General features: G+C 38.1%; 1 protein-coding gene across 3 annotated transcripts; it reads left to right on the plus strand.

Annotated features, from left to right (window-relative positions):
• The first annotated feature begins 11,323 nt into the window (after positions 1-11,323).
• SFXN1 (sideroflexin 1) lies at positions 11,324-49,778 on the plus strand. Of its 3 annotated transcripts, none has more exons than XM_007433476.4 (11): positions 11,324-11,483; positions 19,298-19,474; positions 19,962-20,132; positions 21,013-21,111; positions 23,716-23,791; positions 24,794-24,879; positions 26,394-26,521; positions 29,827-29,876; positions 39,437-39,486; positions 42,681-42,728; positions 45,745-49,778. In XM_007433476.4, the coding sequence occupies exons 2-11, from the start codon at positions 19,311-19,313 to the stop codon at positions 45,839-45,841; spliced, it is 969 nt and encodes a 322-aa protein (XP_007433538.1). In that variant the 5' UTR covers positions 11,324-11,483; positions 19,298-19,310; the 3' UTR covers positions 45,842-49,778. The 3 variants fall into 3 exon arrangements, with proteins under 3 accessions (XP_007433538.1, XP_087989812.1, XP_087989810.1); XM_088133686.1 differs by lacking the exon at positions 11,324-11,483 and adding an exon at positions 11,536-11,922; XM_088133684.1 differs by lacking the exon at positions 11,324-11,483 and having other exon boundaries at positions 19,269-19,474.
• The last annotated feature ends 22,311 nt before the right edge of the window (positions 49,779-72,089 follow it).

A 72,089-nucleotide genomic window follows, 5' to 3' on the forward strand; every position in this document is an offset into this window, starting at 1 on the left:
CCATACTCAAATTTATAAAAACCCCATTTACATAAAACTTGGCTCTGCCTGAAATCAGTCTTTGAGAGTAATTTTGAATGGCTAGAAATGTTCTGTGGATTTATTTCATCGCAGAGATTTTAACATCTGATTCATAAATGACATAGGATGAATCCATAAGTACTCATATATAGAGCAGAATCATTGAAATAAATTAAACTTATTTTAATCATGCTTTCAAAAGATCTTCTCAAAATATAAATAAGTCTATACCTAATCTCACCTCCTGATATCATAGGATTGTCCTGCATTGCTTCTAAGAATAGAATCTCAGAATGATCCATTTATACTAATTCTTATGCACAGAACTTGTCTTTTCTGTCACATTCATAGGGTAGCTTTATAGAACTATCATGTCAAATTGGCTGGGAGATATTCACTGCTTTATGGCAGCAAGGAAATTCCAGTTCTAAATAATTGGGAAACACCAAATTATTACCGGTGAACAATTGATCTGGAACATGCATTTTTGCATGGTGGAGGAAATCTTAAGAAAAATAAGGGCTATAGATAAGTGGCCCAAACAGAAAAAGAACTGGTGCTAGTGGTACCAAAAAGATAACTTTATATGCAATATAATAGAAGCCCAATTATGTAAAGAGCCAGGAATGAAAATAAAATTACAGATTTCCTAGTATATACAAAGATCAGGAACAGTAGAACAAGACAATGGCCCCTCAAAAGGAACATTCACAAGAAAATATGTGGACAATACCCAAGATAATGGGTTGTGCATCTATCTCCATTCTTTGCTGTCTTAAGGAACAGCAATAGATTCCATGCTGCCTTAATGCACAATCCAAATGAATTTGGTGTTTCTATATTGGGGAGTATTACATTTATGGGTGGAGGAATATCAGAGCTATATCTAGACAAAGGTAATATAATAAAAGAGATAAATTAATAGAAGAACTAGTTTAAACAAATTACAGGAGGCAAAATTAGGGAGAAATGCAGTTAAAATTATTCAGTGACAGAAGAAGTAACATGTTTACAACTGGGCCTCTCCCAATATGGATTAAATTCCAGACGGAAAGGACCTTATATTGTAATGGATTGTTTATTTTCTGAAAAGGGAGGGAGAACAACATTGGGTGCATATAATTCAGATTAAACTGCAAATAAGAATGGAAGACCAACTAGATTTGAATCTTCAAAACTTTTCTGTTTGGAAATATTTTTGAGAAAAAGATTTGGAAAAGAATTGGCACTGTAGAGTATTTGCAGGACCTTCATTCAGCATCACGTTTACTTATCATTATTATAAATGTCATTGGAAACATAAGATGTCAGGACAAAGCTACCTAGCAGCAGCATTTGCATAATGATATCACTGTGGACAGGTTGTCATTCTGGCATCTTTGTGGTTTGCTGCCATTCTAGATGAGGTCATCGTTTTGTTTATTGCAGTAACACGCATGTATGCTGAGGTAAAGTGTCTACATTCCAGAATATCAGCTTCATAGAATGGCTTCTAATGAATACATCATTTTAATTAATTTATATCTATATATAAAGGTATCAAGAGGGGAAATACGTTAGAATATACTAAATATGTCTCCTGTATTGTCAAATGTCATATGTTCTGGACTATTTATCTTCTGTTTCATGCTAGATATCTTGACTGTCATAAACTTACTGTTATTATTACTACTATATTAACTGGCCAAGCATTGAATAATTGGTCAAGCCTTATCTGAAGTAATAAAATTATATGGGAACTGTAGTCCTTTGGAGCCATCTTACAACAAAGCCATGGAGCTTATTAAGCAAAGAAAGAAGATGCCGAACTTCAGTGTAATTTAGTAGCAGCCCCCAGGTTATATTGTCTTTTCAATGATTCAGAGGAACCACAAGCTGCTAATTTTTTATTTAAATTATCCTCTACCTATTACGGATGAGCTTTTTCCAGAGCATGATTAATCCCCTCCCTCCTGCAATTATGGATGGCAGATATAAAGGAAACCTGTAGCGCTTAGCCAATGCCCTTGTGCACCTGAAATCTAGAACATGTTTTTCTAAGGTGTAAATTCCATGCAGAACCGTTCTCTCAATTAATTCAGCCTCTAATGGAAAGACTGCTTGATTACCCCAATCAGTGTGATCTAGAAGTTGAAATCACCTTAGCCACAAGACTACATCATACCCAGATTTATTAACAGATGTACACCATGCATTAAATTGTTATAATGTTATTATATTTTTGGATTGTACTCAGGTTGTTTTAACTCTTGTTGTAGTGGTCTTGGTCTATAATAAAGAAATTATGATTATTACTACTTTGGAGCCATCAGATGCAACAAGGCACTATACACAGCCAGCATCCTGTCTCAACACTTCTGGAACTCAAACCTACCTTGGTCATCTAGACTTTGAGTTGGGTAGGTGTGCATAATATCTGAATATATGAGTGAGAGGAGCTTTTATTTTAGGAAGTAAGCAATGCAAGTTGCAACCTGTATTTGTTCCTATGTATCTGAATTTCTAGGTAAAAAGCACAACTAGTAGTACTAGAGGTGTTTTACTGCCCCCAGAGCAACAGGGTAAATAGCAGCTTCTGAGTTAGAATGCAAGCACAGGCAAGAAAGTATTAAGTCCCACTTCCCCATTATTGCAATATTGTAAATGATTAATGCTTCTGTTTTAAAGCCTACTGAGGCCCTACAGAAGTGAAAAGTAATTACAGGTAGGCCTCGTTTAGTGACTGCCTTGTTTATTGACTGTTCACAGTTACAATGGTGAAGAAGAAGTAACTTTATGACCAATCCATGCATTTATGACTTTTGCAGGTCCGTAAAGCAAAGGAAAGCTGAAGTAAGATCATAAGCACAGTTGTGGTTTCACTTAGTGACCACTTCACTTGACAACCAGGTTGCTAGTCCTAATTATGGTCACTAAACAAGGATTACCTGTATTGTATTACAAGTCTAACCCATCTTCAGCAGTCATGTGAATATATCCCTCCAACTGAGGCGAACATGTCATGCATATGATGAAATAGACTATAGTTCACAAAGCCAAAGTGTTGTATGGAATCTTGTTGTAGTCTTCTGAGGATAGCTCCAGCCTCTCCTTCTTGTTTTTGCTATGACGAGGAATATGAATACGAAAATAGTTGCCATTCAGAGTTTTCCAAAAGCTTTCTTTAAAAATGCAGTTATTCCGTAGAGAATTCAAGTTTTATCTCAATTCCCAGCTCCTTGTAGCAATTTTGTAATACGTCTTAAGCTGGTGAACTAACTCCATAATAATTTCCATGTATATTTTGGTATTTTGAAATCCCCTCCTAGAGTGATAATGAACAAACAGCCATGGGGCTATATCACCATATGTGTAACATTAACATGAACGATGCTCAGTCAGGAAGAAAGAAATCAAGATTGCTCAATTCTGAGTAGTGTAAATAATATGAATTTATTCTGGCTGAAATTTATTATTTCTAACATTTTTTTCCAGGCTCAAAATGTTTACAAGCAATCTGTGAAGTGAAGAGAATCATCTGACCTTAAAATACTAAAGGGCTTTGTGGATCAGAGAATTGGAAAGGATTGTGGTATATTTAGTCTGATCACTTGCTCCCAATCAGTACAGCCAATATCCAGTTGCTTGGGCCAAAGATAGTTTGATTTGGAGAAAGCAGCTTCCTGTGTTTTAATTAGAATCTGTTGGAGTTATAAACAATAATTAAACATCTTCATATATGAGATCTTTCTTCTTTCCATCTTTCTTCTGACTCTATATATGTAATTTACAATATATATAAACTGTAATTAGTTTAAATATATAACAATCTATTTAAATTATCTAATAAAAATAAAAACACATAAATAGAAATGTACAAACTAATTTGTGTGTGTGTTTTTATAGGCACACAAATCAAAACTGAATCAGTTCTGGTATTAAATGGTAAACTGAACCTCTATTACCCTGAAGGACTCTAATGGAAGAATTTTAATCAAACAGAAACTAAATCAAAATTGAGCTACAGTGATTATCAATGTTATTTCTGGATGGGACGAATACTTTGATGCACCATCATTGTTCACATTTGCAATGACTCTAAAACAGACAGCAAAGCACTTTTAAAGGATGCAGCTGAAAAATCACAAATGATTATCCCAACTATACAAGCTTCTGAATAAAAGCAAAGCACTATTTAGTATTTATCCTGTAAAATTGTTGCAGCTGCTATAAAAAGTCAGTCTTACAGTGCCACTTACAGGATAGCTATATTAACTGCAAGCAAACCACAATTTTAGAAGGCAGCCTAATATAAAGGCCAGGGCAGGAGTCAAGATGACATGTAACCAAAACATGAATGACTAAGTCTGGGTGGCTCAATGTTACAGTTGGTGTATTAGTTTAGATGAGGAAACACACTCCTCACCACAGTTGTCACCTGCAAATCCAGTGATAGCTGCTGGACAGTCCCACACTATGAACCTGCTGTTTCTCAGGGAGTGTGCAAATCCATCCAATATAGGCTTTAGCTCAGTCTCTGAGTCCAGCTTTCTGTTTACAAAAGTACCTCTGTCTCACACAAACTGATTTCAGTTTATTCCCTATTGTCCAACCAATCCCTGAGTTTAAGCAAAATTTAAAGATGCTGTTTGCTTCCTTGGAATTAGATGTAAAGAGTAATAAAGCTAAGTGCCATCAACGTATCGACAGCACCCCATTCCACAGCTCCAAATGACTGTACCAGCAGTTTCATGTAGACGTTAAATAGCATTGGGGACACCACAGATCAATGACCTAGGTGCTGCACGTTCCTTAGCACCACCTTCTGAGTACATCCCAATAGGAAGGACTGGAACCACTGCAAAACAGTCCCCTAAATTTTCAACCTTCCCAGACAGCTTAGAAGTATACCATGGCTGATGAAGAATTAAAGCCATCAAGAGATCCAGGAGAAGAAGGAAGGTTACATTTCCCCTTATCTAGTTACTAGCATAAGAAACCACCAGAGAGGGGTTTTTCAGTAAAGGCTGCATAACTTATTCCTTTAAGCAAATAGGAATTTGCGCTACCCTCATCAAATATTGATCGTCTCCTGTAACCATGGGGCCAGTCCTGATTCTGACTGATTTTAATCAGGAGGAACAAGGATCAAGCAAAAAGATGGTAGCCCTCATCTCTCCATATACTTGATATACAAGCTGAAAATAATCCATATGAACGGAACAAGCTGTTTCCTGCCCCAAGTCAAGGCGAATCCTTGACAATCAACCTTGTCTGCAATAAATGATGAAAATTGCTCACAGAGAACTTTCAGTTGTTCCATCTTGCCTCCCCCAACATCATGATAAGGAGTTGCTGCACAGAACAGAAAAGTGTCAATGGTCTCTTCTGTGCAGATGCACTGGGGGCAGAGAAGGAAGCCCCCTTTGCTACATCTACCGCCACAATGTAAGATTGCAAAGGAGCCTGATAAAGTGTTGCATACCATAACAAACCAATTCATCCTAACAGTTCGTCCACTTGTATTCTACCTCTCCACTAATTAACGATACTACTACTAATAGATAAATAGGACATTTAAAAAAAAAAAATGCATTCCGGTGCCAGATCAGACCCTTTTAACTGGCTTTCCGCTCCTATAGAATTTTATAATAACCACCAGTCTAAAAGTGATCATGACAATGGTGTTACAACCAGACCTCCATTTCAGATCACTATTCCAGGCAAACATAGTATTAAATGGAGTGCTGCATATGTGGGGCCAGATACCAGTTAAGACAAAGCCATGGTTATCATTGCAGAGGTGAAATACTGAGCCACACCTATCCAGGTAACGGCTACATGGAGGATGTTGAAGTCCTCCAGAACAAATAATCTAGAGTAGTCTAGTTCCACATGAAAGATCACTTTGAGGAACAGGCACTGTTGTACAGGACCCCTACACAGTCCTAGCTACTAAGATGCAGCAGCAAACACTCAAAATTGGCAGACCATCAGATGCAGCTTCTGGTCAATGAGAAGGAATTCCTCGACTATACCTACTCCCCCTCCCTGCCCTTGAGCCCTAGCATGACAGAGTAAAGTGGTAGACAGGGCTGGAAATACTAATTCCCCCCTCCTCTCTCAACCAGGTCTCTTTGATATATTCCTTTGATAGTAATCCCCCCCCCCAGAAAAAAATCTTTACTCCCAGGGAGTAACATTTCTATACAGAGAGGCTCCACTAGACACATTTTCGACAGTCCTGATCCTAGAAAGAGAGCTAGCAAAGATAGTTGATAGCTTTACAGCTTTTTTTCCCAACTGGTGCTGGAGTCAGGAGGCCTCTAAGTCTAGATGATGATGATGATGCCCAACACAATAATTGCACAATGCAATATGTGACAAGGTATGCTAGTTTATTCAGCTAGAGTTTAACATAAATTAAACATAAGAATAGGTCCTCAGACTTGGAAAATGTTTGGTTTTCCAAGGATAAAGAGGAATTTGAAACTGGTAGACATTTCTTGACCAAGGCAAGGAAGAGGGAAGCTGGTTGTCCCATGGCAAACGACTGTTTATTCCTTTGCTGCTTCTTTCCAAACTTACTGTATATAAAAAGTTCAGAGCGAGCTTTTTACTTGTTCTAAGGGCCACTTCCTAGAATGAGGCACAAGGGAAAATGCATTTCCCTATGTACTTTTCATTATAACATATGGATCATGAGAATGTTAGATCAGGCCCAACCTCTATCAAGTCCACCATTCTGTGTTACACAGTAGTTGACCAGATTCATATAGGGAACTCACCAGCAGGATATAACAATAGCCCACTTCTACTGCTGTTCCTGAGCAACTGGCATTAATTTATAGTTCTTTCAATGTAATATCAAACTATCAAGTCAGTAATCAATTATAGTGTCACCCTCTATACAGCTAGGTAGCATCCTTTTGGAATTTTTTTAAATTGGTGGCCATTACTACATCTGATGTCACTGAATTCTTTAGTTCATTTAATTCCTGCTCAGGGCTGGGGGCTGGACTAGATGTTCTCCAAGACCCTTTCCAATCCTTACATTCTATGATCCACTGATTATGATTGTATCAATAGGATTGTACAATGCTCTAAAGTTTAGAGTGAATCACCCTATCAAAGTAGATTCATATAAAGAAGTCAGTGACTGGTTTTGAAGCATTGCATTGAATAAGGAGTCTGTAAAGCTCTATAATTGTATTTTCACTTCCATATAGAAAACATTGTTAGAACCTAAGTACAGTAGTATTACAGGCTCTCTGATCTTGAAAGCTGACAGTTTTGATGCCATTTGATTTCTCATTTTCCCAGCTTTAAATAACCATATTCTGTTTCCACACCAGTTTGACTTTTTAAAAAGTTTGCATGAGAAAAGTTTATATGTGATTTTTTTAGGATATACTATCCCAAGTTGCATAAACCTTCATTTTGCATATACACAGTCACAATGTTTTGTTATGGCTGTTCAATATAGAATTCTACTATATTAGGTCTAAGTAAATATACTATTATTATTATCATAGTACTTTATTGAACAAATGAGTATATGGAACATTTCCAAATAAACAATAAATAATACAATAATCTTCCTAAATGAAAAGATATTATTTATATGCCCAGATCCTTTTGATTCTGAAAAATTAATTATTTTATCACTGTAAGCATTTTACTGAAATATTAAAGAAATAAAAAAAATCTTCTTCAGGATTTTAAAGAAAGAGTTTATGTAGGATGTGCTTATAACTAAGTGCAGCACAAAGCTTATGCAGGGACTTTTGTCCTACACAGATAACACAAGGTTTATTAAGGGGACATACATACTCCTCAGTGTTTATAAGTAGATGGCAGTTGTAATCAAGTGTAATTAAGGCAGCAGTAATTATTCTTCTGACTTCTGCCAGTTGCTTCAAGATGATTTTACATTTCTGGTCTTTCCACCCCAGTTCCTCCTAAAGCAACATTGACTTCTGCTGATCATGAAATGCAAAGAATACTATGAGCCAGGTACTGCTGTCTTTCCTTTTCCAGCTGACCAACTAGGAAGTGCAAAAACTGTTAGCTGTACTGCATTTAAAAGCCCCTATTCTTTGTGATACTGAGATGATAGCATTATCAATCATTTTGAAACTGCTGTGACCATGCTTACTTGTTGCTTAACTTAGATGTTGGAGGTGGGGGGCTGAATTCTAATCAGTGCACACAGAAAGAGATAAATTTCAGGAACAGGACACTGAACTACTACGTGAGAGAGAAAGTCCAGTAGATGGAGTGAGGCAAGGGCTTCTTCCAGTAGAAAAATGGAACACCCCCCCCCCAAGATCTGTAGAGCCACAGCAATTAGAAGAAAATACCAATTTTGCTATGATTTCCAATAAACCAAAGCAGAATCAGAAATACATCTATTCAGCTCATAAAAATAACACTAATGAGAGAGTTTTGTGAGATCAATCAGCTCATCAGCCAATCACAAAGTGGTGCAAACCATGAATATGTAAGTATCTTCTAGTAGCATTCAAATGAATTCTGCTAGCAGAGGACACACTCGTGCAGTTTAACAGGGGCATTGCCTGATCAGCTAGTTACAAACTGAAATGGAGCTTATGCAAGAGTGTGTCACACTCGTTTTATCCTGATTTTACCTTTGCCCTTTTCATGCAGCTGCTCCAGGCTACTTAAAAGTATCAGAAAGAAAATGTTAATCAATCACACTTTGCTTTTAAATTCCCCTGGCCTCTACTGAGATTGTAATAAATTTCACACTTCTGCTTTTCTCTGCAATCAATTGAAGGAAAAATCTGAAATGTTACAAAGTGACATTTGACATATAGATGAAAAAAAATGTCTAGGTTTCATCAGTCCTTTCAAAAAGCATTCAGTTCTAGGGAAGGACTCTTAGAATTGGATGATATTCATATGAAGATAATTGTAGGCAGTGGATTAGATCCAAGTAGCTCTTCCATGAACAGCTCAACAGCAACCAAACAAACAAAAAAAACCCAGGTTTTCAAATATTCTATGAGAAAAGTTTTACAGGTTTGTTTCTAGTGACATACAGAAGAAGCCATTCCAAGCATTACAGCAGAAGTTCATGGAGATGCCAAGTAGAAAGCATAATCACAGGGCACAATTTAAGGTGCTGGTGTTTGAAGTTTAATAGGTTCTGAACCACTTAAGGCCTGATTATCTAAGGGGCCACCCCTCCCCTATTATGAACCTGTCCAGCCATCAAGAACTACAGGGAGGCCTTTCTGAAAATGCCACTGCTTGCAGAGGCCCATCTTTCCTAATGCACAAAAGGGCTATTTCATGCCTTCCTCCCATGCTATGAAGTAGTGTTATAATTTATCCAATAGTAGCAATAGCAGTTTTGTTGCAGTCATAGTTCAGTTATTATGAAAACCAATACAAATATCCAGAAGAAAGTATATACATTTATGTACAAAAGATAAAAACGATAAGAGAGTAAAATTCACCAGGAATTTATTTATTTATTTAGTTAGTTAGTTAGTTAGTTAGTTAGTTATTCAATTTATATAGCCACCCATCTCAGACCAGTGACTCTGGGCAGCTAACAATAATAGAAACAAACACTTAAAACAACACAGAAAATTAAATAAAAATATAAATATAGCCAAGAGATCTTTAAAAACCGTCGGTATCAGCACAACCATGAAATGGGGCCCTTCGCGCACTTGGGGCCCCAGGCCCGGGCATAAAGCCAAGTCTTCAAGGCCTTCCAAAAAGCCCAAAGGGTCGGGGCCATCCTAATCTCAGGAGGGAGGATGTTCCAGAGGGCAGGCATCACAGCAGAAAAGGCACATCTACTGGTCCCTGCCAGCCAACAAGTTAAACTAAATGGTTTTTTTCTGTGATATAGGTACATGTGTAATGGTGGCAGTTAAAAGGCCAAGGCCATAAGTCTCCAGACAGCTCTGCAGCAATAGCACAGGAACTAGCTACTTTTCTAGATGGGGGGAGGTGATCCCAAGTCTTTTCACTCCCATGGCCCAAACAGCAGTTTATGGAGGGTGACTCTGAACAGGAAAATGAGACAGGCATACTTTGGAATGTCCTTTTTTTAACTAAATCCCACTGCTTCTGTAAAAGGGAGAGACCAAGAAATTCCTCCTTTGGATATATTATTAAAATTACTTTGTTATTACTGCATGATTTTCAGTGCATACTTTAACATATTTTTACTTTTAGAACTGTTCTTTTGATCTTTATTTTGCAACCAGAAATGACAGATTTCATCTCTTAACAGATGACAGGTCTGCAATAATATAAAATGTTCTCCTTGGCTGAAAGTATATTACCAGAGATCTTTTTAAAGATCTCTTGGCTGTATTTATATTTTTATTTAATTTTCTGTGTTGTTTTAAATGTTTGTCCAGAGATTCTGGTCAACTAGAATATTTGTGGATGAAACTTTTTGAGTCAGTGAATTTTTTTAGGTTTTGTACAATGATTTCTTCCATTTCTAACCCTCTGATTTTTCTGACACAACCATCCATTAAGGTGGGAAAGACGGGTTGCTACACAGAGGATTTTGATCAGCAGGACAAAGACCTCTCTGCTTGGCAGCACCCCAAATTCCTAAAGTTCTTCGCAAACTAGACAGGAAAGATAGTCAGTCTTCAGTACTAGTCTGCTGGGTATTAGGGGAAGCTCTTGAAACAGTGTTTCAAAAGTGGATCCACAAAGGCTTAAAAGAAAAGATTCAGGCCTTATCTGTTTTAGGATACAGAGTCTTGAAAGGGTGAAAGAGAGTGCTGCTAAGCATATGCAGAATGTCCCGCATGTCCCTTCAGTTCCACACATACACAGCCGATCGCGGAAAAAAATATTTCCAGGGCAGGTTCAGGTGAAATGATGTTTATTTTCCAAGGGTGACGCTCCCACACAACCAGCTTGTACCAGTCCGGTGACACCTTCATGCCGCGCTAAAGCACCTCGGCTGAAACCGCTGGCAATATACCGAGGCTTCCTTCACGCGGCTTTTGCTGTAGCCCCTGACCTTCGTTCTACCCTCCTCTGCCTGCAGCGGGGAGGCTTTCGCGATTTAGGTAAAATTAGGGAGAGGGGACGAGGCTTAGGACTTCACTAGCCCCCCTCCAAATTAAAACCTTCCCTCCCCAGTCATTCTAATGGAGGAAATCTTCACCTGTTGAATGCCATCCGCGTCACTGTTCGAGGCGCCGAAAATGAGCTCCAATCAACCTGTCACTTCGTTCCCTTCCCTGCTTCCGCGCCCTCCCCTTCCTTTCCTTCCCCGTGGGGGCGGTTCACTCGCCTCTACCCCGCCCTCCCTCGCCTCCTTTGCCTTGCCCGCGTTGCCATTTGCTCGCAAGCCGCTGAATTTCTTCCGGCGGGCTTCGGCGGGGGTTCGTGTGATTTGACGGGAGGGCTCGGCGAGGAATCGACGCTGACGCGCGGGAGTCACCGGCGGAGCGGGGCGCACAGGGGGCGCCGTGAGTACCCTCAACCGAGAGCGCGTGCCCTCTTCCCGGTCCCGCTGCCTGTCTTAGCCTCACCCCACCAGCAGCAGCCAGCCGATTGAAGGAGAAGGGTGCCCCCACCGTCCATCCCCTACGCGATGCACCGAATTTCTGGGGAGGGAGAGAGAGAAAAGGGGGCAAGGATAGAGTTCTACGCCTCCGGGACTAATTTGGAGTTTATCATATAGCGATCTATAATAAGAATAAAAACGTCGCCTCTAGGCTCATATGTGCATCCTGTGCCCCGAGGTTATGTCTGCCTCGAACACTCTTCTCTCCCTACCCCAAAATGAAGGCCAGGAGGAGGAGAAGAAGGGGGACGTTTCTTCTGAGCCGGGGTATTAAATGGCGCAGGATGTTCCGAGATCCCTAGCCGTCTCCCCTCTCCACTGGGGTCCCGTTGCCTTCTCTGGTAAATAGCCCCCCGCCCCATGGTGAAATTAGAAGAATTAACATAGAAAGAGAGGAAATGTTAGGGAAAGGTGAATTTGGAGGCTATTCAGTTTCATCTTTATGGTTTTGTGTTAAACAAATGCAAGAGATGAGATTCTTGAACGAGGACATTCCGAAAAACGTGCAGAGTTGAATCGATCTGTATGCCTGTGCGTTTGTGTGCGTTTAAAATCCCACAATGGCCACACCATCAGAATGAAAAGAGGGCAGAGTCGTTTGCCCAGGAACCCTAGAAAATGAAATATAAGAGCCATAAAAGAGGTTTTCTCTACCAAGTACAGCAGCTGATAAGAGAAAGGGACACTGCAGAGGACAGAACTGAAGGGGCTGGAAGCTGCTGTGCTGGCAGCATCTTAACATCTGGAAATGCCTTCAGCCTGGAATGATGAAATATCTCTCTAAGTTACACGCTAAAGATGGCTGCTCTGATGAGGAGGCTGCCTCAGCAATAGGCATTGTCCACAGGCTGTAGTCTGTTGCTAGGTTACATCAGGGTTTGTCTTCCCCCCTCCCCAACATACACATGAACATAAATGCATCTTGTTGATGTTTCTGATCCCCAATTTCCACTGGTGCATATGCTTCTCCTGATGCATTGTGGGAAAGTTACAGAAAAATCTGCTGATGCAGTTAAATGGCAGAACAAGCAGATTTCAATGAAAATGAAATGACAACATTCTCCCCACCAAACACGCACACATGCACCCTTGTTTGAGTGATGTGTTGTGCCATTCCTATCTCTCACCTATTACCTGGGCTCTGAACTGAGACTGAAGTGTCTGAGATTACACACAGAACAGTTTTGTTCTGTTGATACACAGGAAACCTAGCAATCACATCTTCAGAACTCTGAATGACACTTTCCCCCAAAATATTGTAAGGCTGGCAGGGCTGGGAGGGTTTTCTTAAAGAAAGCAGATAGCGTTGGGGCTTTCAGTGAACCTCCAGTGGAAACTGTTGCATGTCCCTCATTATCCTTGTAACAAAATATTCCATGTAACGTTTCTAGTATTACTGAATCCATTATCTGTGTCATAATGGCCAGAACTATTCACATTAGTAGGTTAAAAGTGTTTGCATCCTTGTTCATTTTTCTCCTTTGTGGTTACCCCAGAATTCATTATTGTTTTTTTTTATCTGCGCTCAGTCGTTACTGACTCTGCAGTGACTGCTGGACGAGTCTTTGCGGTTTTCAAGGCAAGGTGTTTCAGAAGTGGTTTGCCAGTGCCTCCTTCCTAGAGCAGAGCCCAGCTGGCGAGTGCAGGAGGCGGGGTTTCCGTTGCTTTGCGCCCTTTTTGGGCGCCCGTGGTTTTTTTTTTTTTTTGCTCTTATCAGCAACTGCTCCCGACTCCTTTTTGCAAGGCGCCGCCAGCATTTTTCCTCCCACTGGAGTGAGAGTACCCATTTATCTACTCACGTGAGTTTTTGAACTGTTGGGTTTACAGGAACTGGGGAGGAAACACCCTGCTAACGCGAAGGCTGGACTCGAACCGCTGAAGTGTTGACCATTTCTGGCCAGCAACTTTCAGCATCATTAAGCCGCTGCGCCACCGCGTCCCCTAGAATTCATTGTAGCAACAAGGAAATGTCTTCATGATAAGCTTCAGTAATTATTTCAGTATCTTTCAGTCTCCAATTAGTTTACTTAGACCAGATTTATTTGCCATTCTATGTAACCAAATTTGACTAGATAAAAGGTCTTTGCCCAATAGAGCAGCCTTCCTTTAACTATTGGGATTGCAACTCCTGGAATATATACCCTGGTGAAGCCTGCAATTAGGTCATTAAATGTCCCCTACAGGCTGCTATAGATTACTGCAGGCTACTTACTACATCTGATCCATCTAAAATATATTCAGCAGTCTTCTGATGGAAAGCCAGTAGTGCAAGTGACAGGATTGCAAGATTTTAATCATTATTATCAACAATTAATATTATCTAAACAGAAAAGTCTGCGTTTCAGATATAGAGTTGTCCAATGTTATTCATTATTTTAAAGCAATGCATAGTTAATACACGCAACCTGATTTCAAAAGTTTACAATATAGGGAGCTCATTCCATTGGAATTAAGTGCTGCAGAAATCAATATGTGGTTAATACATGTTCTCTCTTTATTTACATATTACCTTTCTTAAATTCTGCAGTACAGGGGTTAAAGGTTTTTGTATTCAAGGCACAGTGCATCACAGCAGATTTCTTAGCCCACTCAACCCTCACATACCAGATTACAGAACATGACTGTTTATTCAACAAGCAAATATAAGTAAAGAATTCCAGGAGAAAAAAGTCAGTGATAAGTACAAACCACTGAATATTAAATGCAGAGGCTATTGCCTAATTTTGAGCACATGGAGAGGCCCAAGCTTAATAAGAAGAGATGGGGAGGTGGAGAGAATGAAAAAAAGGGCACATTTAGAAAAAGTGAGACCTTAAGAGCTGCTGAGAGAGGGATAAGAACATATTTAGAAATAGAAACAAGTCACATAAAATAATGAGCAGGGATTAGAACATAAGTTAGAAAGAGTCATAACCAAATTGATTTCCATTCACAATGCATATATAGCAGTAAAACACTAACCTGGTTTTCTCTTGTGTCAACACCCCAGTCCTAGAATAGAAGATTGAACTAGCAGGATATAAATATTTTCAACCCTCATTATGTGCCACATTGCTGTGGAAAAACCATATGTTTTTATAATTTTATTAAAAGTTTTAAAAATGAAGATAAAAGCTAATACAAACTAATATAAAGTAAGGAAGAAAAAAGAAGTCAAAGAGAAAGCTAAAAGTGCAAGAAAGAAAGAAAAAGTAAAAAAAAAAATAGAAAGAAAAAAGATAAAAGAAGTAGCTTCCAATCTTATTTACACTAGTTATAAGTACAATTATAAATTTAGCTCTTTCCCTAAAGTTACAACATGACTCTCTTCTTTCTATAATCTATCCTGTCTAATCATCAGAACCATAAATCATAAGTTCATTTTTTCCTGTTTTATGCAAAAAGTCCATAAGGGGTTTCCAGTCAGCAATAAATGTAGATAATGTCTTTCTTCTGATCAAAGAACTCAATTTGGCCATCTCGGCAAGTTCCATCATCTTCACCAACCATTCCTCCATTGTAGGTATTGCCAAATCTTTCCAACTTTGGGCATGCAATAATCTTGCTGCAGTTATATTCAGAAACAAAATTCCATGAGTTTTTTCCAACTGTTTGTCCATCAGTCCCAAAAGAAAAACCTCTGATCTCAGTTGTATCTCAACCTTTAAAATCCTCTGAATCAGTGTATGTATTTGAATCCAAAATGTTCTAACATTTTTAGACATACAGTATATCCCTCTGCCACCAGTTCTTCTCTTGATTTTGTTTTGTATTCCCCTTGACAAAATTATAGTATCTCATGATAAGTTAGCCATTTGTGTTTGCCTATTGTTTCTCACCTGTAAAATGTTTCTTGTGCTGAGAGCCACAAAGATGGTTTTGGGCACAACCTTATTCTCAATATGGCATGTCTAACATAATGATTTTTAAAATTGACATTAACCTTGACTTTATTGTACCACAAATACCTATGCCACCCAAATCTCAGGTCATGTCCTTCTAACTCCACAAACCTTCTATTTCTCAGGAAAGATCATGTGTTTTCAGGTACCAGCTGGCTCTTGCAGGTGTACATTCCATGCATATAGAACTTTACAAATCACCTAGAAGAAAATCCAAGAGTCTTTTACAAAAAAATTGGAATTTAGCAAATGAATTCGTGTATCTTTTTTGTGGTTAGTGAGACCAACTATCTGACTTGCAAAATGTCATATGTGTACAAACCAAACACTTTGAAAGAGGTGCATCACAAAAGATGAGATATGAGTTCCATGAGTTTTTTCCAACTGTTTGTCCATCAGTCCCAAAAGAAAGACTATTGGTCTCAATTGTATCTTAACCTTTAAAATTGTTAAGGTGTGTGTGTGTGGGGGGGGGGGGTTCAGCTTGCATGGCAGCTTCAGGCCCTGTTCTTACTTGTCTCCATGTGTGTATACATAAGCAGCCTTACTAGAAAATTGTGTATGTATGTATGTTCATAATTTCTATAAAATAATAATGTAGGAACATCATATTTACATGTTCAATAAAATGCTTTTGAAAGAGGTGTTACTAGACGAAGCTGATGGCTACTGGACTTTCATTGTAGATACCTTATTGACCTGTAAATAAGGTTTAAAGTCTTATTACATTTCTATATTAATTTTTTGCTGGACTTTGCTCAAGACTTGCCTTTCATTTTCAAAACTGGATTACATTTATTTTTTTACTATACATTTAAATTGCATTACTGTTCTCCAAGGTTTTATGCTGGTAAGATATTTAATCTTTAAAACAAAAATGTTATCTTTCTGCCACTTAAAGAGGGGGATAAGAAAGAAACATGAGGCTTCCCTGTTCCCAAATTATAGCACAGTCTTTATATTATAAAAAGCAATCTTCTTCAAGTCAGCCTTGACTTGTTGACTTCATGAATACATGCAAGTAGTTTTATTAGCAGCAGTATGGAAGTGGTCTGGCATTTCATTTTTCTGGGATTTTTAAAAAACTTACCAGTCTAGCCTGCAGCCCTGAGAATGTTCCAAAAAGATTTATGTTTTAGAGCAGCCACTGACGGCCTTTTTTCTTCCTTTTCCAAATGTGGTAACAGGTAGGACTAATTCAGATATTCTCTTTCAGCCTTGGAAAGTATGGCTGTTTCCACATGAACAGAGACTTGTTTGGAGAGCCAGTTGTGAGGGTCAGGGAAATGTTCAGTGCAGTATGAGGGGCTTGCACTGAAAATAAAAAAACTGCATTGGGAAACCTTGGCTCAGAAGTACACATATAGTCACTTTGATTCCAAGGTTATGGCAATACGTAAGATTACTCCAGTGATCAGAATGTGAACTTCATTCACACAATCTGTTGATATAGAGACGACAACAAAAAAACCCTATATACAGAGATGTAGTAAACATTAATGTGTGCATAGGGTACACACATAATCATTTTATATAATGATTATAATGTATAATGTATACATACACGATAGAAAGATAGATAGATAGATAGATAGATAGATAGATAGATAGATAGATAGATAGATAGATAGATAGTATAATACTTCAGAGGTGACTTGTGTTTTAAAGATATTATATATGAGTGATAGCAAGAAGGTCTGCCCATGAAATCTCAACTAGTCTCAGCAATGGTTACTATTCATCAACATCTAAAGTGTCACTGGTTGTCTGTAATAAATCAGCTCCTATTACATCTGGGGCTCAGCTAAAGCCAAATGCAATAATTTTGTGGATTTCAGTGTGCCAGAATGGAAATGATGGTTATACTACTCACATGGATAGACATATGCAGTCAGGCTATACATTTTTTCCTCTGTTGTATAATATATGTAGTATCTGCAATGCATAATACATGAAACGATAGAAAGATGGACAGACAGACAGGCAGATAGATAAATCTATATATATTGCATTTATACCCCATCTTTTCTATGCATATGGAAAGGTCTTCTCTCAATGTATCCTCATATACTACTGTGAAGTAGGTTGGCACAGAGCGAATGTCTGGTCCAAATCCTTGCATGAGTTTCTGGATTTAACCAGGGATTTAAATTGGGTCTACCTAGTCCAACCATTACATGACATCTTACTATTTGTATTTCACATCTGTCCCCCAAACCTCTCCCACAGCTGATTATTCCTAGAATTGAGCTGAAGAAAAAGAAATGCAATTATGTCTTTTCTTGCGTAGTCTTTTCCCCAGCATTGGGCCTTTTAGGAGGAAAATTGTGGTCATGAATAGAATGTGTTAGAAAGGTCAACTTTATATAACTTCTTACCCCATTGCAAAGTTAGAGTCTCCCCTACCCTCAATTATCTAATTAAGATCATTATTTTCCAGCTTTATTGTGATCCCTGTTTCTTCATGGCTTTTGAACAATCTCTGACCAGGATTGTTGAAAGTAGAGGCTGATCTCTGCAGTGGGATCAGTGGGGTGCAAGATTAAAACCTCCCTCCTTTCACTCCAGAGTGATCCTGCATGCGTGACATGATTATTGTGGGTATAATACAGAAAATGAAGAAGTCAGTTCTCCAAGGGCCAGGAACCACTCATGTGATCAGTCTTGGAAGCCCGAGTTTGTGTTTCTACTCTCATTTGGCTTGTTTGCCATCAACCACATTATTGGAGAAGTATATCTGATTATCTGTGTAGCCCTTGTTCAGCACGTAATTTTCTGATTGCCTGATACACTAGGAAAAAGAATGCTTTTTACAGTAAGCAGTGGGAAAGTTGGGAAACAGCATCAGCAAATGTTACAGTGAATGAAGCTTTTCAGAAAGCTCTTTGTATCCCTCTCTTTTAAGAAGGCACCTTTGGCCTAAAAATTAAACCAAGCAGAACTTTGGCTTAGCCTCAAAAACTATGAATATAAGTTTGGTTGGACTTCTATTCAAAGTACTTTGCATGAATATTAGATTTCATGCAATATCTGATTAAGTAATAAGAGTAGTAAATTGGATTAATGCAGAATTTTAAATGCTGCTTTGGCAATGAAAACAAAAGCTAAAATGAAATGGCTTAAAAACAGATAACAAAGGAAATCTTTAAAACAAAAATGTTATCTTCCTATCTGGTTTTTAATGAGGTTGTGGCAATATATCATAAAGCAAGAAGAAAAGTGATGGTAAATGGAAACTTTTGTATTAAAAATGTTCTGTTGCTATATTTTTTTGCAGAAACTTTTGCATGGTTTCACAAAATGAATTAGTAATATAATAAGTAGATATTGTAACATCAAATAGACCCATTTCAAAATTGTAATTCAATCAGTGGGTGGAAGGAGAGTCAAGCTGCCTGCTGGTTTTGCTCCAAATTCCATACATTGTCTGATTCTGCTCCACCCCCACCCCAAGCTCCTAAGCATCGCATGGGGTCTAGGCAGATAATTATCAGGGCATAAAAAGCTATACCCCGACTCCCCTTCCTTACATAAATACTTCTGCCCATACATTTCTATAAATGCTGCTGTTGTATTTATTCCATGGCAATTGGTGTCTTGTTGACAGAAAATTCTACAGAAATGGATAGAGATTGAACCTTGAGGTTAGTTTCAGTATTGGGCACTGAGGAGCACAGAATTGCTCCACTGAGATAGACTTTCTCTGCTTCTGAGTTCTGACAAGACTTCAGAGATCTGTGAGAGATCCAATTATTTTTTTTAAAGGATATAAGAGAAATAAAAATGTAAAAAACTCTGAAACTGAAATGCACTTCTCTCTCTATTTTATATTCAGTGTACTTGAAAAAATGTCTGGAGATATACCGTTAAACATCAATATCAAAGAGCCTCGCTGGGATCAAAGTACATTTGTTGGACGAGCTAGCCACTTCTTCACTGTAACCGATCCTAGGAATATATTGTTATCCAATGAACAATTAGAAAAAGCAAGAAAAATTGTGCATGATTACAGGTATGGTTTGGATTTTCTTCCCCCAATTTTATTCCACTTTCTCTAGATGGGTAACATTATTCTAGGAATATTGTAATAAGATCAGAGAAATAAATTTTCTAGGGAAAATAGTCCTTTTGTAAGTTAATCAATCTACCTTTAAAATTGAGGAGTCTCAATGTTCTGCAGTAATGAACTGGGAGAAAATTGGGAAATTGTGACTCCCAAAATGCTAATCTTTCCACATTGCAAGAATTTTGGAGATGAATAGGAAGCATCAATTTTAGAGAAAACTATGCATATTTTCCTCCAATGATTATGAAACCATGTAGTCTTGATAATTTTCAAAAGAACATATATATGGAAATGGTGATAGAGTTTCTTGTACAGGGATATGATTCACACTAAGCAATCTCCTTAAAGAATATCCTTTAATCTTTTGGAACTAAAATACCTGTAGTATTATATTTATAATTAAGTATTTGTACATATTTCCACTAACCATAAGACAAGGCATTGTGGCCCCTGGGGTGACAGAAGATGAACTATGGAGAGCAAAATATGTCTATGATTCAGCCTTCCATCCGGATACTGGTGAAAAGATGGTTTTGATTGGCCGTATGTCTGCTCAGGTGCCTATGAATATGACAATTACTGGCTGCATGATGACATTTTATAGGTAAGTAATCATAAATTACTAATAAATGATACTTGAGTAGAATAAAGAATTTTTTTGTAAAGACCTGAGGCACTACAGTCCAAGTCAGAGACATACTGTATGTTGAATGTGGCATAAGACGGTTAAAGGGAACATTTTGCCTTTTTACCAACAATTTCCTCATTTGTACTGATTAATACTTTTCTCTAGAGTTAGTTATGACATGAGTTTCAGGTGCTTCTGTCTTTTATCATGACACTTAGAATGAGGTGTCCAAATCCCCATCTTACTAGGAAAACTGTTTAGAGAACTCAACAAAGAGAATTCAGAATGGATTGTTAACAGGTCTGGTGCAGGGGTTGTTGATAGTGAATTGTCAGCTCTGTCTTGAAATGTGTGATTTATCTGAACCTATTTATTCTGTGCTTTATTACTTTTTAATAATAGGGATTTGTACTTCTGGGTGCATGTCTGTATGTGTCCTTGATTTAACAAAGAAGAATTATATTTTCCTAGTCTCTGAACATCTGAAACAGGAAAATTTTGTCTGATAGCCTAGCTTCCTACCAAATATTTCTAAGTGAATTGGAAAAACAGTTAAAACTCTTGTTTACGGTAACAGAGAAGCTGAATAAAACATTATTTTTCTTTCTTTGGAGCAATTCTGAAAGGGCATCCCAGAGGCCTTAGGACGTCACTGGTTTCCCTTGGCAATAAAGGAGATCTGGTTCACTCTTGGGTTAATCTGATCAAAATTATGTTTGAAAGATGAAACTTAATTATCATCTGGATATATTTCATATAAATATGCGAAATGTGTTTCCCTGGCTACTGTATTAGTATCAGATTGAATTCATATCAAAACTTTATAGAAAATTAATTGTCCTTCCCTTCTTCCAAGAACAACTCCAGCAGTGGTCTTCTGGCAATGGATTAATCAGTCATTCAATGCCATTGTAAATTATACCAACAGGAGTGGAGATGCTCCAATCACAGTCAGGTAAAGCCATCAAGATGCACCAAGCAGATGATTCAAGTATGTTGAATAAAATATGTGCTCTAGTTTAGGTCTAATTTGAGGCTTAACATGAACTGCTATAGAAAATATTTGGTAGCTATAATTGCTATGGGATGAAAGTGTGCTGTAAATTACTGTGATATTGTTGAGTCAATATAGTCTTGATGAGGCTAGTCCATTGAATTAATAGAGTGATTATTTGAAAGAACCTCCCACAAAAAGGGGGGGGGGGAGGAAACAGTGGTAATTATTACCATGATACAGAAAGCAGGGGCCAAATCACTGTAGATTTCAAGTAGTTTCTTCTGAGAATTGCATGCCCTGATCGACAGAGCTCTCTGCTTTTTCTGAATGGCTGTCAGCACTATAATGATAATGGATCCTAAATTGCTTTGTTAAGATTATTATTAAATCTGCAATGTGGTCTTTCATAGAATGGCTTGACGTGACGACCTATAAGCACAAGGTAAACTATAACGAGGAAAAATAGAAGTGATGCTAATTTAGTAACAGTAATCTATAACAAACATCTAGTGCATTTAAAATATTTAAAGCCCTTCACATAAATATTATCAAAATACGAGATGCTACTAGATGCATGACTGCCAAGTTACCTCTGTCTGGTACTAAACACAATTTCTTTGCATGTTGATCATCCCGCAAGATCATTTGCATTGTTAAAAAGACTAATTAGGTCACTAATGCATTCTAGTCATTCATTCTGGATTGCAGCTGATGGGAGTCCAAACACTTCAAACTCATGTGCAACTGACTGTTATAGTTTGTGATGTTTCTAACTTCAGTGAGAGTTTTCTAAATATCCTTTGAATTAAAAATGCAATCTGGTGCCTGGGAACTATAGAAGTGGAAGAGAGAAGGAGATCGCCTAGAGGTGTTAGACAAATGGATAGGAGCTCCATTTACATTTTGGGCAGAGTGGCCAGGAATATATCGCTAGGAAGTAGTGCTCTTTAGCAAGTTGGTGCTCTATGCTTGAGGCAGGGGCATCACCAGAAGTTCACGCTAAGAAATCTTTGTACCCCCTTGATTTCTTTTTTTCCTAGCAGCTCTTCATGGAACTAGTGCCAAGTCAGCACTGAAGGTAGAAAGCATAGGATGAAGCTTTTTTGCTATGCAGAATCTGATCTTCAATGGGAGCACACCTTATAGCCTTGCAGTATCATGAGGCTAGTCTGTCTATTTATGCTCTTGTCAAAACAGCTATTATGTCAGATCACTCTGTTGAAAGTAGGTTTAGACTATTAAGCTACTAGCTGTTTTAAGATCTAGCCAAGTATGGCTGTACAAGCTGCAGACCACACTTGGCCTTTGAGTTACATGCCAGGGGCTACACTCCAAGGAGCCAGGGCCAGAACAAAATGTGACCTAAAAATAGTTAAAATTGAATGAATTAATGCAGTTATTATTATAACGCCCCTCAGAATAATTTCATCCTCTTGCCACATAAGAATTACAATTAGGGGCAAACTTTGGGAGGAGCATTAGGTTCCTCATCAAAGGCTTTTAGGAGCCACACACAGCTCTGGGTCTCAGAGTATACAGCTCTGATGTAGCCAGAGTCATCTGTGATTGTAGTTCACAACCTCTAGCTTTGCATTATTATTATTATTTAAGATTAAGCGGGGAGGGAGTCTATAGAGAAAAACGTGAGCAAAAATATCAGTTATGCCACTTGAGTGACATCACTACATCACTTCATGACTTCCTGCCATTCTTGGGAAGGTTGGGTGTGAACTGCAGCCCCAACTCCTCAGGTGTTTCCCACACTTGACTTAAACTAAAGATGCCTGTGGTTGAACCTGCCACAGAGCCACGGCATTTTAAAGCTCAGTGTAGATATTTCCTTTCTACAAGTGTTAGAAAGGAGTTGTGAAATACAGCTTTTTAAAAAAAATCCCAATAAATGCATAAAACTAATAAAATCACAAATTTTAATATTGGAAAAGAGGAGTTGTGAGGCTAAAATGAAGGAAAACCCGCATCTTATCCACAGCTTTGAATGCCTGCATGATATAAGATATTTCTCTAACTAATGAATAAAACAGTATTAAAAGGTCAACTAATAATTTCAGGAGATCAAATTAAAGAGAAGTATGTGAACTAAATTCCAGAAGAATGAAAATCAATCCTAACTGGAAGGAAGAGTATTTTATCATTTAGAAGTAATGCAGGAAAAGAACATATTTAACTGACCAATTCAGAAGGGATATCAAAAGCTCTTATCCTGAAAAGCTTAATTAGGCAGATTCATAATGAGACAAGTGGGTCCGTTAAGATAACTCAGTGGAAGTAGCATAGTTTTTTTGTTTGTTTTTTTTAAGGGCAATGTCCACCTTCTCCATTGCTTTATCAGTCTCTGCTGTCCTTGGGGAAGGAATCTAGAAACACTAGAAAAGGAAATTTCCCAGCCACCTTAGCTCCCCTAGTTTATCTCTTAGCGAAGTTTGTGTTGCTGCCATAAATAAGGTTGCCTTGTGCCAGTTATGTTTATAGAACATTTATAGTTTATGAGATTTAGAGCACATGATTCTTATACATATATAAACATTCCTATTTTTGTTTTAGCCAGCTGGGAACGGCCTATGTTTCTGCTACCACAGGTGCTGTTGCAACTGCTTTAGGACTTAATGCACTCACAAAGGTATTTCTCTTATTTTCTCCTTGTGTTGAGACTATGAGTCTCAGCTGTGGTGAAAATTTTATATGACAGTTTTTATATGCACTAGGGGTCTCTAATAAAAAAGGAATGCATTTATCTTTATTTGTGATATGATGAGCTCACTGAAACTATATGTTCATGACCTTATTGATCCCCCATGTTGAACTTCATTTGCTTTAACTGAGTAGTAACTTAGGCATACATCTTCCTTGAAGAGAGAAACTAGGTGTCAGAGAGAAAAATTATGTGGTTTTCTATGCCTGTGTTTGTATATGTGCATTTTATATATTTATATATTTTGCATATATTTATACAAATATAAATAGCAAATAAATGTGTTGCCAGACAGAATTCCTCAATGAGAATGTAATTTTAATTCGTACAGAAAATACGTAAGCGGCTGATGCCTAGAAATACTGAGTACAATTGGCTTTTGCGTGTCACATTAAATTCCTTGAAATCCTCCTCCAAATTTCTCCCTAGAAAGTGCTTGTGATGTATACAGGGTCTGTAGCTTTGCTGTCCACTTCATGAATCTGATAAAAAAGAATCTTCCCTGCAAAAAAATTCACCTGAGTAAATTGTTGCTCCTGAACCGACCAAAGTAGCATGCTTCTAAAATCTGTCACAAAGTTGCTGTAGGTTTTTTCTGGAAAGAGGAACTGTTACTGAAAGTTACTTGAAAGAAAACTGATCCTGCTTTCTGGGTTGATTGACAGTGCAGTGTGTCTGTTTTCAGAAAAATGCGGTGGGGGAAACTATCCTCAATTTCTTTTAAGGCACAATACTTAAATACATTATCGAGAGACACAGTTACAGCACATTCTCTGCTCTTTTGACGTACAGTCTTCAGCCGGCTCATCATGAAATATTGTTACTGTTAGATCTTTCAATGCTGTCCTTCATGACTTAAGTCAAAACTCTAAGGAAATATTAACCAGAGTTAGTCCATTTTCAGGTGACGCTCTCTCTCTTTTTCCACAGCATGTTTCACCTCTTATAGGACGTTTTGTTCCTTTTGCTGCTGTAGCTGCTGCAAACTGTATTAATATTCCATTAATGAGGCAAAGGTAAGATAAGCCATAGCATGTGACCTGCAGGGCTCCTTGAGTGTGTGTGTGTGTGTGTGTGTGTGTGTGTTTTCAGGTAAACATACGTCATTTTTAAGTTAAACCAAAGAGAATTTTGAGATGTTTGCCCATCTCTAACATTTAGTTTCACTTTCTACAAGAGTTACATTAACTCTAGGTTGCTTATGAAAGAGATTTTTTTTTCAAACTTTGGAAATCAGGGTGGAAGGGCTTCTGAAACATTCCTGTCATTTAGACCTACCAGCAGCACCAACACAAGCATGTGCATGTTTGCAAGGAGCTGCTGCATGTGAGAAGTTGGGAAAGGGGTATTACTACATCAACTTCACATTAAAAAAAAAAAAACAACAGTAAGTAGAACATAACGCAACAGCAGAGCTTGCTGTCTGTTTGCAAGGCACTGAAAACCTGGCTTTGCCATCTAGCCTGGGCCCCTGATAGTATGGGTGAACCCATTTCGTGGTTGGTTTGAGTGTTTATGAGTGTTCCCGACTGCTATTTTATGCTATTTCTGTTGTTTTGGTTGTTTTGACTCTTTAATTGTTAGCTGTCCACAGTCATGTATGGGTGGCCATATTAATTATTTAATTAGCTGTTAGTTCATCTATTGAAATTGAGGACCTGACTTTCCATTGATTAAATCTATCTTATTGAATATATCCAAAATCCAACAAATTATAATTAGGAGAACATCTTTTCCTTTCATAGTTGAGCAACATTCTAATGTGAGCTGCTACTTAACTTTGGCAAATGCACATAAGTCACCTGCATTAACAAAATGCCCGTTTTGCTTTCTATTTTCAATATAATATCAAAGATTTGTAAATGAATTTGTATTCCTGAAGAATTTTTATTTTTGCTGCAATGGATTAACAGACCAATCTTTCTGGAATTTGTCACAATCATTTTTGGAATGTTATATTCCTGACAAGGAAGATTTTTCTATCCTTGATGAGATTCTGCAGCTGTCTAAGAAGATTATTTCAGGGGAGAAATGGTACTAACGAAAGAGATTTATAACACTGAATTAGTGAAAGATGACTTTTAGCCACTGCTCTTAGACAATTCTTCCCACTTCTCTTACAAGGTTGATGCACAATACAGATGGCAAATCTGACATGATTACCAGTTCTGTATGCAGAGACTGAGATCTGCCTTTAAAAATGGACTATGAATGTAGCCACAGGATCTTGCCTTTTTTGCTACAGTGATGGAAGCAGCCCCTTGCTGCAATATCACGATGCACAAACAAAAGTGGCAGGCCTTGTGCCACGATAATGTGATGCCATTTTCGTCATTCTGCACATCCTGTGGATCCTGCTGAATGTCACACAGTGTAAGACAGGACTATCATTTAAGTTCAAAAATTATTATCAAATACAGCTTGAACCTTGAAAGGACATTGATGTAAGCATTTGGAGCCCTTTAAGAACGAAACCATGATCTTCTTCAGCTCTTTTTTTTTTCCTTTTTCTTTTTTAAAAACCCAACAGGGAACTAAAGTATGGTATTCCCATTACAGACGAAAATGGGAACAGACTGGGTGAATCATCCAAAGCTGCTCAACAGGCCATCGTGCAAGTTGTGATTTCAAGGATTCTTATGGCTGCTCCAGGAATGGGTGTGTCCAACTTCCATTAAGTTTAATGTTTACATTCTTCTAGCAACTTAAACATTAGAACTACTTCTAACAATGTTGTGCTCACCTACAGAAAACTAGTTGACAGCTCAAGAGCAGTTATTCTAGCTTCTTTACCAATTCTGCTTATCAGTAAGGCTGTAGAGGAACATTTGTTACAAACAAGTGTATAAGTATGTATATATGTATGTGTGTGTATTTGTTTGTGGTTTACCAAAAGTCAGGACCCATAGGCCAATCACAATATGTTTTACTAATTTTTTTTTCCAAGGGAAAATGTTAATATACTTTTGAATGTTCAAAGGTTGTGTGTCAAACCAATAAGGAAGTTGTTAGAAGGAGATTGCACTTCCAGGGGAGGCACGGCGAGCTAAACATGTCTCTGTGGAGAGCAGGTACGATGAACATGGCAAAGACCAAAGAACTGATGAGTAGACAGTTCTTTGGAGCCTCTGCAGACAAGGAGGACAGAAGAGTGCTCACATGTACTCGGGGCAGCTGTTCCTCATGAGGAGACAACAGGACAGTGATGTCCTGCAGGTTTGAGTGCCAGGAGATGAAGGGATCAATCATCAAGCTGACATCTGTGGCAGAGCCTTTTTAAAGGACACTACGTCCACTAGCCTTGCTTCTAATCACTTTTGGAAATTGTTTATCTAACCATCTTAAAGCTATTAGACTTCTTGTATTATCCTTGTCTCTTCTCTCAAAGTCCTTGTCATCTTTATCATCTTAAAGCTATTAGAGATCTTTGGAATGACAAGTTTGAAAAGCCACCTGCTGAGTCTATCTTCATTTCTGAACAAAAGAAAAATTAACTATACATTTAAGAACTTAAAGAATTTAAAATAAATAGTAAAAAGCTAAATAAGATTTTGAACCAAGAAAGTTATAAACGAATTAAGGGTCCAGACAAATTTGGAATATTGAAACTTTTACTATAAAAGTTTAGAACTATATAAAATAAACAGCTCTTCGTGGGAACCAAAATTATTTTGTCTACTGTAAGTTATAATAGAGATTAAAGACTTCATTATTTAGATTGGACACTAGAGGGGACTGAAGATTCTAGGCAAAAAAAAAAAATCTGCCTTTGGTCTTGATTAGGATTGGGATTTACAAAATGACACAAGACACTATAACATTTGAAATATTAAAGGAGATCTTCAAAGAATAGGGCCAGAAATTAGTAGCCACAATATCAGTAACAATGTCTGCTTTTATGGATAGACTATGTCTAAAGGATGTTAATGAAGGAATGGCAGATGTGAAACAAAATGCTTGATGCAGAAATAGTAGAATCAGAAATATTGGATTAAAAAAAAGTATAGATTACAAGACAGAGAAGGCATTTAAAATGGAAATACAAGTGACAGGCCAAGAGAATTACCTGGATAAGGACTCTTTACTGGATATACAAAAGAAGCTGGCAGAAGTTTTAAAAATTAAAGAGGAAATACAAATGATAACCAAGAGAATGATGTGGGTAATGTCTTTTTATTGAATTTACAAAAGAGGCTCGTTAAAGCATTGAAGAAGCCTATGCAGTGGGACAAAGAATAATTGAAGAGAGATCAAATCCTCTGACAATATTTGAATGAATTAAAGATTAAGATTTTCAGAAGAAAAAGGAAGGAATGTAAAGTTGGTTTATTTGATCAAGGTTAAAATAAGACCTGTTTCTATAAAGCTCAGGGAATCCTTTACAGATTTTTGCTGAGACCAGGATTGAAAAGTACATATTTGATGGATTTGCTTATAGTTAAGGGATGGGTTATGGGAAGAAGAGATATCTGTTTGTAACCTTATATGGGGTGAAGAGCTACCAAACTTGTTTAGACTTGTTGTGATAAATGGCACTCAATTCAAATATTTATTGTAATTTATATATAAATTGTGTGTGGAAGCTGACTTTTGGTACACCATACATATATGCATATATACACACATATACATACATATATACATACGTGCATATATCGCCACTATACATGGCTTGTGAAATACCTTGTATCCAGAACTCTAGATGGCAGTCTAATACTCCTAAAAGTCTATTGTTTAGTTTCCAGGATTTTAATACCATAAGAGTCTTCTGCATCACTATCCACTATCTATATTTCATCTCTTTATACATATGTACTCATGGATGAGCCCATCTGCAGATAAGCTGACCCTCAAATTTTTAACCAAAATACCATGAAAAATGCGTCACCCACAGATAAGACAACCCTCAAAATGTTTGTATGTTTTTTTCAATATATTCTGAAAGACTTCATTTGTTTTCATATTTTGAATCAATAAATTTTGTTTTCCAGAACAGATTCCATTTCAAATACTCACAATTGGCTTATCCATGGGTGGCACATTTCTCATGGAACTTTGGTTCAGCTTATCTGCAAGTATATACGGGTACTTTAAAAAAGTATTGTCATATATACTCACAGATAAGCTAAACCCAATTTTTGGGGTGTATTTTGGAGCCTAAAATTCTCAACTTATCTGCAAGTATATACGGTATATATTTATTTGTATATAGATATGTTTATCTGTGTGTGAGAGATTTATTTATTTATTTATTTTGTTAGTTAGTTAGTTAGTTAAAAGATTTGTATAGCTACCCATTTCATGCAGCATAATCCTGAGCAGCTCACAAGCAATAATAAAACAGTAAAAACAGTAAAAGAAACATAAAAGCCAACAAAAAACTTCTCAGCGCTTCAAACACAACACATCTCCACACATCCAGAACAAACTTTAGAGCCCAATTGTTTATATTTATTTAGCCCAAATCAATCAACTGCAAGATGAAGGCAATTTCATTGAAAGTTCTGGACCACAGCCTACCATGCTGGTCCAGTGAGGACTGTTAGATAGACATTTTTCAACTTCCCAGTCTAGGCTGAGAAAAATGACTGGCCCAAAGTCATCCAGATAGCTTCCATGCATAAAGGAAGACTAGAACCTGGATTTCCTCACTCCTAGTCCAGCACTTTTAACCACTATACCATACTTGTGTTCCCATATTCATATACATCTACACTTACATACACACAAATATATATGTATAAATAAATTTTAAATACTAATACTGAGCCTATTTAGGGATAAGACTTCTCACTGCTATTAGAAGCTGCTCTATAGATAGGATTTGCTAAAGGTTCTGTTCTGTCTGCCTATTGAAGAAATGTATAACTGTTAAGCCATCTATCCAAATATTTTTCTTCCTAAGGCAACATACAACAAACATGAAATTATTAAGCACATGACTTTTGCTTACTGTCTTATAGCCATTCCCCCATTCATAATGAATACTTTGGAAAAGAAGGCATTTTTAAAGGTAAGCCTATGCTCCCAAAGAGATTTCTTTCCTGAATCAGTTTATTTATTTTATTTATTTTAAAAGATTTATATGCCCCCCCCATCTTAAACAACTCTGGGTGGCTCAACAACGATAAAACCAGTAACTGTAAAACAACCATAAAACAATAAAACAGTAAAACGGTAGTGCTTCAAGTATTACAATAGAGCCTCTTGAAATGCATGCTGCAGTAAAATCTGTAACTATTCCCTCTCATTTTCTAGGAAACATTTTGTCTGTGGACACATTCAGAAAAATCTTAACACTTTAATCATTCCATTGTATGAGTTAGATCTAGTCCATTCTTTTAATAAACAGTAATCATACCTTATTTACTGTTTCTGGAGGGGCAACTAAAGTACAGGAGCTTCCCACCCCAAATGAAAAACCTATCTTTCAGACATATTTCAAAGCTGATACACATAAAACAACTACAAAGTGGAAGCTTGACTAAGATTAGATTGATACTGATGTCATCTGCTGTCAAACAGCATAACCTATTGCCACTCAAACAGGGAACTTTCTCTGTACCGCCGCAAACATCTTTGGGGGAAGTAGGTGAGAAGAAAATGCCTAAAATACAAGGTGGGTTGCTGTGTGCAAGAGGCTTGAACTTGCCTCTTCAATTATTTGGCCCTTTTTTTGTTAATATCAACAGGAGTAAGATACTAGATGTTGAGGTTAAATGATGGTATTTCATCAGTTTAATCTAATTGTCTACATAAATTAGGAACTGCAGCCTGACTGCCGTGTAAGTACTTGAGAATTTTGTTCAAGTTCCAATTTCTTTCACTTCAAATACTAAAATTCAATGCCCACTGACCACTTTGTAATGATACTTATTCTTAACCTGGTTTTCTCATTAATTACTGTTTAATTCCTAGACATTATTATATGGAAGGCTTGCAAAGATAATGTAAGTATACTGATGACTAATAGCTGAAAATGCAAAGGATCTGCAAAGTCTAGTAATAAAAATCAAGGAGCACAGTGAAAAAAAAGGAAGTAAAGAAGTATATAAAAAAATATAAAGAAGATCATATTAATGACAACAGGCACAACAACTCAGTCTTAGAATTGTCAATGAAGATATCGAAGTGATAAATAGCTTTTGGCTTTTACAATCATCCATCAATGGTAAAGGAACAGTCAAGAAATATTCCACAGACTGGCACTTGATTGAGTAGACATGAAGACCTTGGAAAAGATATTCAGATGCCATGATGTGTCTATACCTACAAAATCAGAATAGGGCAAGCCATAGCATTCCCTGTGACACTAAGTGAAAGTTGGAAGGGTATTGAAGCTTTTAAACTTTGGTGTTGGAGAAGACTCCTGAGAATGGACAGACAAGAGAACAAACTAATGGATCATAGAACAAATCAACCCAGAGTTCTCTCTCACACAAATGGCCAGGTTCAAATTATCCTACCTTGGACACATTATGCCAAGACCTAACTCTCTGGAGAAGGCTCTAATAATAGAATATAGATTAAGTGTAAAAAAAAAAAGTTAATTAGGATTAACGGGGAATATTTTAAAGATTTTAACATTTCTCATAAGCAGTTGCAAAATGTGAAAGAGTTGATTTATTACTATCAGTAATTACTGTCACTTAATGTACATTTTATGATTTATAATCAGTGTGAGTTTGAGTAAAGTCTACATTCAGTTGAGCTGGATTCCTGGTGATCCAATGGAGACATCAATGAAGGATTCTGGCAACAATACAGAAGTGGCTTGCTATTTCCTTCTTCAGGGATGTTTTCCAGATTGAATTGCCCATTAAATTATAGTTAATATGTTTTTTAAATTTCTAATGCAGTTTTGAACAACATCTTTAAAATACATTGCTGTGAGAACTCAGGTAAATTATATATAATAGACAAAATATTTTCCAAACACCTATCAAATATTAGTCATGTAATATAAGCCATCATTATTCCTACTTTACAACAAGATGATAACTTTTCTAAAATGACCTGGGGAGATTCATTCATTCATTCATTCATTCATTTATTCATTCATTCATTCAAATGTATATGGCCATCCATCTTAATCAAATAACTCTAGGCAGCTACCAAGCATAAAACCAAGTACACACTTATAAAAACAATAGAAAATAAAGAATAAAGATGCCAGGTAAAAGAAATATCCTCAATTAACCAAGGCCAGAACACAAACCAGGCTCTTTTAACATCCTGGTCCTAAAGCCTGAGGCTTACTGGCTCACTCTGACTTGTTAGCATATTCTTATTCTCCACAGTTTACTTTGTAGCAAGTTGCCTTAGATTAAGTGGAAGTATACTTAGAAGAATATGTGTGGAGCTCAACATTTTGTGATAGATTTACTTTCAGCACATTGTTTTGTAATCATCACTATTGCATTTGATTTGTAATGGTTATGAGTAAAGATGAATGAGGTGGGGGGGGAGAGAAATTGGAAGCATTCAGGAGTTTATTCCGTTGTTTTTCTCCCATTCCTTTCTTATTTTTCCTGAAGAATTAGGGGAAATGATTATTTTTGAATAATTAGGCTTTTTTAATTGAATCATTATACAGTAATTCATTTCAATGTTAATGCTAAGTATATGAGGTATTTCTGCCTCCAGAAAAGCTGCCAAATATTTCCTTTTGTTTTCAGGCTTCACAATGTCCGTAACTTTTACATTTCTAGTTATTTGAAGATAATTTCTGTCCGCATACATTTTTGCTGCAAGAAATAATAAAAAGAGGAGACTGCCATGTTCAGCTAAAACTCCACTGCTTGCTCTGGAATGTAATGCAAGGCGTTCTAATTTAGCAGCTTTTATACCTGAACCAACCCATCATTCACTGTTCCATGTCCTCTGACACACTCTTGACTCTCCTTGTGACTTTCTGGTCCTCCCCCTTCCCTTCTCTGCTTCATTGACTGTGTGTTCAGGTGAATCATTGCTCTTCGGTTAGTTAATTATAAGACTTGATATTGATCAGTTCTAAATCCATTGAGCAATGGATTGCCCTTTTTTTTTTTTTTTTACAAGCAGCTTATGCAAGCTCATTGCTTGCATCTACTGTTAACAAGTCACTTCATTAAAGCATTACAGTCTTCATCTGGTAATTTTCCATTACCTAACTATTATTTGTTAACCTCTGAAAAACTGTTCCAAAGGCTTTGAAAAAAGGCAAAGATTATGTATCAAAGTGTATTTCTAGGACCACAATCACAAAAATAACATCTTTCTTCTCATGACTTGAAGAACTCCAGCAATTCTTCTTGTACTTCTTACATGACTTCTTAAATTTCATCATTGTGAACCTTATTGAGTATAAAGCTGCTGAAGCTTCTCAAATATAAATTCCAGCAAAATTACTTGGGCTTTCTTTGAAATATTTTTAAGCCAAAAGCATTGAGAAACATCATATTTTACATTATCTGTATGGTAAAACCTGAGTGTATAATTTCGACACCAATTTTCCCCTGCTAATTGGACTCTAGCCTCTGTGACCCATGCGTGTTCTACATTCTGCCTTTTTTAGTTCCATTGTTTCTTCTTTAGCAACAGTTCTAAACCGAGATGTAAATTTTATCCATGTAATGTTTATTCCTTAACTGCTTCAAGGCATATTAGACAAATCAGCACAGGCTCTGGTAAGGGCAAGAAGAATGATCAGGGGACTAGAAACAAAGCCTTCTGAAGAAATATGAAGCAGGTGAGAATGTTATACCTTGAGTAAAGATGAGTGAAGGAGAATATTATAGCTGTCTTCAAATACCTGATAGGATGTTATATAAAATGTCAAGGCCTGAAGTCCAGAATGCAGGTCACAGAATAATGGATTTAAGGTACAAGAAAGCAGGTTCTGTTGGACTGTTGGCAGAAACAGTTATAGTAGTTTGACATTAGAACCAATTACCCAGAGAGATTGTAGACCCTTGGGTTCAAGAGGAAGCTAGGCAACCATCTGTTTTAATCTGGATTCCTGGATTGGGCTCAGTGGCCTAAATGGCCCTTCCTTCTAACATGATGATGCTGTAATTCTAGATTTTGGTTAAATGCAAATATTTTGTTTACCTTAGAACATTCTTCAGAGATCATCTAGCAATGAAAAGAAAGCTGTTACTGAGAAATAACTACTTGTAGAAAGTTTTAGAGATGTAAAATGCAATATTAAGTCTTTTCAAAGAACTGTCTCTTTAACAGTGGTGATCTGGCAGATACCTCAGATAATATCTTAGCATCCACCATCCTGTCTTATATCTATCTATCTATCTATCTATCTATCTATCTATCTATCTATCTATCTATCTATCTATCTATCTATCTTCTACCCCACTGCAATCAAACAACTCTTGGCAGCATACACAGAATACAAGACAAATGAGAACATCCTTGCACTGTCTAAAACCAATCATAATCACAATTGCACAATTGTAGCATAAACTCCAAACAAGGACCATCAAAAACAACATAAATAAAATATCACAATAAAATAAGGATAAAAAATAGAAAGTAGGGAAAGAACAAATAAAAGATGGGATTTTATGTAAACTTTAAAGGATGCCTTCCAAACTGGTTCAGTCTTCCACATTTTCCTAAAAACCAGGAAGGATGGGTCTCTCCTGATCTCTGTCAGGAAGTTGTTCCAAAGCACCAGTGCTGCCACAGAAAAGCAGTGCTTTTCTGCTTCAGCTCCCCAAACCTCTCAGAAATGTAGGACTTTGAGTAGCTTTTTCCTGAATATTCTAATAGATAAGTGCACCAAGAACCAGTAAATACATAGGCCACTATGTTTTAGACCAGTTGCAATTTCTGGGTAGTCTTTAAGTCAGCCCCATGTAAATTGAATTGCAGTAGTCTAACTGGTGGTAATGTCACCGTAGCCAGGTCCTCCTTCACCAGGTAAGGCCACAGCTAGCACACCACCTACTGTTCAACCTGCTAATCAGGCAGGAGCTGTGAGTCCTGAAAATTAGATCTCATGAACCTACTTCTTTTTTATCTGCCCTCAAAGGACAACAGTAGTGGCAACAGAAAACCCAAATGTATCAGTAGTTACTCCATCTTACTTGGGGTCAACTTTAGCCTGGTCTCTCTCATCCAGACCCTCACAGCCTCCAGGCACCAGGAAAGGACATCAATAGCATCTCCATTACAGCCTGGGGTAATAATATACAATTAGGCATTATCAACATACTTATGGTACTATACCTGAAACTGTTGGTTGACCTCATCCAGCAGCTTCACATAGATGTTAAAGAGCAGGAGCAACAGGACCAATCCCTGTGACTGATCACTGGGCTGGCATCTCCTCTCCCATCACTGAACTGAATTGTCCAAAACCACCATTAATATCCACAGCCTCATTCACCTCCCATGACCAGCTGCTCATCAGGCACCAAACAGAACTGCCCACCAGAGGACTGGGGAATTCCCCTTTGAAACTAACTGGATCCATTAGGTGCCTGGAGAGGACAATCCAAAAAGGTCTCACCAACCCATGGAGGTCATGGGTGGCTAGCAAGCCTAACTAGATCTGACCACAACAGTAGAATGATAGAAATCCACTCCATCTCCAGATCACCCAACAACAGCTCAGAGACAATACTGAGATTTAAAATATGATTGTCTATATGTGTCAGTCCCAAGATTACTTAAGACAAGCCTATGATTGCCATTTAGCTTCAATGGAGCCAGCCTCTAGGGCAGGAAGGTTGAGGTTCCTCAAACACCACAAGGCAGGAATTCACCACCAGCCTGAAAACCAGCTCTTGGAACTTAGCAAGGGATCCTGCTGGAGAGCAGGAGACTTGGTATACCAGCAAGATCCCAAGCTTATCTTTGTAGCCCAACTTAATAAACAGGCATTTGCATTTCAGTATCTCAACAGAAGAGTCCATGATAAGTTATACTTAACTTACTTATACTTAGCTTACACACATATACATACACACACACAGATATAATAAATGTGTGTGTACTTAACGTATGTATAATCATAAGTTATCCCTCATGATCAAAGCCACCCTACCCCAACCATGGCATTGAGGGTGATGAAGGATCCAATAGCTAGCCAGGCAGATCTCTGAGAAGGCAACCAAGTCAGGTTTTCACAATATGTGCAAGATCCGCTGCTTCATCCAGCACTAAGCCATCTTTACATCTGATTCTTCACAATAGTTTTGATTATAGAACTTTCATTCTTATCTGTTAACCCAGTAGCCATTATGAATTGTCTAATTTTTTAAGAATATCAACCTGCTGTATTTGAAATTGTCATGGGGCTGTAGTCATTCCCAACCTGATGCATACAGAGGTGTTGGAATTGCATCTCCCAGAGTCTCCATGCTGATTAATATCTACTCTCTGCCCTGCTCTCTCCACCCTGTACCTTATACACAGGATTGTTCAGTTAAGCTAATCACCACCATCACAGCTTTCTTCCTTCTATTATAAATTTGCCGAGTTCTTTAAATAAGCTTACCAGACACACCAGAGAAACCACATAAAAGAATTGTTTTATTCATTCAAGAATTCATTATTTCTAGTTCAGGCGCAAAATTCTTGACAACTAAATTATATTGTGTTTTTATACTGCTTTTGTGTCTTTCTGTATTCCCTTTTTCTTGGTTCAATTATACTTCCTGCATTTTCAACTTCTAGCTAGTTTTTAGCAAGCATGTAGATGTTCTTCAAACACATCATATAAAATTAACTCTTATTTGTGGTTCTGCATCTAATTTAATGTGAATTTTATGGTCTAATCATCTATAAATAATCTGGTTAAATCAAAATTGTTTAACTGCCATATTTAACAATACCTTCTGGAATAATATGTTACATTTTGAGTAAACAATTTTTAAAGGGCAGCTTAGAATCTATAAAACGCTTAAGTTAAAATATCCAAGTCTATAAAATACAAAATTGGGTACCATGGTGAAAGATAGGATGCGTACGCAATACCAAATAAAATGCTAAAACAATATGAAACACAAAAGTGAATGGAGAGCTTTTTAGCAAAAAACATAGCTTTGTTTCTCCCTGATCCCTTCTCTGACTTCTTCAACACTATCTAGTCCCAGTACCATCTTTATTTATAATTTCCATTTGTTTCTCTTAGCTTTGTTTAACACAACATTTTGCTCCTGCCAGTGATAACAGTTTGTAAAATGTTTTTTTACTAGAAAAGTCTACATATATACATACATACCCATTATCCTTTTGGGATAAGTGACGTTCTGCAGAGTGCAAAAAAAAGAAAAAAAAGACTAAGAAAAGCATACCATATATGCTCACGGTTAAGCCCATCTGCGGATAAACCACCCCTTGGATTTTTAATCAAAATACCATGAAAAATGTGCCACCTGCAGATAAGCCAACCCTCAAAATTTTCAAATCTTTTGATTTTCACAATTGGCTTATCTGCAGGTGGTGCATTTTTCATGGTATTTTGATTAAAAATCCAAGGGTCGGCTTATCCACAGATGGGCTTATCCGCAAGTATATATGGGATATACAGATACTTTAAAAAAGCATTACCGTATATACTCGTAGATAAGCCCATCTGTGGATAAGCCGAACCCAATTTTTTGGCACCTAAAATTCTTGGCTTATTCACGAGGATATGTGGTAGTTGCACATATCCACTGTAATTCTAACTAATTAACTTTTTTTTTTTCTTTTAGCCATTCTGTATATGGCATGGCTGGAGCAAATCTTTTTTTCAGTAAGAAAGAAAATCCAGTATGAAAAAGTCTCATGGTGGTTAGCCATTGCTTTCAGCTAGAAATCTTATATCGTTTTACAAGTAACTATAGCATTCATGTGTGTTTGTTTGTTTGTAGAAATCCTTTTGCAAGCTTAGTTGATAAATGAATGGAATGTCAATAGAATTTGTAGAAGTTGAAACAATGCATTATATCTTTATATTTTAAAATGTCTAAAGTTGTGCTGATGCTAAGTATTGATCATTGTAAAGGAAGTACAAGAAGTAGAGTTTTTCTGGAGTTTCAGAATAAATTTTGCTAGGGAGGAAATAAATGGCTAAATACATTCTGCTTAAAGAGAAATTTCCCCAGAATGTAGTATCTGCTGAATTTCTAAAGTATCAGTTAAAACAGATGTCCCAATTTCTTTAGGACTTGCAAGTTTAATGTGTGCCTGTCTTAGAATTTGATAATTGTACCATAGAAAGTCCTGGCATTGTTTCTGTCAGTAGAATTTTTCCATTTTTACTGCAGATCTATTCAGATATTTATTATTTACTTTTTTGTATGCTCCCCAATTCCTGAAGGCTCTGGTACTTACTTTCCTTTGTGCTATTTTGTGACTGTAGTAATAGCAGTAATGGTATAGGTAGGCTTACTGATTGCCTCGTTCAGTGACTGTTCAAAGTTATAACAGTGCTGAAAAAAGAACTTTACAACCAATCCCTGGATTTATGACCTTTGCAGCATTCCTCAGTCACTCAGAACACATTGTTTTTCTTCCCCCCCCACCTTTGCAGAATGGAGAGATTGAAGAGGAAGGGATTACAAGAGAGTAAGCAGGCACACAATGCAGAATACACCAGCTGTTTGCATAGATTGCTTATGGCTCCCAGCTCCAAGCACACTCAGAGCTAGCGCATTCCTTTTGATGTGCTTACTCTCTTGTAATCTCTTCCTCTCCAATGAATATAAATACAAACATTAATTCCCTTCTTGCTAATTAACCCAGCAACAAGGTGAGCATTTGAAAGGATGGGGAAGTGAGGAAAAGGAAAGCACAGTTGTGGTCATGTGATTTCCCATTCAGTGACTGCTTCGTTTAATGACAGAGCTGCCAGTCCCAGTTGTGGTCGCTAAACAAGGACTACCTGTACTTTTACATTTATAAAAATAAATAAGGTGGTGCTTGACATGAAATCTTATAAAATCAGGATTGGCCTTCCGTAAAGCCTTGAAAACTTGGTTTTGTGAAGAAGCCAGGGCCCTGGGCATGTGATAGAGCCTGCCTCCTGGCTGTGTGGATAACTGGGTGGATGATGCCCAGCTGCTATGTGTTTTATTTTTACTTTTATGTTATGTATTTTATTGTAAGCTGCCAAGAGTCATGTATATGAGATGGGGGCTATATAGCAAAGAAATAAATGAATTCTGTTGGCAGGAAAGGATTTTCACGTAACCACACTGATATGGAAAGCTGCTGATCCAATATTAAAACTTTAGCCTAGATATTAGAAATTCATCCTTTTGCTAAAACATAAAAATATTAAAAGTTTTTTTATTGACTTGGAAGACTTTTTCAGGGAGGGCCTTCCAAATATTACTGAACTACAATTCATTGCTGCTCCACCCAGCATGTTGCAAGCTAGAATTCTGAAGCATCTGGAGGGCTATTGCTGCCATTGTCCACAATGTTTGTTGTACCAAATATAATAAAATATACTTAGCTAAGCCTTCACTCTTCCTATATTTTTGATATCAATAAGATGTTTAAAGTTTGGTATCCAAGAACTTAATTATGTACATAGATTCAGAATGAAGCTATTGTTTTGCTTCTTTTTTAACACAGAGGTTCCCATGGATGAGTGCCCCCATTCAAGTGGGATTAGTGGGTTTCTGGTGAGTAAAAATTCCAGAGGTGACTTATTTTTACTTCTTATACCAATTTTCACCTTTGTGTTATTTGTCTGTTTTAATTCTTGACTTTGTTATAGTGAGGGAGTTCAAGGTTTTAAGGCAAACCATATCAAGAAACCAATGTGATGAGCATTTACTAAACCCGCTACTGAGAGCAAGAGAAAAAGTATGAAGGGAGCTTAAATGTATGTTTGACTTTGGGCTGAAGACAAAGAGATTTAAAAAGCAGAGGGAACAGCATCTCATAGTGTCCGCATCAGGGGGTCAGAATCTGCAAGATAGGCAGTACAACTCCCTTATCCAAGCCCTGCCCTTTTGCACGTGTGTTGATGTCTCATGCATGCAGAAAAAGGGAGGGCCATGGATGTGACACCCCTCCACCTATGCTCAGAAACTTAAAGGCCACAAGAAATAACCTTCTGCTATGTACTGCTTTACCTAAATCTGCCTCAGAGAGTAATGAAAATATGAATTGGGGAAGTTAATTCAGGCCACACTGAGTTCTTGAAGAAGTATATAAATAAAACTATGAAAGAAAAAAAGAGAAGTCCCATAATGAAACAACAGTGTTTGGGTATAATAAAATGGACTGTAGGTGATGACAAGGTTTTGTGCAATAAATTCAGTTGCCACAACAAAAACATCAGACTAAAGTAGGTTTTTCTGGGTAATTATTACTACTGGGCAGGTTGAGTAAACATTACATCCAGAACCACATGATGCCAAGAAACAAAAAACTCCATGTTTGGGTCCTTTAAAATTCCTTTTTGTCTTCCTTTGGCCTCCTCAGATTGGGCTGCTAAATTTTGGTTGTGGGACTGAAGAAACATGGTGGCATAGTGGAGGCAGGAAGTACATCATAAAGTCTTAAAGAGCTTTAACACAAATTAAAAAGTAAAAACTTCCAAACCTGCCCCTCCAAAACAGAAAAGCTCCCCGCCCAAACCTAGCTAGCCCTTTGCATTATCATTCTGCTCCTGCAGCTATGAACCCCTGCCCCCATCAAAAACAGTAACGTTGCTCCAGCACAGACTTGCTGTAGAGAAACAAAAGATCTTCACTGTGGTCTCTGTTTTTCACACACATGGGTTATACACTTCTGCAGAGTCTATTTGAATGTTACAGAACTTAAGAGAATATCTTGGTGGATATAAACACCACCCTGCACATGGCTCCTTCTGAATCCCTTCAGTGCCTGACTAACTGCTGCTACAGAATCTCTGAGCTTGGCTGTTTGCTTGCAGACATTGCATTCAGTACCCAACTAGATAACGTCATCATCCATGTGGTTTGTTTACAAATGTGACAGGGATAGTCCATTTAATCTCAGAGTTTGTCTAATGGACTTAGTTCTTTTCTTCATGTGTTCTATTTTATTTTAATTTAATTACTTATCATTTGTTTGTTTTACATACCTTCTGCATTGGCCATATAGTCTTGGGGCCATATCTGTCTATGTCCAAGTTTACTAGACAGAGACGGCACGATTTGCTAAGCAAGAGTTACACACAAATCATCAAATTGCTGATTTAGTGAATAAAGTCATGCTAACTTTATTCATGACTAAGTTCCATTGGTCTATTGGTGGAAGCCAAAGCTAGAATCAAGGAATTGGTAAGAATGGTTTATTTGGTGCTAAGATTGACCATATATTTGATATTGTGCAGCAGCTGTGTGTTACAGTGCACAAGAAGGGTCCATATCAACCCTATTTAGTCTCTTCTCATACCCATCTCTTGTCCTTCTATGCCCCAACCTCTGACAATCAGACTTTCAGATGGACTTCTTTTAGTTCCTGGGTTGAGGGACTTTGATGTCTGTCAGTACTATCTTACACAATAGAGCCACAGATGTCAGATGGTTTCAGTTATTACCTGTCAGGTTCAGCCCAAGAAACTCCACAAGATGGTTCTGGAATTGCTTAGTTACTTTATTAGCTTATACCTGCTAGACAAAATCTTGCCAGACTAACTCTAACTCCCAAAGTCTGCAACTAAACACTACGAATTCCTTAGGGTGGTGCCAGTCTCATCCTCTTACCTTTCACACGCTCAGGCTGTGGGCTGAGGAGATGCTTCTCCCCATGATCTCGAACCTCCTCATCCAAGTCCTCCATCACATCACCACCCTCTTCCTTCAACAATGAGGAGTGCAATTTTTTTTTTAGATTTTTTATCTCACCTTTATTATTTTTATAAATAACTCAAAGTGACAAACATACCTAATATTCCTTCCTCCTCCCATTTTCCCCACAACACCCTGTGAGGTGAGTTGGGCTGAGGGAGAATGACTGGCCCAAAGTCACCCGGGCTTTCATGCCTAAGGCAGGACTAGAACTCATAGTCTCCTGGTTTCTAGCTTGGTGCCTTAACCACTAGACCAAACTGGTTCTCGTTCGCTTATATTTATTTATATTTATAATATATTTCCTTATATTGTCTGGCGAGATGCCTATTTTCATAGTTTAGTACTACCCATTGCTGCCCCTTCTCCTACTTTATAATGCATGATTTCACACATCTATTCTTCATTGTGCCATCCACTTTAACAATCATCAAACTTCATTCTGGACAGTTAAGCAACTGTTCCCTCTCCAGATCTACAGTCATGCTAACAGGTTATGGATATATCTGTGGCCTTTGTACATAGAATTCCCCAACTAGAATTATGCCATACTTTTTCTTCCACTTTCGTTCAATGTTCTTGGAACCTCCACCTTCAGAGGAATTCAACCTTTGGAAGAACAGTTTTTTCTTTGATCGCTTTATGAATCCAGACCTTCTTCCAGGTAATAATTTACCTATTAACCCACATGTGTGAATCACAAAGATCATGGGAAGAAGAACTTCACACAACCTGACCTGCTACCCCACTTGGTGCTGTCACTCTGCAGCCTCAGGAAGTGCACTTAGCCATGTGCTATGCACAGGGAGGCCCCCTCCATAAGTCATTCTGTACAGGTTTTGCATAGGTAAATATGCCATGTGTACGAATTCAGAGATGAGCACTCAGTGGGAATGAGCTGCTACAGATAACTAGCCAGTTCTTATGGCATTTGAATTGCTATTCAAGTGCTAACATGGCATCCTGCTATTCCAACAAGCTAAGTCGATTAAAGTTATCCACACTTTGAGTGGGTTGTTCCAAATAAAAATACTAACTTTTGTCTTTTCCAGTTTGGTGTTCGCAACACCTCTGTGCTGTGCATTATTTCCACAGAAAAGGTACAGTTGCTTCTTTACTACTTTTCTACAGTGAGAGATAATATTATGCCATGCACACTGTGAACATGAGAGAACAGATATATTGCTTTTCAAAAACCTCTCAATTCATTCAATAGTCATGTTTCTCACATCTTGGGAATACAAGTAGTCACAGTTACCCGCTAGCTGGCACCTGCCAAATTCAGGCTATAGAGGGCTGTTTTGGGAACCTAAGCACACATTTTCCCACTTCTCCTCCTGTCATAACTTTATAATAAATTCTACATTTCTTCCTCCATTTTGTTAGTCCAGTAGCAAATCTGCATCCCCTTTTTGCTCTGGGCCTCATAGCTTTTCCCATTTCTCTGGGCATGACAAAGGGACATTTCATAAGTTACCTTTTTTGTACACTGAAGGCAGGAACAAGAAGAATAAGAAGACTGTTTCAGTCTTGTCTTACACTAAGTTGCAAATTATGCAGCATCTCTTAATCTCACATAACATTGGCTTTGCCACCTTACTGATCGCTATTTGATTTCGATGTTTTTAATTATCATTAGAAGGCTAGTCTGTGTTTTTGCCTTGTAACAGTTTCTCACCTCAGACTTTGTGGGGATGATCTTTGTGGTGCATCTTTGGCTCCTTCCACAGAGAAAGAAATAATCAGTGGAGAGTCATTCTTTTCCATTGTTTGGGGATCTGGTTTGGTGCATCTTTAGCACCTGGAACATGATGGGCCTGTTTCCTCTGCCCATAGCTTTTCCAGAGGTTATTTTCAGATCCTGATTTTTATATATCACATAAAATGCATTTATTCATTTATTTTAGCTATGAAGACCAGCAATATCACCCATAGAGACTTCCATTTAATCTTATGGGAAAAATTCTAATGGGAGATTCATGGGATCCACATGCACACTTAGCTGGAATTCATAAGTATGTTTGGACTGAGGAAAGATATCACCTAGCAAATTTGGAATTCTCACATAGACTGATAACATGACTATGAAGGACTTTACCAATAAGGAAGAAGTTGACTAGACTTCTCTCTTTTCATGAAAAGTCCCGAAGAGTCCCAATAAGGACAAAAGCTGGCATGTAGTGCCTCCTACTGGTCAGTGGCTAATATAACATCTATGGTATAGGGTCTGGATATCTGAGAGACCACTTGTCTCCAACTATTTCTGCCCGCCCAGTACTTTCCAGCAGAGTGGATGTGCTCCAGGTCCCCTCCACTAAACATTGCCATCTCATGGGACCTAGGAAGCATACTTACTCTGTCATGGCCCCCACCCTCTGGAACAGCATCCTCCCAGAGATAAGGATGGTGCCCTCTCTCCTGGGGTTCCAGAAAGCTCTGAGAACCTGGCTTTGGTCCCAGACCTGGGGTTGATATTGGTTATTTGTCTAAAGCCCCCGTTTTGTTGTATATTAGATTATTTTAGTCTGGGCTGTCTGTTTGATTTAATGTTTTAGTTGTTTTTATGTTTTTTCTAGTTTTGTATGCCGCCCAGAGTCCACTGGAGTTGGGTGGCCAATAAATTATCATTATTATTAATAATAATAATAATAATAATAATAGTACTATGGTTGGCAGGTTGGTTTTTGAAATAGCAGTATTTAAAAACGGCAGCTTTTAAATTTTTGATCAGTAGAGGGTGCTGTGACAGTGAGTGCCATAGTTCCATCTACTGATGGAGAACATGCTGCAGTTTTTCTTTACTTTTGGAACAGAACTTGTCATGTTTCAAAACAAACTAGAATTGGCAGCAGGGGTAGGATGTAAAATGGAGAAAAAGGATTTAAAAATCCAGGAGAGGAGGAAGAAAGCCATTAGGATGAATTGGGGGGAAGGTGGAGGTAGCATGCTGACAGAAAAGGCTCAGGAAGAATCAGATGGAAAGGAAAAATGGAAAAATGCTTCCACATTAGGAAGAAAGGCATGTCAGAGCATTATGAAAAAGTAACTGGAGAAATTGGAAAATGCAGCCAATGGAGAAAAACATGGTAAAATCCCCAGTAGGAGGAATAGCATCAAAGATAGATCAGATTGGAGCAGACAGAGGGAAAATAATGAATGGGTAAATCAGTTTGAGGAAGGAAATCAGTGGAGACATTTTCAATAAGAAAGAAAATTGGTGAAAGCCACAGCAGGAGGGAAGGCAGGAGAAAGAATTAGGAGAAAGGAATTAGGGCGGGAATTGGAGGAGCACAAGCTGTTCATAATGGCAAAACAGGAGATAAAATTGGTGTCACCAGCTGCAGCATATTTTTCTGCCTGACTGAATGCAATCCGGAGGCCCCCCTTTCTACACTTTGAGGATATCCTCCCATAAATAAAATAATTCTTCACTGTGCTGCTTTTGTATCCCAGAGAAAGGGACTTCATGCTTCTGGAATACCTCTTTGTTTATCTCCAAAATGGAGATTCATAAGATAAAGGAAAACCTTTTTTTCCCTTTCCTTTTCTTTGTCAGCTATCAGGTGAGGCAAGCTTCTTAACCACTCCAAATTCTATACGTCTGCATAATCCTGAGAGGAGTTTGCGGGTGTCAGAAAAGTCACCTTGATCAACTGCTAAACCAAATCAAAGAAACTTAAGATTGATCCTGTTCAACCTCAGAACAGAAACATCTCTCATATCAGTTCTAATAATTTTTATTGGTAGAAGTGGCGACAAATATCTAATAATACATTTGAAAGACTTGATATAATACATGATCTGCTAGCCCAGCTTTAATTTACAAGTGAAAGCATAATGGTTTGTCCAGCCTGGTACATTAAGATACCATACCATATAAAATTATATAAAATTAGCTTAGCAAAATAGTATATGGAATAGCTTTTCTGTAACTCATTTTTAATTCATAATATTGAAGAGAAACTATTTGGAAAACAAGAAACTACTATGCCATATTTTAAAGGGTTATAGAATTTATGATAAAATCTCCTAGGGCATATACAATAACCAATCAAATGGATTAAGACTTCTTGATCATGGATGATATGTTATGTCTTTATTGTTTTTTCTTCCTAGTTCCATGTCTGTAACACGTCTGGAGCCAGAATTACAAGCTAAGATCAAAGAGATGAGTCCTGAATTGGATCGGGTATATTTTAACAAAGGGTTATGATTTGTAGAAGACAAATAGGTGATTTGTCCTTCAATGATAGTTAGATGAACTTATTTTAATTGAGTCTACTTAGTTAAAACAATGCAATCCTAACATGTTATTTCAATTTTTGTATAATTTTGGACACTGAGATTATTTAAGTATCATTAGGAAATTTTCATAATTATGGTCTGAAAATTCCGACAATTGTCCAATTCAGCTCCAAATATTCAAAATGGTTTACACTAATAACTACCTATCAGTCAAAATTTCAATTCCTTTGGAAAGTGAAACAACTTCAAGGAAATCATACAGTGTTATCTTAAAGTTACTGCCTACCTTATTTTTTTCCACTACAAGAAAGTAAATAACAAATTCATCTTTGCTATTACATTTGTAAATACAATTCAAATGACACTTATCTATCAGATTACTTCCTCAGAGTCCAAAAGAGTGACTTTGTGGTATCTCTTTGATATATGAATCTTAGATTTTCTTATTTCACTTATCTAATGTTTGGATAGGGGGAGTAATTATGATGGGCAAGAGTGAGAGATTTCAGTGCTGTAGAAATTTAAAGCCATTTCCACTGCTTATTTATCATTTGACTGTTGTACTTCTAGCATAAAAGCTCTATGAAATTAGATAAATTCTGCTTGGATAAAGTTCTGCTTAGAATGTCCTAAGTTTGCTAAAATAAAATAAAGTCACTAAGCCAGAGGTTCCCAAACTTTCTCGGTTCACAGCACCTTTAGTGTCTTAGTAATTTTTTCATGGTGCCCTAGCAGTTCTCGAACTGTGCACCATGGCACCTGGGGTCAATTATTAATTAGTAAATAATCCTGTGGTGCCATTTACTAAGTAATAAAAAATCAATTTATTAAGTCGCATTTGTTTGGTAGTAAAATACCCCACAGTGCCCCTGTGAGTTCGCTGCAATGCCCTGGGATGCTGTGGCCCACAGCTTGGGAACCATGGCACTAAGCCATAAAATAAGCAATGAGAATATTTGCTGTAAGTAATCTTGTAAAGCAGGTCTTGAAGCCTATCCAAATGTTGAGCAAGGCATAGTCCTGTCAGGACAATACTACCTCCCCATGTATGATGCATATTGAAGATTGCTTTATGAGTATTCCCTGCATGCATCAAGCCAAAAAAACCACCCTAATTCTTCTAGTTAAAGGAAATGCTTTCTTGGTCAGCATCTTAATTAGCTTGACATCCAGCAGCAATGGGCAGGATCTTGCATGGATTTTTACTGGCTATCAGACATTGTGCACTAATGCCTAACTGGTGACATTGGCCAAATTCTGCAAAACCCCAAGATGTTGAGTTTATGCATTTCATCAATACATTTCTATGGTCTTATCAATTATGTTTTCCCAGAAACGATTAGCATATATTATGAGCTCATGTTCTCATATCTGATAATTCTCAAATTCCTGAGACAGTCTGTTAAATGTAACTGTGTGGAAACACCAGACTGCTAAATACTATTTTCAGAGTGCTCTGTTTTATTTATTTATTTTTTCTCCCAAAGGAGGTGCTATACAGCAGCTTTTTAAAAACATTCGCAAAGCATGTATTTATGGCACTTTTAATCAATTTCTTACTGGTCTTCTGCTAGTTACTCAGTATGCTTTGCTATCCATACACCTATAATACAATGATCCTATGAAGTAGGGTGCTATTGTTTCTCATTATAAAGACATGAGAAAACAGACCACAAAATAGTGACTTCTTTTTTAAAATCATCTTGCAAGTTTAATACTAAGTTGAACCAAAGTCCCAATGCTGACCCCACTGAAGCATGTTAATTATTCATTTGGCACAAATTCTGAACATTATTTCTATGAATGTTTCCACTGGAATTTCAGCATGCCTGATAATACATACATTATTGGTATTTACTATTTAATGTACCTTCTCCCAAGTGTAATATCACAGTGGAGACCTTTGTACTGGTATGAATAGATCTAGCTCTGTACTCAGTGAAGTTGCTATTCAGGATAAACTTTGGCCTTTGTATATATCCAAAATAGTACAGTATACACAGTTAGTAGACCACTTATAGCATAGCTAATACTCAGATGTATTAGACAGAATATAGTTTATTGTGATTGTAATACCGTGAAATGTGCCATACAGGAGAAGTTTATTTAGTGGCAGATGATTCTCAACTTGGAATGGAATGGAAAAAAATAAATGTTTGATTTGAACACTTACTTTACAAAGACCCCTAAGCAGTTGGATTTGCAGCCAGTGGTTCTCAGGCAGCCTGGGAGTTTGCTTGGTAGTTTATCATGAATTCCTCAAGATAATGTAAAGAGCAGGCAAGCATAGCATCATTTAATTTTCCATGCAAAGCAGAGTCACAGGAGAGTAAGCTAACTAGGTATATTCTTCATGTCAGACAAAGATGAGACCATTGTATACTTGGCTAAAGTCCTATATAAGTATTAATTATGTTCTCTAAATATTCTGTTCTGCTGGTGGTTCTTCAGTAAGCTAACAAACGTGGAAAGGATTTCCTGAATTGAGAGAAACTGACTCCAGGACAAAACTGTTTATAAGTTTGGCTGCTGTTTCTAAAGACCTCTATTGCTCCCAGTACTGCTATATATTTTGTACTGCTTGTTTAGGCTACATCCAGAAAGATTGCACTTTCCAACCTATGCCACACTCTGGTATGAGTGGCATACATGAAAAATATGACAGATCACTTGCCTTGTGTGATGGTGAAAGGAGGGGAAATTTTGCAGCCCAAAGACTGTGCCACCTAGATGTACTTTGGTCACATAGATTTCTGCTAGTGCAGATATCAGTTTTACAACATCTGATTATATCATACCTACTCAGCAGTAGGACCCCATTTTGTTAAGAAGGGGTTGATTTCTTCATGAAGAGGCTTAGGCTGCAATAATTGACCTTGGTTCCTTAACAAAATAATGGTAATAATTATTTTTGAAATGTGAACTTTAGTTAATTGCAAGTAATTATAGTTCACAGCTAAAGAGACTACAGGAAGGCAGTTAATAATGCAGTCATGTTTAAGGGCTTGTTTTTTGAAAGAAATTTCTGCAACTTTCCAGAAGGTGTGTTTTAGTTGATATCACTTGAATATATATCATGTGACTTCAGTATGTTTAGAAAAACTGGGTATTCGCATGTGGCATGCTTGAAATAATATAGCCTAGAGCACAACAATTTTTACTCAGATTTTTTTTTCCAGGATTAAAAAAAAACATTATTTTGTTCCTGGAATACATGTATTTAAAACAAATTAAGTATCAGAGGATTTTTGTTCATTTTTTTTTAAACAGGAAAACTGTACATTTTTCTTTGTGGTGTTTAGCAGAACAAAATAATTTTAGGATCAGGAAATTTATACTGATCTGATAGAAACAACATTTTTTAAAATATTTCCAATGAAGTGCAATAAAGATACAAAATTAGTTAAATCAAGTAACTATTAATATTGTCCAATTTTAGAAAAAAACTGGATTATACTGTGACTTATATACCTTTTCAATACAAGTATTAGCACATCTTGCCAGAATTGATGGTATTACTTAAAATCAATTGGATGACATATTAAAATTGGTAACTAAAATGTAGTGTTCTCTGTGTGAAATGTACTTTCAATAAACTTTTTTATTTGAATATGAATACGTAAGAATAAGATACATGGATTATTGGAGGTATACATGAAAATCAGTTGCAGGTTTTCTCCTTAGCTGTGAAAAGAAAAATCAAACATGTGTGACTAAAGTTCATATTAAAATTAAGCAATGTATACATATTATAAACTGGAATATAATAGCATCTGGCACATAGCATACAGATCAACATGTCTATTATAGATGCATCTTTCTTTGGTTTGGAATTTCTCCTGTCTCTCAGCTCTAAGATTCCATTTTGTCCTACAGAAACTTCAAAATATATGTAGTTACTCTTCTTTCTGTATGTCCATGTTTTGGGATAAAACAGTAGATTAAGATTATAGAACTTGATTGGTCAACATTAACTTTAAGCATTGGAGTCCCTAACTCAAAGGTGGAGACAACCTGAAGTTCTAAGGTCATATGGAACCTCAGTATACTTTCAAAAGCCCTCTACAAGTAATGCAGAGTTTTGGCAAAATCAGTGGTTCTTAACCTTTCTTACTACTCTATCAAAAAACCTAGGTTCATATAGATAGGAGATTCTTTTTTTCAGAGTAATATTTGTACATCTATGGACATTCTGTTGTTATTTTTGTCATTTAGTAGAAATTTCCAAGATAATGTAGCAGCCTAGACTTCTGGATCCCATTTGTGCTACATGTACCACTGAGAACCATTGTGAAAAATAAATCTGTCTCTTCCTCATTTGCTATGTGAGGAGGAAGAAGGAGAGAAAGGAGGGTGACCACACCATTTAGCCTGTATTAACAGAACATGAAAACCTACTCTGTACCAGGTATACTAGTGAATCATCTTAAACTGATTTTAAGATGTGTGGGAGGGGTGGTTAGGAAGAAATTAATTTATTCTGTTCATAACTTGGTCAAAATGTAGACCAAATTTGAAAAGAAATTGGTGTGAGATGAAGAGCCAAGCTGATGTATCATGGATTTTTCCCCAGTGCTGTTTCAGTGTTTCCCTTCGGAGAGCACTGGAGTCATGACGTTACTGAGGAAGCGCACTAGATGGCGGTATCTTCCACAGCATAAGCCTCCCACAAAACTCGGTTATGGCCCATTGTTTTTCTGATTTCCCCAGTTATTTAAGGAAATAATTCTGCAAATTCTGAAGCCCTGATTCCTTCAACCAACTTAAGAGTGAAAATGAGTGCGGCACCAAGACCTTCTTTCTATAATTTTAGCGTAAGAAGCTTCCTGCCCTGTGCATCTATTTATACATTGGAACTTCACAGCCGAGATAAGGACTGTGGGCCTTAATTTACCATCCTAAGGATGAAGAAGAGACCTAGTATAGTAACGAAGAGGGAAGGATTGAAACGACTGCTTGCCTTACCTCAAATGCCACCACAGTGTTACAATAATGGCAGTAGCAGCACCAATTGGCCCCAGCATTCTTTCTTTTTTGAAGACTGTACAGCATATACAAGTACACACACACACTAAACAACATTTTAAACGCTTTTTGCTCCCATCAGTTCTTTACAAGTTCCTGGATCACTGAGTTTTATTTTCTATTCCTTTTTAATTTCCAGATTGATAATAGACATAAGTCACTTCTTCAAGGGCTACATATTTTAATCTAGTACTATTGCGAATCGATTTTAAAACAGTCTATCTTTGAAAGTCATTAGATGGAGGCTGAATGTATTCAGCCTAGCGGCTTTGCAATGGCATTACTTAATCCAGTTGAAATGCTATTAAGAATATTAAAAAAAAAAATAGGCAAGATCTATCCATGCAACCTGAACTCCAACTTTCCAGAGAGCAAGTTAATAAACAGTGGCAAATGTTGCAAGTATAACTGAAGGTAGAATTACTAGGCACTTTTTTATTTTATTTTATTTTATTTTGCAAATTTCTATAGCCGCCCATCTCACAAAAAGTGACTCTGGGCAGCTTACAAGCAAAAAACAATTAAAACCATATCACAATCTAAAAAAAACATACTGTAAATTACAGCAAAAATAAAACATAAAAACATAAAAACAAAAAAGAACCCCAAGATAGGAGGAGGACAACCATCATTTAGCGTCATACAACCACTTTACCAGGGTTGATGGAAGAACCATGTTTTCAAGGCTTTCCAGAGCCTCAGGGGGAATGATGTTCCAGAGGGCGTGGGCTACAGCAGAAAAGGCGTATCTCCTGGATTCCACCAGAAAGAGCTCCATAGCAGATGGGACCCGGAGCATACCGCTTCTGCTGTACCTGATGGGACAGGTAGATGTAATTGGGAAGAGACGGTACTTCAGATAACCTGGTCCCATGCTATGTAGGGCTTTAAAAGTCAAAACCAGAAGCTTGAATTGCACCTGGAAGCAAACTGGCAGCCAGTGCAGCTTGCAGAGCAGAGGTGTAACGTGTCATCCTAGAGGCACACATAACTGTCCACATAGCCACATTCTGCACCAGCTGAAGCTTCTGGATGCTCTTCAAGGGCAGCCCCATGTAGAGTGCATTACAGTAATCCATTCTGGAGGTGACCAAGGCATGAGCAACAGCAAGTAGAGCCTCATGGTCCAGAAAGGGGTACAGCTGGTGCATAATACGAAACTGTGCAAAGGCCCTCCCAGCCATGACTGCCACCTGCTCCTCGAGCAGGAGTTGAGAGTCTAGAAGGACCCCCAGATTGTGCACTGGGTCTGTCTGGGGCGGTGCCACCCCATCCAGTACCAAAGATGGTAAAGTCCCAGATCCAGAAGGCCCAAAACCCCAGAGCCACTCAGTCTTGCCAGGGTTCAGCTGAAGCCTGTTTTTTCCCCATCAGACCTCCACAGCTTCCAGGCACTGGGACAAGACATCAGTGGCATTGCTTAATTTGCCAGCAGCAGAGCTACATAACTGGATATCATCGGTATGCTGATGATACCTCGCCCCATGGAGATGAATGATCTCACCCAGCATTTGCACATCTTAACCCAAGATAAACAAGGAGTCTATGTTTATACATGTTAGATTAAGGGAAACCATTAATTCATTTATTACTCAGGGATATAAACCACTTCTAAGTGGCATACACTCCATATCTGTAACAACAATACAACAATAACAACCCCAATTGAATATGTTTGCAGATTACTGCCCTGATGGATTTGACCAAGAATTCATCACTGCTTGAGAAGGTTTTAAATTCTTTTGTCCTTTGACTTTTGTCTTACACTGTTTAATACCCCTTTCAATCATGAACCCCACCAGCTGGGCTCCAAAGGCACAAGTTGCCCAAAATACATTATTTGCTTCCTTTCCTGGATGGCTTCTGCAGAATTCTGCTGTCTGCAGAATATGTGGAATTTAATTAAGATTTTGAAAAGAAAACGCTCTGTCTTGAGGTTTTGAGTAATGTTTGAAACTCAAATTGCTTAATAGAAAGAAAGTCTTAGACTAGAGGAATAAGCAGCATTTGAAAAGAAAAAGCTTTTGAACTAGCCTTGCCTTCTTCACCTAAGCAGCCCTGAAAATAAAAGAACTATGTTCTAGAGAAAGGGCCTTGACTTCACTTCTTTGCAACCTTTGCAGCCATACCCCAGGCCAAGCCAACATGCTGGCCAGTCCCATCTCTACCTCCATTGATGATACTACTCATTACATGACAGCAGAGATTCATCTCCCATCGGTGTCCACAGGAAATGCAACAGACTTAGCTGGCTGAAGAGCCCAAAATGCCCCATTTAGCCCTCTTCCAGGCTACTCATGCACAGGGCACAGTGAGATGGCTACCCCTCTGGCCAAGGCCTGTGGTGACACGGAACCTGCATTTCCCAGAATGATTTGTGCCTTTGTGTTGCTCTGGGACCCTTCTGCCTAGCTGAGGGGGTTGGTTAGTGTTTCTGCCAGCAACAGCAAGAGGTCTTCTGGTTCAGTCTGCAAGGAGGATAGTGGTGATGCAGAAGGATGAAGGGAAATGGGGATTGACGAGGTGTAAAGATTGCAGGTATGCCTGCTGAAAAAAATTGAGATTCCCACAGACTTTATTTCTGGAAAGGATGCTCATTGCAAACTGACAATCCCAGCCAAATTGGGATAGTTTGCAAGTAACGATGAAGACACAGCTGATGCATCAAAGTAAGCTGCTAAAGGACCTTCCTAATGACTAAATACTTCCTGTGCCCACCTAGACAGACATAGGCTGAGTCTGGAACCCCAACAGCAGCAGACTTTGTCTTTCAGGGTAAGTACAGCCATATACCAACAGACAGGGCCAGCCCAATGAAAACAGAAGTAGTAATAGACTTTCTTTTTATATGCTCAAAAATTCAGAGGGAGTGTGACTATAACCAAGTAATAAAGAAAAGCTTGCTACTCGGGAGAAACATTATGACAAAATATAAAAATGCAGAGATAATACACTGACAATAATATTGTCAAATGGCTGATGTGGGTCTTCCGGGCTGTGTGGCCGTGTTCTGGAAGTTTTGCTTCCTAATGTTTCACCAGCATCTGTGACCGGCATCTTCAGAGGACAGAGGACAGGAGCACAGACAGGAGCAGTCCTCTCTAAATACACACATACGCTGATCACCAAAACAAACAGCCGCTCGTTAACCCACAACCACCACCACCCCCGCAGGCACCCCCGCTGATCTCTATAAATACCCACTAGGGTCACATCATCCTGGGCACTGAGAGCACTGCTCCTGTCTCTGCTCCTGTCCTCTGAAGATGCCGGTCACAGATGCTGGCGAAACATTAGGAAACAAAACTTCCAGAACACGGCCACACAGCCTGGAAGACCCACATCAGCCATCGTATTCCGGCCATGAAAGCCTTCGACAATATTGTCAAAGCTTTGGTTTCTCCAGTTTTAATACATGATTGTGTGTTATAACTGAGGAAACCAAACCTTTGGCAATATTGTTGTGAAAGTTGAACCACCAGAAAGAAAAATGTATGGCTTTGAATTCTGATCCTGGAGAAAATTCTTGAGAATATCTTGGATTGCAAGAAGACAAAAGGGAGATAAGAGACAAAGCCTTCCAGTTAGGAGAGCCAGGGGCAGAAAGATTACTCATGTGTAGGAGGTAACAAACATTAGCCATCTCAAAAAAATAATTTGCCATAATTAGCCTCCATAAGGTTACCCATTGATTGCAAGTTATCTGTCACCTGAGGAGGACTCGATCCCAGATTGAATTATGCCTGAACGTACAGGAGGTGTTTCAGCTTGAATTCCAAGAATCTCAACAGCAGGAACAATTCATCTTGAGGTTTGAATTTCCTCCTCAACTTTTTTCACCTTCATTAACAATTCTTCTCAAAGATTACAAACAACCAAAACACTTAGCAAGGTAAAAACAGAACAGAACTGTAAGAGGGCTCACTACTGTAAATAATCACTCCAACTAAAGTACTTTGAAGGAACGGGGAGGACAGGGATCAAACAGGCAGCTATATACGGTATATCTCCATGCCATCAGTTTGATTTATTCTGTTTCTTGGTCTTTGGCAGTCTCTTTTCACATTCATCCTTAACAACTTCTTTGATTTCATTCCACAATTCTTCTGGTTCCCAATCAATGAGATTCAAAACTTCAAAGACATTCCTCATGTTCTCCTTGGAAATGGTAGATAAATGCTTAATATCATATTTTTGGTTGGTCTTCCACTTTAGTTTGACTTTAACTTGCACATGAGCAGTTCATGATCTGTTCCACAGTCAGTCCCTGGCCAAGTCTTTGCTGTTATAACTGAGCTCTTCCATCTCCTGTACCAATAATATAGACAATTTAATTTTTACTCCATCTAGTGATGTCCAGTATATAGGCATCATTTTGGTTATTTAAAGACTGCATTAGCAATGAAGAAATTATTTGGTTGGCAGAAACTGGTAAGTTGTTCTTCTGTTCCATTTCTGTTTCCTAGGCCATACAGTCCAGCTACATTTTCCTTCTTACTATTTCCAACTTTGGTATTCTAGTCCTCAACCACAAGCAGCACATCTTGCTTGCATCTTCTGTCAATTTCAAATTGAACTTGACCATAACACTGATAAACATTCTCTTCTTTTGCATCAGTGATTGTAGCATAAACCTGGATAATCATCATATTAAAAGGTTATCCACAAAGCTTGATACTACAGCATTCAGTCACTTACTGCATTGTACCAAAGTACTCTTTGTTTTATCCTTCCTGATTGTAAAAGTACTGTAGTGCTGTTTTTTCTTTGTTTTCCATCTCCTAAATAGTAAACTATATGATCTTCTCACTGAAAGTGTCCAATTCCAGTTCATTTTAATTCATAAATGCCTAAGATGTCAATGTGTAATCAGTTCATTTCATCTTTCAGTGTATTGAGCTTTGCCATGTTCATGCTTTTATATTCCATGTTCCCATTATAATTCTGTCTTTGCAGCTTTGGATTTTCCTGCTTGGCAACATCAGCAACTAGACATCACAAAGGCTTTCAACTAGCCACTTCATAAACACCATTAGTACTCTGAAAGATCCTCAGCTCTTCCTAAATAGCATGTAACTGTACCTTGTGTATCCACATGTATCTTGGTAAAATGCCATGGCCTTCTCCCACACAGTATAAAATAATGCCTTTGACACTAAACTTATCATGTACCTCCAGCTGTTGCTCAATATAGACACCTGCTTCCTTTAGCTGGGCAGCTGGGATAACCTTCATGCTTTGGGTGATTTTGCTGAAAGCATGTAATCTTAGTATACATTCCTGGCATTCTGCACTCATCCCTCCCAGGACTGGTCCCACCCTCCACCCCACTCCGCATCATTGAATTAATGATATCAAAAGGCAATAAAATTCAAAATTAGAAAAGGACAGGAACAAGAAAATACTATACCTGATTTGAGGAATGGGGTTGGAGTTACAGCAGGGCCTCTGAGGCAGCTCAGATGAGATACACCATACTGAGAGCCATCTCCTTAATTGATATATTGTAAAATGACTTGATATCTTACTGCATGCTTGTCTTCCTCCATCACTATGTTAAATATTACTGCTTTTCTTACAAAATGGCTACTTCAACTAATCTGGTGAATGTTCACCATTGTAGGGAACTCATTGGTGATGGCCAGAGACACTTCTTGTATCTCTTTTTTTTTTTTTTATCCCGCCTTTATTATTTTTATAAATAGCTCAAGGCGGCGAACATATTTAATACTCCCTCCTCCTCCTATTTTCCCCACAACAACAACCCTGTGAGATGAGTTGAGCTGAGAGAGAGTGACTGACCCAAAGTCACCCAGCCAGCTTTCATGCCCAAGGCAGGACTAGAACTCAGTCTCCTGGGTTCCAGCCTTGTGCCTTAACCAAGAAACTGACAGGAAAAGTCAAGAGGACCATATTTCTTTATGCTGGCATTACATTATTTCTATCCATGTTTCCATGGGTCTGTCATAAACTTCTTGGCCACCTCCAGAACATTTATGAGCATAATGGCAGACCTTTCAGTTTCTGGAATATATTATAGATCTTTCCTTAACACTCTATTGTATGTCAACATCTCATTGGCCTCATCCAACACAAACACCTTGACAAACCCAATTGAAAGGTACTTTTTAACAAATGGCACTCATCCCAGTAATGACTTGATGAGCTTCCATCTGTAGCTCCTGAAGCTCAGCCTGGACATTTGTTTCCAATATATAGACATAGCAAAAAGCCTGTAGGCAATCTACCAGGGCCATGATTACTTTCAGGATCCAGTGAACTTATTCTTTTGGTTTAGCTTAATTTGCTCTGAGATGGAGATTCTATAAGTGACTTTTTTCCCAGTGCCTAATTAGGCTTGGGCACCACTGATACAAGGAAAAATGGCTTGCTGTTGAATGGGAAAGTATTTTTCAAAATCCTTAAGTGTGGATTCCTCACAAGAGTGACTTTAACATGTTCTTACTAAGTCTATCAGCAATCTCATTTAAAGTGCTCCTAATTATACCAGTGGATCTAAGGTCCATTGTCTCTGCTCTGGACATTTCGATTTTTTTTTAATGGTTCTTTGTTCTCTTATTCTCCTTACATATATAAGTCCGGTTTCCCCAGCCCACCACACCCTGGAAGTGCTGGACTCCAGTTCCCATTATTCTCAGCCAGCATGCATATTGACTGATACCCATGACAGTTTTCAACTCATTCCCTCCCAAGGGTACCAGGCTGGGGGTGACTGCATAAGTAGAAAGGGTCACAGACAGAACATTCAGCCTATAACTGCAGAGCATCCAGACCAAAACTTTGAATGTGTGTCATGTTTACTGAGCAAATGCAGGATGGAGGATTATGGTCCAATGCTACCAGCACTGAGAAAGGTTTGCCCTAACAGGACTTCACCATATTTTGATCCTATCCCCATTTCCATATTGTTTATCTTTTATCTTAAGAAGCCAAGAAAGTTCACCCTGGATCACCATCACTGACAAACCTTTGAAATGACTATGGCCTTTGCTCTGACTTTTCTACAGTTGAATTAGTGCTTATGTGATAAAAGGGCCCTGGTTTCCATTAATAGGAATGTATATTATGTAGAATCCTGCCCTGACCTCCTTGAATAAAGTATTTACCTTTCTCTCCTCTCCATCAATAACAGCAGAATCCTGTGACGTGATTTGCTTGCCTGTCAAAGGCAGCTTTTCCTCACGGTAGCCCCCCCCCCCAGTTTCTCTTTCTCCCCCCGTCTCTTGCTTCCCCGCCATCTTTTATGGCCGTTGCCATGGCACCCAGGGAGAGCTAAGCACCGCAGCAGGGAAGGGGAGGAGGCGGCCCGTGCTGCAATTTCCAGTCTGTTTCCGTCCTCCCTGAGCTCATCACCCTCTTCCTCCTCCTCCTCCTCCTCCTCGAAGGAGGGAGGTGGCTGAGGCTCTGGCTCTTGCTGCTGGGTGGGTGGTTTCCCTCCTCAGCTGAAGGAAGGGGAGGGGGAGCCTTTGCTGATGGTGTGCTCCGAAGCCGCCTCGGTGGAGGGGGGAAATGGATCCAAATCACACCTCCCTCACCTTTCAGCGTCTCTTCTTGGCTTCAGCCCGGTGAGTATAAGCCATCATCAGCCCCTCCTGGCTCCATCGCTGCTTTTTCCTGCGGCTGCTGTTGGTGGCCGAGGGCCCTGGATGTTGCAGTTCTTCTGGGTGTTAGCATCCTCCCCTTGGAACAATGACTTTCATCTAAGCTGCTGGAAAGGAGGAGAGGAAGAAAGAGGGGAGGGGATGTGGTGTGAGAGGGAAGGAAAAGAAAGATGGAGAGGGATGAAGGCTGTTGACGAGCTGTCTCTGGTAAAGCTTAATTGTAAGTATCCACTGGCAGATGGAGAGGATGCTGTTATTTACCCTTTCTGTTGAAAAATGAGATGCTTGGTGGGTGCCTGTCAGTTTGGGAATGCAGACATGTCTGGTGGGTTTTCATTCCTCCTTTTAATTCCCTGACTATTGGGCTGGGCCTCAATGAAGTACAATTTGGTGGCAGCAGAGACAGCCATAAGCCAGCAGTAGATTCCATCCATGATTGATTTGTGGATATATTGAGTGTTGGATGGTTAAGTGCATTAACTCCATGAGTATATTGCCAAAAAAATTGGATGGGGTACACTTTCTGCATAAGGATCCGTACCTGTCTGTGCATGTGAGTCTCACACATCTGAATCTCTTTGTAGCTTCTACACATGTGCCGTATTCAGTGCAGTGATGGACTGACAATGCATTCCACTTGGGCTGATAGGAGCAATTGATAGTCCCTTGGTTTCATTTCAGCCACAAAGGACAAATCTATATTGTACATTCAGTATCATGTACGGCACTAATTCACAGCCTCTGTTTCTTCACTGACATGTCTATTCTATTGCCTTCATGTCCAGCTCATAGATTTCCCATAGGCATCTGATTAGCTATTAAGGGAAAGAGCATTCTTGGTAAGAGAGCTTTCACTTGATGTCCTTTACAGAAATACTAAGATACTGAATATTAATGTTATTGAATATTTTTTCAGGCAAAGTGCAATACCAATCCATAGCTAATTGCCCACCATTTTGATATTCCCAAATCCTGAAGAATCAGCTAACTCTTTTTGCAGATTCTCTTTTCCACTGTTTAGGTCAAATTCTATCTGATTATGTATCCTCCTCAACTTTACAAAGTCGCCTAGTATGTAAGAATTATTGATTTAAACTAATAATTTTGGTTTTGATCATAATAGGTTATATTTTGTAGATTGGTACAGAACTACTGTGATATGTGTTCTGGGTAGGTTTCTCATTCTTATTCTGCCAATAAAAATAAATCTAAATGTCAGCATTAAACTAATGCCATGTGAATTTAAAGTATTAAGGTAGCATTAATTTAACAGGTAGATTCAAAATGTATGACATGATAGATTTCAGGTTGTATAGAGACACATCATTTCTGAAAAAGCATGGATACATATCCCTAGTTCATATTAAAAATATATACACTTCCTATAAATACTGTACGACTTTTTAGAGATAACAGACATCTTTATTATATGCATCTGTTTGGTTAAATCAACATGGATTCCTTTATTGATTTGATTTATAGCTCACCTTTCCTTCAAGGTGGCATACATACTGTAGTACTCCCTCCTCCTATTTTTCCCTATAGCAGCAACCCCATGAGTCAAGTTAAGCTGAGAGAGAGTGACTAGCCCAAAGCTACAGTGAGCTTCAGTATCTGAGGAGGATGTTGACTCATGGCCTCTCCACTCCTAGTCCAACACCTTAATCATCACACCATACAGGTGCTTTAATCTGAGGTACAAGTGAGAAAAGAAACCCTAATATCATCATACAATGTGTTTTTTTGCCTAATAATAATAATAATAATAATAGAACAACAGTAATATTACTGCCTTTTTTCCAGGTGATAGCAGGTACATTGGGCTGAGAGAGTGAATCTATGTGACTGGCCCTAAAATATCTAGTAAGTAGTTTAGAACCTAGGTTTACCCAGTGTTTGTCAACATCATAATTATTACATTGACTCAGAACCTATTCTGTAATAAGCCCATAATCAGTATGTTGATTCAAGGAAGATATATTCAGCGAATAAATCTGAGATTGATTTAAAAAGTCAGTTTATTAATATAACATTCCTTTGTTGTCAGTGATGTAGTAAATGCTGTAGTGGACCACTGGGCATGCAGAGGAAAGCCATGTACAGGCAATGAATGAATATGACAAAATATGATCACAAAGACAGAGAATTTTTCTCCAGTATACTGTTTTTAGGAATATCCTTTAAAATGGAAAGTGTAAAGATGACAGTCACAACCATGGGATAATTCACATGTTCATATTGTGCAAAGAAGTTCAACAGAAGGTCAGGATTGGTTATGCAGTTGGCAAATAAAAATAAATATAGATTTGTTGCACTCACTACCCAGTGCAGGAGTGAAGCTCATGCTGGAAAGGAATAGTAAAAGGAAGACAGATTTCCTTCATATACTAAATTGGGTCCAATTTCCCTCTTACTGGAAGTAACTGGAGGCATACAAACACACACACACACACACACACAGAGTGTTAATGTAGCTATGTAAATAATTACCTGTAAAATATGATTCTTCCCCCATTGTTGTAGTGTGAAGTATGATTCCATGCATGCAACAATATCTAACATCTGTTGCTTGCATTGTGAGTGATGCAGTTGTGGTAAGACTAGATGTCATTCTGCTTCTGTGGGTCTGAGTGTCCATGATAGTGATGGTGTTGCAACCAATGGTCACCAACCTTTACTTGACAAATGAGTAGGGTGTACCTACTACTGTTCTACTAGGTACTATTGGGAACCAAAGAGCTGTTCAACTGAGATTGATACCTGGTAGCCATCTTTCCTACAACAGTGCAGGAGAGACAATACGGTGGTTGCCAGATGCCAATCACAGCCAAATGGCCACTCAGCTCCGAGCCCATTATAGTACCCATGATGGCAAACTTTCCTGAGGAATTCATATTAATGCTAAGGCAAACAACTCCCATTTTACAATGGGAGGGAGAGTGTAGTGAGTGAAGTAGCAATGGAGGTCAAAGCAAATGTCAGCTTTAGTGAGCCCTGCTGGGTCACAGAGGCCCTTGCAGCTGTCCATCATAACAAATGCTAACTCTGGCCAGAAGTTGGCAGTGAATGTGTGTTGCTTCTTTCACTGTGAATTTTAAAAATGCTCTGTAATGGCCTAATTGAATTTTCGGGAGACAAAAGGATGAAATGAACTTCACTTTTAACATTTGAGGAGCATCTTCAAGAATCACTACATGAGATGGGCAGCTAGATAAATGTGATACACACACATGCATGCATACATGAAATCCTGAGGTGAAATTTTCCGGTTGTCCCAGATCCCCAGATAAAAGCACAGAAGACAGAAGATCCAGAACGGCAGGAAATAGTAGTAGCAGCATTCCTTCTGTACTTCACATTGCTCTCCCAACCATTGCCATTCATAGCTGGGTTATCCTGTCCTGCACTAAACACCTGGCCATTTGCCCTCCTTTTAATAACCAAATGTTGGGACATGAATTTTACAGAGGAAAGAGGGAATGCATTTATTTCAAAGACTACAGAAAGTGAAAGCCACTGGATCTAGCATGGGGGTTGGGCAACCTTTCAGCAGTTAGAGGTTATTCTTTACTTTTTTCAGGGGCAAGATCCACAGTGGCAAAGGCAATGATGCAAATTAGGTTGGGTCACTGGGGAATGTCCTATATTTGGGATATGTTAAGCCTGGTTTAAGACTTACATTACACTACAAAAATGGCAAGAAACCACAACATTAATTTTAAGTCATCACACTACCAGAATATAATAGAACAAACAGAAAGGGCTCTTGTGGCTGCTTAGGGACCACAGGTCACCATAGATCAAAGGATAGGTCATCATAGATCAAAGGATACTGTTTCCTGGTCTAGGGAAAAAAACCGCAAAATGTAAGCTTCAGATCCCTGCCAGACTTTATAAGAGTATTAAGATGGCTTACAACTTCCATCACCTATTTCAGCTAAATTGAACTTTGTCAACAGTAGGAAAATGATGCATTTAGTGAAGCAAAGTAGTAGCACACCCTTAATTTTTGAAGTTGTAGGATTAAAGAACACGTATTACCAAGCATGTCAATAGATTTAAAAGAATTTAATAATATTTGTTTCTCCTCCCCCTCCCCTATTCTCTTTTATGCACCAAGTCGCATTTTTAATTAAGAAGGAGGGATAAAGAGCAGCTTAGCTATTCTACCCATAACAAGGTTTCTCCTGTATATGGTTGTACCTACCCATCCTTCTCCCAGTGTATATTACAAATTAGTCAGCATTGATCATTATATCTCCTTTAGACCATCATAGAACCATAGTTGTTGTTTTTTTCCAACAGTCTCTAAATGTGGACCACGCGTAGTCCCTTATTGCTTTGCTTTTGTCTCTGTTGAATAGGAAAAGAATACAACTGGTTGAAAAAGACACACAGAAGGCCTTCTCTACCTTTTAGTTATTGTTGTTGTGGTGGTGGCGATGATGATGATGATGATCAATATAATCCATTAGGAAAAAGGATGCTATATAGCAACTTGTTTAAAAATAGATTATACAAAATTCATGACATTCAAGTCTGGAAAATATATGTAATGTGACTAACAAAATCAGCCTCAAAGTAACAATCAACCTTTTATGACCCATCTGTGTATTTTATTTCATTATGTACTGAGTAACATTACATCTTTACAATTTTGTTTATGAAATTGCTCTGCTTTATTATAAGACATGTGAGCTCATATTTTTTGCCATGGAAAATAGAATACCAGAAAAATGGCAAGAAATCAATAAGCCAAACTCTGCCATATGCCCACAAATATTCTATCCCATTTTGTAGCAATATAATGCACATAAGGCAGTATATCAGGTATTTCCTCTTATAACTGAATTATTCTTAAGAATTTTCACCATTTTCATATATTAGTAATGCACCAGTTTTATTTACATGTAATGTATACTCATCCCAGTTCTTATATGGCTAATAGTACTGGTATTTAATAATTCATAGTAGCCTTTCCTAACCTGGCACTCTTCACTCCAAATGGCTCCAAATTCTGGCTGGGATTGATAGAAATTCTGACCAACCAGAATGGGGAAAGTTCGGAGTCTATTTCAGAGCATTGCACTTTAAGAAAGACTCAAAGACACTGGAACAGGTTACAAGAAGGAAAACCAGGGTGATGCGGGGACTGAAAACTAAGACATATGAAGAGAGGGGTGAAGGACCTTAGCCTTGAGAAACGATGACAGGGTAGGGTTCTGATAGTCCTCTTCAACTATCTTTACAGATGCCATATATGAAAAGGTCAAGACCTCTTTTCTCATTACATACTGTAGTGTGCCACATGAAGTAAAATAAAAGCAGAGTCTGGCTGAAGTTTTAATAGAATAGTTTTTCAAACAGTGAGAGCAGTTCAACAGTGGAACCAATTGGAATGCATTAATTTAGATTCCTGCACTGAGCCAGGGGTTGGACTTGATGGCCTAAATGCCCCCTTCCAAATCTATAATTCTATGAACGCAAGTATGTACCAGCTGTTGGTCTTAATCTTAGGTCATCCTGAACTGAAGTGCATACTGTTCTCTAGGAGGCTTCCACAGCTTGCTTTCTATCATCAGAGTTCTCAGTTAAAAGAGCATACAGAGACACATCCAAAACAGACACTCAGCTGATATGTCAGTTCTCTGCACTGTTATAATGACACATCATGCCAAATCAGGAGAAGGGAAGCTTTGAACGACATGTTACAATCCAGCTTCTGTTTCTTCTAGTTTGAGGTTTGCTACTGGAAAAGGAGGACTTGAGAGGAAGCCAATGGGACAAGAGAAAGATTGTGTACTTTCTCTCTTCTCTTCTATTAAAGTTCTTTGCCCTCCTTCTCCCACACTCAACCACCAGTTATGATAATTTGCCAAATACAGCCTCCTACTTTGCTAGGCTGGTATATAATCCCTTGTCACTAAATGGATTAGTGGTTAAAAGTACATAGTTGAAGAAGCATCAGCTTGGGTCAAGTTGATTGTTCAATCTACTGCCTATTAAACAAAGATTATGTACAATCTCATACATGTTAATTGGAGGGTGTACACAACATTCAATGGGATTGGCATCTACATATGCATAAGATTTGGCTACTATAGTTTGATCCTTTTCTATCCTAGTCTATTCATAAATATGCTGTCACTGCAAATATGGGGACATATTCCAGTGTGTGTACAACATTGCAGCCTAAGCCAGCCAATGTTTGTGTCACAAGAAAGCACTCAGTCCAAGAGTTAAATATTCCTGACACTGGTTGGTTGTTTCTTTTTTTTTTTCAATTTTGGCATTAAAGTAAGGTAAAATGATTTTGGTTTCTTTTCATTATAAATGGAGATTGTGGCCATTTCCATGAATGTTCCTGGGAAAGTCCTCCCCACCCTCCATCCCTACTTAGTTTTCCTCAGAATCCTGCAGGTGTTTCTGGATCATTTCAAACTGTTCTGTCCTGTATTCTTCTTAAAATTTGTTGCAGATCAATCACTGGAGTTTCACATCCCATTTTTACAGCCTTATTTGCCTGTATTTATGGGGTACCTTTAAAAATGGAAAACCAAGAAACAGGTCTAATAATTAATCCTTACTTGGGTCGCAAAAGTATCAGTCTTGAAAATCAAGATGTTTCTGCTTTTACAATCACTTGAGGCAGACCTACAGAAATATGCCCACTTTGAGCCATGAGCTTCCTAAATTTCCTGCAAACACAATCATTTTGTTTGCCTCAGTTTAGGAGCAAGCAAGTAGAGAAATCCCAGCCTCGAAAGAAAAATTAAAACTACAGATATTTCGTAGAAATGATTTGCATATTTATGTAAAAGTAAACCACCATTTATCCTACAAAGGTTCTCCACAGTGGGATAAAAACATCTAAAGCATCAACACTGACATAACCGGGCTTTTAACTGTTTTGTTTTGAGTGCCATTCTAATTCTTATAAATATTGTGGATACCAACGTACAAAAAACACACCTACGTGGGAATATGTCACTTTGAAGTCTTTTATATAAATTACTCCACACTTTTTTTCTTCCATTACTACTCTGGACATAGCAATGGAAAACACAGAATGTGAGACTGAGCAGTTCAGCATGAAAGTGAGATGAGCTAAATATAGCTCACTAATGCCAAAATGTCTGGATCACACCCATACAGCATTACATTCACTGTTTAGTGAGTGACCACTATCACTTTCTGTGCCTCTTATATTTTATTTTCAGAGAACCACTTTATTTATTATTTCTTTCTCCTTTACCAATCATTTCTCTGTGTATTTATGTCTCAATATCATACTCCATGTATTTGAAAAAGTGGGTAGGAATCCATAAAATTAGGCCCTAATAATTTTGTCTTTGTTGCCACAAGACTCTTACTTGGTTTCCTGGAACTGATTAACAGAGTTTTCTTTCTGGAATTTGAAAAAAAAAAAGTTGTTCCATAATTCACAACTGTCCAAGTTTGTAGATATAGTTAAAACAAGCTTAGAGTAGCATTATGAGCTTTGTGCTAATCTTTATTCCTTTAAAATATCATATGGAAATCATGCAGACCATAGATTTCTTTTCAACTCCTTTACTGGCAGTAACTATAGGAGACATCAGTATTCCTTCTGCACTGAATTAACATTGGTTGTGTGTGTACTTCCTCCTGAAGGTCTAATCAGGATGCATTGCCTATATGTGTGTCTGTGCAGGTCTAGTCAGGACAGGTGCATAAATGTTGCCTCTGTGTCTGTCAGCCATGCAAGGTAGGCCAGGTCAAGAAACAGATACCACAGGGATTCCTGGAATATGACTCCACTGTTGTAGGGTGTAGTACCAGAATCTTGAAAGATTGTTCAAATTTCTCATTGTCCCTTCTTATATTAAACAAAATCGAGGCAGGGTTATTTTGAGTTTCTTTCTCATACTTGCTGCAATATCTGGACCATGCAATTTTTTTTTTCTGAAAGTTCCTTTTTAATGATACTTTCATACCTTTTAGGACATCTCTATCCCTTTACAAAGGGCTTTCTGGATAGTACAGGCACAAGCAGGAAGATAAGCAGAGTGGTATTTCACCCATCCTGAGGTGTCCTTATTGCTGAACATTACAAAAGTAAGGCTTTGTTCGATAAAGTCTTTATCCTAATTGTATCCTACTCTTATGTCCAGGCTTATTTCTATTATCCTATTCACTTATTCACAGAGTACTCAAGTACATGTTTGTAAGCTTCGCATACTGAGTCTCTTACTTTTCTTTGGTTTCCCAGCTTTTAGCCTGAGAACACAGTTAGCTGTTTGTAGAAACAAACCGATACACAGTCCCTGCAAAATTGGCGATTGCTTTTAAAATGCTCCTTAGTTCACTTCAGCCACTCCATTAGCTTTCATTTATATCAAAATTAGATTTTCCATGGACCATAGATGAATTAATCAGGTGGTAAAATTTGCTAGCTGCCAAAAATGTATGACTTGCTAGATAAACTAGATGGAGCGAAGTACTTATCCACCTTGGATTTTACAAAAGAATACTGTCAGATACCCCTAGAGATGGAACCCAAGGAAAAGCAGCTTTATCAGAGTGCCCCTTGGTTTGCAAGGAGCCACTGTTACTTTTCAGAGGTTGATGGACTGGATCTTACTGGATCAGGACAAGTAATACAAAGGTTACCTAGATGACATCATAGTTATAGTGTCAGTTAGAAGGGACATTTCGAGCACCTGAAAAAGTAGTGGCTAAATTAAAGGCAGCAGGAGTAACTATAAATCCAGCTAAGTATCATCTAGTGTTCCAAGAGCTCAGGTGTGTGGAGTTTGTTGTAGGGAACCAAGAGATAAAAGCTGAAAGGGGGAAAGTAAAGGTCATTCAGGGAACTGTCCCTGCAGAAACAGCAAAAGGAATTGTGTGAAAGAACACCACTAGTCACAGAATGTATTAAGGAATGAAATGTGGAGAATCCATTGAATGAGATGCCCCTACTGTGACCCAGTATCCCTGACTATACCAGACCCAATCTCCTATATAGAATGAATCAAACCAAAATGTGTTATGATCAAAGACCAGCAATACCAAGAAAAATAAAACAACAAGAAGAATAGTAATAAAATGTGTTCAGGGTGAAAAAGTTATCCCTTTTGTACTAATTGTTGTCATGTTTCTACTTCAGCCAAACAAAATTTGGCTACCATATTGGTGATAGCATGGTTGGAATCTACGAGAAGAAGATTGTGTAATCTTCTTCTGCTCTTCCTGGGAGGCCTTGTAGAAAGAGTCATATATAACCCTTGCCCGGATCCTTACAGAAATTACAAAGAAACAATACATGTTGGACAGTTTCTTTTTCCCAGAGTAACATGAGCAGGTACATCGTGTTAGTGAGATTTTAATAAATCTGCCCTATGATAATGCCAATGGTAGCACATTGTGCCTGGCCCTTAAAAAGTCCTTCAAATTGAGGAAGGTTAGTATGCATATATGACTTGAAGATTGCCAGTGTCTTTGGCTGTCAAGGTTCTGCTGTTCCAGGAAATGGTGCTGAAGGAAGAGCCTTTTTTGCATTCAGCTGAACACACAATCTTCCATAACAATGGGAGGATTCTAAGCCTGTGCATCTGTACAAACAAAGACTCCTTCCCAGATCAGCTACCCAGGCACATAACCTCATGTCCTGTACATTTTCTTTTTCATATATAAACTTTTAAAGCCTGATTATGGCTTTTCAGAAAGGTGATCATGTTAGCCTTGTGTCATTTTGAAGACTTGACAAAATGTTTATGACATACGTTTCTACTCATCATTGAAGCAAAAGGAACTATAAATAGTGAGACATTAAATCCATAAGATAGAAATACTAACAATTATTACCTTAGTAATGATGGTTATTCATAAAGCAGTTATTGGGGTATGGCATAGTCATTCTTGTACTGATCACTCATGGACACTCGCATTGTAATGTTTTAAAAATGGCCACAGCAACTAATCGCCATCTCAAGTCTGGGAAGTTTCAATTTGACACACTGATTCTATTTTATTTTGTCACTTTAAGTTTGAATACCTGAATTTAGATTACCAAGGATTGCATTAATACTAAGGTAGACTATTGTGCCATTCACTTATTGTGCCATTTGCAGTCTGAAATGTGGTAACGCATCAGGTTTCAATGGTATCCATCCAGAATTCCTGGTAAATTCTGGGAGGTGTGCAGGAATCTGGATTGCTAAATTCCTCTCGGACATTGTTTCCACCGGACACCTCCCATCAGAATTCAAAAAAGCTAAAGTAATATCACTTTTAAAACCTGGTAAACCGCAAGATAGAGCAGACAGCTACTGTCCAATCTCCCTTTTGAGTTCTTGCTACAAACCTTTGGAGAGATTAATTATAAACAGAATAGGTCCTATAATAGACAAACATGTGCCTGTGGAACAAGCTGGCTTCTAAAATAACCGAAGCTGTGTAGACCAGGTGCTAAGTTTAACAGGCTACATTGAAGTGGGATTTCAGTGAGGCTTAAAAACTACAGCCGTGTTCATAAATTTTACGGCGGCATACAATACAGTTTGGAAGGAGGGACTGTTATACAAATTGTGCCACATTATCCCCTGTAAAAATCTTCTTTGACTAATTAATAACATGTTGAGTGATAGATCCTTTCAGATTATAATGGGGGACAACGTAAGTAGGGTAAGAAGATTAATTAATGGCCTCCCACAAGGTTCTGTAATGGCACCTACATTATTTAATTTATACATATCAGATATGCCAGTGACAAGGGGATGCAAATTTGGATACGCCGATGATATGGCCATAGCAGTGCAAGAAAAACACATGGTGGTGGCAGACAGCCTCCTCTCAAAAGATCTTAACACCCTGGGAAAAATTTTTACTGACTGGAGGCTTACTCCTAGTGTTAGTAAAATGGTGATTACGTGTTTCCACTTTAATAATAAACTAGCAAATAAAGCCCGGAAGGTTTACCTGAATAACAACTGACTTCCCTACAACCCTTTTACTAAATACCTCGGGATAACATTGGATCAGACTCTTTCTTATAAGATACATTTAGAGAACATGGCTGCAAAAATTAATACTAGGAACAACATACTCCAGAAATTAGGTGGAACAAAATGGGGGGCTTCAGCTGCCACCTTTAGGATATCAGCACTAGGGTTGGTCTACTCCACAGCAGAATACCATGCCCCTGTATGGCTTAACAGTTGCCATACTAGCAAGACAGATGCCAGACTTAATGACACCATGAGGATTATAACCGGATGCATTGAAACCACTCCCATCTGTTGGCTTCTTGTTCTGAGCCATATAGCACTACGAGTTTTGCGAAGGCAAGATGTACTAGTGAGAGAATACAGAAAAGTCACGAAGAACCCACTTCTTCTGGTGCATGCTGACCTTCCCTACTTATCATTTGGAAGGCTTAAATTTAGGAAGCCCCCGTTGGTATTTGTACAACATCTGCGCAACAACTTCAACATCGACTCCCAGTGGAAAGTTAAATGGATCGTTGAATGGCCAGATACAGGAAGACATATAGATGACCCTACGCAAAAGGTGCCAGGTTTTTATCTATCTCGCCAGCAGTGGATGAACTTGAACAGGATTCACACCTTACACGCCATCTGCCAGGATTCACTGCATAAATGGGGTATGGCATCGTCACCTCAGTGTGACTGCAGGGCCACATGTCAAACTATAGATCACATTGTGACCAGCTGTAAGCTGAAGGCGTATAATGGCCCAATATCTGATTTTATTTTATATAAATGATGCTGCACTTCAATGGTTAGATGCCCTAGACATTGGTATTTAAACTTAGATCTTTTTAATATTCATATTTTAAAGTGCTTTTAACTTAGGCTAAATGTTAGTATTTAATGCAAGTCCATGTATGAGATGCCATACGATAAATAAATAAATAAATACAAAAATAAATAAATAAATAAATAAATAAATAAGGTAGTCTTTATCCTAATATTGCCTATTCTTTTTGGCAATATCTCTCCAGGGTATTTGTGCCCTTCACATTGCCTGCTGCTCCTTAAATGGACCCAGCAAAAGCTACACTGGGGACCTTTTGTATGTAAAATCTGTGCTCTTCCACTAAGCTGTCCCTAGCCTGCACTGGAGACTGCTCCGTGAAATACTGAAATCTTTATTGATTACATTGATTTAAATGTTAAAACTATATAGCATCCCTGAAGGTTTAAATTAAATACACTATGCAATTTCCAAATGCAAGCTATAATTTTTCGTATTCCTTGTGGAGGATGACAGAGTATACAGCTTTTTTGTTAATTAGCACTAAAAATGTCTTACAAATATGTGACTTTTGCTTACACTTTCCATAATTCTTGCTTAAGGAAATGCAGACACAATATTGTTTGTTCTTATTTAACATCAGTGCTGTGATAATAGCCATGCCCAAGAGTTCTGTCTTAATATTTGAGGAACTTGCGTCCCTCTAGAGGCTGCTGAACTAAAGCTCCCAGAAGCCCTCTCCATTAACTTCTGGCTGGCTGAGGCGACTGAAAATTTCTTTTCAGCAATAACTTAAGGACCACAAATTCTTCATCCAGGTAGAACACACAAGCAAGAGAGAAAACCAAGAATAAACACTGTTGTGAATGTGTCTATCAGAAAGATAGCACAGGTTGTGAAAGACCTGTATCTCGGGCACCCAGTGGAAGAGGTTTGAAACCCAGGGACTGTATAAAGAAAAGACTTCCTACAGTTTGCCTTCAGCATGTGGAGGTTGATAAGGATATCAGTGGGGTGGAGAAATCACTAGTTTATTCTCCCTCATTGTACCTCTCAGACAACTTTTCATTCATACCTGTTATTCTTGCAGTTTTCTAATACAATTTCTCAACCTCAGCAACTTTAAGATGTTGCCTGGGGAAATCTGGGTGTTGAAGTCTGCACATCTTAAAGTTGCTGAAGTTGAAAAACACCGGTCTAACAGAACAACACTTCAAATTCTGAAGGTGATTTAAAACAAACAAACAAAAGTCACTAAGCAATTATCCTCAGTAAGCCATAGGACTGATATTTGAAAGTTGAGAGCTGGTATGAAATTGGGGTTTCTTTTCTATGGCAGTGGCTGTGTAAACGAGCAATAGTCCATGCTGAAGATCTTCCTCTTATTTCAGTTTCTATCCTTTCTGAGTTGCATGAATATGTGAGGAAGGGCAGGGATTGTAGTGACAGGCTCAGCATTTTGACTTCTATGTTGAATAGCTGAACAGAATCTCCTATCCAGGTAACTGAACGGATACCTGAAAAGGGCTGTTCACTTCTCTTGTTCCTCATTTCCAGAGTGCATCTTGGCAGGATTTGATGTAGCAGGGTTAAAATAAAGGCAAATGCCAATATAAGCCTATTTCACTCCATCAGTACTATTGCATAAGTTGTAATTGGGAACATTTAATAATGCTGACCATTATAGGTGGCTGGAGGGACTGCTTAATGTAACAGGAAGAGGACTTTGAACTTAAAATCCAGATTGATGCAAAATATTTGTTAAAATACAATCTTGAGTTTTCTGGATACAGCAGAATGTAAAGTATTTAG

Source organism: Python bivittatus, unplaced genomic scaffold (genome assembly GCF_059951505.1).
Source record: "Python bivittatus isolate LINGU-HERP-01145 unplaced genomic scaffold, Pbiv_v1 ctg000080_np1212, whole genome shotgun sequence".
Taxonomy (NCBI): domain Eukaryota; kingdom Metazoa; phylum Chordata; class Lepidosauria; order Squamata; family Pythonidae; genus Python; species Python bivittatus.

Bases quoted from the DNA above. Each gene is read 5' to 3' on its own strand.
- SFXN1 (XM_088133684.1), top strand. From the start codon at position 19,269: ATGCACTTCTCTCTCTATTTTATATTCAGTGTACTTGAAAAAATGTCT. The intron at 19,475-19,961 runs GTATGGTTTGGA...ACTAACCATAAG, and splicing joins AAAATTGTGCATGATTACAG to ACAAGGCATTGTGGCCCCTG. The intron at 20,133-21,012 runs GTAAGTAATCAT...CCTTCTTCCAAG, and splicing joins TGCATGATGACATTTTATAG to AACAACTCCAGCAGTGGTCT.